The sequence below is a fragment of the Spinacia oleracea genome, chromosome 2 (genome assembly GCF_020520425.1).
Source record: "Spinacia oleracea cultivar Varoflay chromosome 2, BTI_SOV_V1, whole genome shotgun sequence".
Taxonomy (NCBI): Eukaryota; Viridiplantae; Streptophyta; class Magnoliopsida; order Caryophyllales; family Amaranthaceae; genus Spinacia; species Spinacia oleracea.
In genome coordinates this window covers 26,528,092-26,600,180 of record NC_079488.1, presented here as the reverse complement: position 1 = coordinate 26,600,180, position 72,089 = coordinate 26,528,092, and the positions used below count along the sequence as shown (strand labels likewise).

Here is a 72,089-nt window from a genome sequence, read left to right as displayed (position 1 = left end):
CTGTCATCCTTTCTCTGGCAATGTTTGCCACGTATTGGGTGCGAAACAAGATAGCTAGCTGCCGGAAAGATGTTATAGTGCCTTTGGGTATTTTACCAAACCAGCTCTGTGCCATCCCCTCTAGAGTAGAAGGGAAGACCTTACACCACATAGAGTCTGTGTTGGTATATAGCATCATGTGTCCCCCAAAGGCAGAGAGGTGATTCGTTGGGTCTGTCTTTCCGGAGTATTTGCAGGTGGGCATTTTTATCTTTTCCATTCTTTCAGAGAGTATTTCATCGCAGAAGGGAGAATTATCAGGCTTAACTACTGCTCGGATGGGATTGGGCGTACCTGACACGGAGTGGTGTCTATGACTGGGTGCTTGTTCAGTCCTTGCCCGGGGTTGAGCTCTGCTTGGTGTGATACTCTCTGCTTCATGCTCTTGATTATCAGCCCCTTCCATGTCTTGCTGCAGATTCCTCCTCCAAACATTCGGACTATGTTGGGGTCTGGGACGTTTTCTCCTCTGATCAACCTCAACCTCTGGGGCTGTTCTCATGACCTGGGCTTGTGGGGTTGTTTGAGTAAGGAATGTCAGGACTTCTATTGCTGTGCGCATCTGGTCGGGTGAGAATTGTGCCCCCAATCGTGCTAGTGAGGCACTGGTTGGAATTGGGATACCCTGGCCCTGGCTAGGGGTTGCCATAGCTCTGGGTTGTGGTGTCTCTCTTGGCGGACCAAGACTCTGAGGCATGCCGAACAAGGGTACATTTGTGGTTCTCTGGTTATTTTTTGAGGTGGGTGGTTCTATCTGCTGGATTATCGGTTCGCTTGACTCAGTCATTGTGTGAGAGGGTAGGTCTTTTAGAAGTAAGGTCTGGGAAGTCCCCCTCCTTCTAGCGCCACTTGTTCCGAGTATGGAACTGGGGGAGCCCTGCCAGGAGATGTCGCCCTGTCAGACAGAACGAACGTAAGCTAACCTCGGGGGTTTAACCGAGGAAACCCCCTCCGATGCCTAAGTCAGCAAATGAGATAATACTCTAGAGAGAGAAAGTAGAGAGGGTTAAGAATTGTACTTGTCTTTAACGTGTCCGCAAATGAATGGGGACGGCAGTATTTATAGGCGTACTATTCAGTACTTTGGCCTATTCAGATGTTGCCGCGTGTACGCTAGTGATGTACTTGTTGTTTGTCCTTTTGCTTAACGACGTATCTATGTTGTCGTCTAGCAGGTCGTTTCCCCGCAGACCTGAGGGTCTGTGAGGTTCTTGAGGACTTGTGGTACTTTCAATAGGTACTTCCTGCGGTTGTTTTGCTTGATCTGTCTTATCAGATGTCCGATGGTCTGCTGTGACATGGATGATCTGCTAGGTTACTTCTACTCCGTACAATTGCAATGCAATTTTTCAAGGACATTAGTCAATACAATGCTATATGCCTCCTACCATCTAACTTTACTCCGTAGCAAAACCACCTAATTCCCACTATAAAATGAAGAGTCATGACTGCCGGTTGCTACTGGTCTAAGGTATGTTTGGTTTACCATGCTACCGGCCTTGTTTGATGGGTCAACTTGCTATCACCTTATTTAGAGTCTTTCTCCATGGACCCATGCTGCAAAATTTGTATGTGACACCGAGTTCCTACTCTCTGTCGGGTCATACTTAGAGAGTTACTACCAGTTTAATTGGCACATGGTCTAAATTGTTACCATCCTAATCTTACTGCAAGGTACGTGCCTTAGACTTCGCTGTCAGCTTTGATATTTTCAGTCATACTACTTTACTACCTGCTTTTATTTCCAGTCACACTAAATTGTTGTCGGCCTAAAGTGGTAATCTTACCCCATACTGTCTAGTGTAATCGTTGATTGCACTCCAAATTAATCTTGCTATCAGTCTAAGTTGCTACCAGCCCATAAAGCCTTGACAGCCTAATCTAACCGGCAAGTTTATGTGTGCTTAGTATATAATGATGTTCTGGAAAGGTATCACTTGATTTAATATCACCAGCATTATAACATCGTATGAGGCTATGAGTCTAAAAGTTCTGACAAGAATACAAGATACGCTCAATTTATATTTTCAAAAGTCCATGTTTTACAAGTAGTTTTGTGAGACTCCAAAAGTTGCAATTGTCAGGTAGTAGTTTCCTACCGGTATGTTTTATTGGCTAAATTCTTGCCGGACTCAAACTGAACATTTTGTGAAAAATCATTCCGATTGAAACCAATTTTCATAAATCATAGTATAAACATCAAATGTTGTTGTAGTCAGCAAGCAATATTATAGAAACATAGAAACCACCTGCAACATTCAAACTATAAGTCTTCTATCTGTCTGCTCCGTTTGCAAAGTATACGTTAGATGTATGAATGCATGTCTTATAGCCTTTTGAGATACTTTTAATTAAGAATTATATTGCAATATAGGCATATAGCCATTTGAGGTAATAATACCGTCTGCATAACCATATTGTGACAAGTGTGTATTTTCCAAATCCCATAGTAAGAAGCCACACATAGTTATTTTATATGAGTTACCCTTTACCATTTTTTTTAAAAAAAAGATGTTTGATAAGATTTATAAGAGCCCAATGCTCAGATTGAAAATTCATACCAATCATATGTTCTACCAGTCATACTGCATACCTTTTAATTATGTGCTATCTGCTAATACCCGTAGCTTTCTCAAATGATGGGCAAAGAGAAGTTATTTCAATGATAATGACTCTTCCTTTATAGTTGTTAGGTGCATATTAGTAAGCTTATTAGCCAATGCATAATTTTATTGTTTTCGATTCACCACCTGGTAACTGTTGGCTTTTGTCAGAAATGTATCTGTCTAAATATTTACCATATATCATTTTTGCTACCAGAATAATAGTGAACAATTTTATTTGCGTAGTCAACAAGTTGAAGAAGTCTCTTGCTACCTATCTAAGTTGTTGTAGGCTAAGTAATTATCAACCTAATTTGAGAAGTTCTAATGGCAACCGCCCTGATTTAAAATCATACCCAGTTAGCCAATACCACCTAATTTACGTTTGGTCTGAGTTTTATGCAATAGTTGTTAATGGTGGAGTATGACCATAGCGAAATGAGTGGGAATAAAGAGTGCAGGAATCTGCAACTCTGCCCCGCAATTTGTTTGTTTGTTCTTCTATTTTATTGGCATCCTTACGAAGAGCCCTTCAGTCACTATTGGTCGTTTCCTGGCTATAATTGAAACAACTCCTTGAATTACGAGCTTCACTTAGAATGATGGAAGTTAATTGTTGGTTTGGTCATGGCTTGTTGCGATATGTCTTTCCGAGCAATATCTTTGGTGTAAGCTGCATTCTCAACTAGATTGACCTTCTATGTTTTGTTTGACATACCAAGACCAATTTGCAATAATTGACCCGATTCCTTGTTGTATCCATAACTATTGTGATTCGCTTGACTTATCTTAAGATTATACCTTGGTTGGATTATAAACTTCAAAATATCATCCATATAAATTTGCTAATAACCCTTAGCTGCCAGAGACGCATGCTCAAGTAATCAATGTTAGCCTGTTAAATATGTATTACGTTTTCGGAGCACTAAGAGAAACCAAATGTTGTTGTCCCCTGTTATGTTTAAATGTTTAAATTATACGGGTTTTGAAAGTGAGAACAGGTTGTTGCATTGCCGTTATTGTTTGTCGTTATCAGAGATGTCATGTCATGTCACTATGATGATTTCATGGTTGTATTATACTAACATCATATGGTTCTTTGGGAAGAAACATCTCCCAGAATGCTTGTACTATGTGCTTTTGTGATTGTAGGCCAATAGTTGCATAGGCAAAATGGGAAAAGTGGTTATTGCAGCGACAGCTAAAGCTCACCTTCATGTTGTCCCAATATCACTCGGCGCTCAAACCGAGAGTCGGCAGTTATCCAAGTGAATGATAAAGAAACTCAGCAAATGGAAAACTCCGCGAAAAGGAAAGGCTCGCAAAAATTACATTAAAACTCAGGAAAGTCTCCTTAACTACTCATATACTTGATATGAAATAATAGCATACATGGTTTTGCGCATGAGAAAGGAATGGCTATGCATAAGAGAGGAATTGCCGTTAGTTATTGTACTCATATGATGTATGTGGTTATATTTCCTATGCAATGCGTGAAAATGAGCTTAGAATATGCATGAAGTAAGCATAGTAGTGCGATGTTTTTTATCATTGTTATTACCCAACCTTCGACATACTTGGTAAATTCATGTTAGTCACATCACATAGTAACAGTGGCAAGTTAAAAGCAAAGAATTGTTAAAATATGGTGGTCCTAAGCGCCCTGGTGACAAGTTTAGTTTTATATAATTTAAGCGCGTGATATCGTGAGGATTGTGCCACCGGTAATAATATGAAGATTTTGCCACCAGTAATACTAAGAAAAAAGAAAATTAATCTTATAACCCAATTTTACCACGTGTGTAATGAATTTCGAAAACTTGCTTTAATGGTCAGAAGTTGGTTAATATTAGCTATTCTTATTTTGTTTTAATGGTAAAGACGACTCATGAATGAATTTATATTTTTACACTATAATGATTTTATGCCAGCAACAACTATTGCTATAGGGGCTAATGAGTAAAGCACTAACAAGGTATAACTGAAAAAATTCAACACTTAAAACTGAAGGAAATAATGCCCTTGGTCCAAGTATGCATTCTATGTTAAGTCTAATAAATGCGGTTCAGTATTAATTAACAAGTTAATAATTCAGTGAGATCAAGTGAGCTGAATGCCTAGTTAGAGGCCGCTTCAGTTCAAGTGGAATTAATGATATTAATCCACAGCTTACTCTTGACTGAACCCGTAGGGTCACACAAATAGTACGTAAACGGATCAAGTATTTAATGGCATTAAATACTCCATCTATGAATATTCGGAATCGACGGATCTTGGTTTCAGTGGGAGCTGAGATCGTCACAGGCAAGAAATGAATACTCCGGAAACGATGATATTGCCGGAAACGGAAATATGGATCGTATCGGAAATATAAATATTATCCAAGTCGTAGATGTAGCCGGAAACGGAAACATGGTACATATCGGAAAATATTATCGGAAATGGAAATATTGCCAGAATCGGAAATATTGCCGGAAACGGAAATATTGTCAGAATCGGAAATATTATCGGAATCGGAAAATAATTCCGGAAACGGAAGTATTAAATATTTGTTCGAAACGGAAATTAATTCCGGAATCGGAAATATTAAATATTGTTCGTATCGGAAATGAATTCCGGAATCGGAAATTTAATCGGAAGCGTATCGTACGAATAAGCATCGGACGAGGCCTGCCGGACGAGGGCCCAGCACGAAGCCAGGCCATCGCCCAGCAAGCCAAGCGCGCCACACGAACAGCCAAGGCCACGCCAGGCCCAGCGCAAGGCCAGGCCCAGCAGGCCGTGGCAGCGCGCACAGCGCGCGCAGCGCGCGCAGCGCGCTACGTGGGCTTGTAGCTCGCGTAGGCCTCGCTGCGTGGGCTGCTGCTCGCACGCACGCGCATGGGCGGCCCATCGTGGCTGCCGTGTGTGTGTGCGTAAGTGTTTGTGTTCATGCACGATTCCTAAAACGTGCAGAGTTCGGTTAATGATTAAATTCCTAATTCTATTTGATAAATTAATTAATTAGAGTTCTTGTAGGATTCTAGGTCTAATTAATTTGTATCTGAATAGGATTCCAATTCCCTTTCCATACCCCTATAAATATGTGGCCTGGGTTCAAAATTTATAACGAGTTTAAAAAGTATTCAAAGTGAGTTTTTGAGAGAAAAATTCAATCACACATCTTGCTCAAAAGTGCCGAAAATTCTAGTACCTTAAGGGCGATTCTAGTTGGTCAATCTTAAGGCGGATCCGGACGTGCTGTGGACTATCTACGGAGGGACGACACTTGGAGTCCTAAAGACTTGTTCTTGCTCGGTTCGGGCGCAGCTAGGGAGGGCACGCAACAAAGAGTATGCATCTAAATTATGCTATATGATTATGTGTAAATAATATGTAATCCTGGGTTAATGGTTGTTTCCGCATGATTTATGTAATATCATATGTATCATAACCTAACAGTGGTATCACGAGCCCCTTATTATTTTCATAATCTAATTTGCATAAACATGGTTAAATATTACAAATTTGCAAGAATTAAAAGGGGTGATTAATTTTCGTAATTGTTAATTAATTGCAAATTGCGTTTATTTAATTATACGTACGCAGTTTTTCGGCAGTTTCTTCGTTACTCATCCAAATCGAGTGATTTCTGCCGAACCCAGAATTCTCAAATTCGAAGCCTAACTATGACTTTTCGAAGGTTTTAGTTTTTCAAATGCAAAATTTCGTAAATTTAAGATGTTAAAATTAAATATTTGCGATTCTTGTTGATAAATCTTGAATTTTGGATTGACCTACTGTATATGTTTAACAAGTTTGAATGCCTAGCCTTGTTAATTATGCAATCTAATTTGTAATTATGATTAATTTGTTGAAAATTAGAATAATTTAGAATTAATTTGATTTTCATAATTAATTATAATTTAATTAGAAACCTATGATTAAAAACCACCATAAAAATTGTAAATTTATGATAAATTTTAAATTTTTATGACCTAGACTTGAATCCATGACAATCGGAAATCAATTGGATAATAAATTTTCGATTTTTCGCCCTAAAATTATGAAATTAATATTATTTGTTAATTTGTCATTAATTTTAAATATAAATTTTAAATTTTTTATGCGATTCGTTCATAAAACTTGCACGCACAAAGCAATGGACGCTTCGTGTTACCCTTAAGGGGTGTTGTATAGTGCGGGCATGCGACGACGAGCAAGGGAGCTCGTCGCCCGTGCGGCACGAATGCAGTGAGCAAGGGCGTAGTGCACGAGCACAAGGCAGCAGCCCTGCCTTGTGTCGTGGGCCACGAGCTATGAACAAATGGGCATGGGCGAAAGGCAAGCCAAGGCAGTCGCGTGTGGGCAGCAAGCGAGCTGCGCCACAACGCGCACTGCCTCGCGCAAGAGCGCGCAACCTCGCGCGCAGCGAGCGCAAGCTCGCGTGCCACGAGCGCTGCGCCCAGCGTTGCTCGCGCGCACAGCGAGCGATGTCGCGCGCCCAGCGAGCGATGTCGCGCGCCCAGTGAGCGATGGCTCGCGCGCACAGCGAGCGCTGGCGAGCGCGCACTGCGAGCGATGGCTCGCGTGCGACGAGCGCTGGCGCGCGCGCAGCGAGCACCACAGCGTGCGATAGCTTGCGATTGGTAGAGCAGCAGCTATGCGACGAGCGCATGGGCTGCGCGCATATGGCCAGCAATGGCTGTATGCGTGCGGCCCATGGGCGTGCAATGCGTAGGGTGTTTGCGTTACGATTAGATCGTTTTGAATGTTTAATTTGAAAATTTCAGTTCACGTAATTTTAATTAATTTTAAAATTAATAATTTAAATTATTTTCTTGGATTTTAATTTTGAATATTGTAATTATAATAAATGTTATTTATTCTAATTATTTTACTAAAATTAAAATCATGAATTAATTTAAATAACGACTGAAATTAAATTAAACTTTTTGGATTCAATTATAAATTTATATGAGCTTTAAATTTTAATTAAAATTGTATGTTTCCGGTTAGACTAGAAATACATTTTTATGTTTAAAATTAGTAAAGCATATGAATTTATTGGTTTAAGTGGGAGCGCTTTTTAGTCATAAACTCTTTATTAGGTCTACAAATCCTTAAGGTTAAAACAACTTGATTAGAATTAATAAGGACTGAATAATTGGTAGATTATTGGTGCCCTTGATTAATTGCTGCAAATATTTACGTGATGCATAATGTGTTTTACTAACCAGCTAAGTGGGCCATTCATGATAATGAATGGGTGAATGGTATATATTGTATATGTACTGTTTTGCAGGTTATGAAGTGACTAGTATGGCCCAAATAGGATAGAAAATATGGTCTGCGTACCATCAATTTGAATGTAATTGGTCTAAAGTACCAAAGTTATTTTTCAATTCAAATATGGTCTGCGAACCATCAAATAGTTGTAATTAGTTATAGCTTATCCTATTTGAAGAAAATGGTGCCTCCCACGGAGATTTTCAAGACGGACTTTGAAGTCAAAACTTCAAGATGAAGTCGGGCCATACTAGATCACATTTATCTTATGCATGTTTTAAGTTATTTATCGCTTTTAAATATGTCTTAAAATGCATGAGATCAAAAGCTTGATTATGTTGCATGATTAAGGATTTTAGTTCACTTAAAATCTAACCAACATAGTAAGAGCCTTAAGTTCCAAACTTAAAAATTGAGTTAAAAGGTGCCATGCCAAAATATACACTTGCTTGGATATCCTTTACATCAATCTAGTAATAGTTTTCGCTCAGCGAGGTGTTACTTATTGGTCCTAAAGGGGCAAGGTACACAAATAATTGTGAGTACATGTTAGTTTTGGTGAAACTCAACGATATAAGTAAGGAGTCCTTTTATGTCGTGGCAAAATCGATAGGTTTACCTAATAAGTTCTTAGACGTACCTATCAACCAAGAATAGTTTCTAGACTATTAGCAAAAGGCTTTTGCTTACCTAAGATGTTCTAGGATTAAGTCGACAAACTGTGCTTAGTTCTTCAATGATTTTAGGATCTTGGAATCATTTTATTCACACCTGCCGGAACACATAACTTGAATAAAATGCTTAATAAACATTGAATTATGCATATATGCTAGAATTTAAGTTTATTAAGAGAAACTGTGAATGGTTATTTATTTGTTTATTCTTTTCAATTGTAGTTTTTAATATGGCAAACAACAATTCATTCAACATTCGATCAATTCTCGAAAAAGGAGAAGTTGAATGGGAAAAACTTCCTTGACTGGCAAAGGAACTTGCAAATAGTTCTTATGCAGGAAGAAAAGGAGTATGTCCTAGATGAGGCGATGCCCGAAGCTGCAGGCGACGGAGTCACTCAGGCAGCCCTCAATCGTTGGATTGATGCCAACAAGGATGTGAAATGTCTAATGCTCGCCACCATGAGTGCGGATCTGCAGAAAACGTTCATCAACTCAGATGCTTTCACAATCATCAGTGAGTTGAAGAACATGTTCCAAGATCTGGCTCGAGTCGAAAGATTCGAGACTCATAGGCAAATTCTTGAGACCAAACTTAAGAAAGGCGAGCCCGTAAGTCCACATGTTCTCAAAATGATTGGACTCATTGAGAATATGAGTCGGCTGGATCAGCAATTTTCTCAGGAAATGGCTATAGACACCATCCTCCATTCTCTTCATAGCGGGTATGATCAGTTCAAACTGAACTACAGTATGAATAGTCTGGACAAAACGCTCACTGAGCTTCACGGTATGCTGAAGACCGCTGAAAAGACGCTCAAAAGTGATAAGCAGGATGTGCTTATGGTGCGTGGGGGCAAGTTCAAGAAATCTGGAAAGAAGAGGAATGCTAAGAAAGGTGGCAACAAGGCCAGCCCAACTAAGCAAACTGGCGCCAAATCTGCAAAGAGGAAGGTCAGTCAACCCACTTCTGAATCCGAATGCTTCTACTGCAAGAAGAAGGGGCATTGGAAGAGAGATTGCTTGAAGCTAAAGGAAGATCAGAAGAACGGAACAGTCGTTCCATCTTCAGGTATTTTCGTTATAGACTGTATACTTGCTAATTCAACTTCTTGGGTATTAGATACAGGTTGTGGCTCACACTTATGTTCCAATCCACAGGGACTAAGAAGAAGTAGAAAGTTAAGCAAGGGTGAAGTCGACCTACGAGTGGGAAATGGAGCACGGATTGCTGCATTAGCTGTAGGAACTTACTATTTGTCGTTGCCCTCCGGGCTAGTTTTGGAACTGGAAGAATGTTTCCATGTTCCAAGTCTTACTAAAAACATCATTTCAGTTTCTTGCTTAGATGCTAAGGGATTTTCCTTTTTAATAAAAGACAATAGTTGTTCGTTTTATTTTAAAGAGATGTTTTATGGATCTGCTAGATTAGTCAATGGACTTTATTTATTAGATCACGACAAACAAGTATATAACATAAATACCAAAAAGGCCAAAAAGAATGATTCAGATCTCACCTATCTGTGGCATTGTCGATTAGGCCATATAAACTTGAAACGCTTAGAAAAGACTTCAAAAGGAAGGAATTCTAGAACCATTTGACTTAGAGGATTATGGTAAATGCGAATCATGTTTACTTGGCAAAATGACAAAGCAACCTTTCTCTAAAGTTGGAGAAAGAGCAAATGAACTATTGGGTTTAATCCATACAGATGTATGTGGACCAATGAGTACAAATGCTAGAGGTGGTTTCAGCTACTTTATCACTTTCACTGATGACTTCAGTAGGTATGGTTATGTCTACCTAATGAAGCATAAGTCTGAATCCTTTGACAAATTCAAGGAATTTCAGAGTGAAGTAGAGAATCAATTAGGCAAGAAGATTAAGACACTGCGGTCTGATAGAGGCGGTGAATATCTGAGCTATGAATTTGATGACCATCTGAAAGAATGTGGAATTCTATCAGAATTGACTCCTCCTGGAACACCACAATGGAACGGTGTGTCGGAACGGAGGAACAGAACCTTGCTAGACATGGTCAGGTCAATGATGGGTCAGGCCGAACTTCCATTAGAATTTTGGGGACATGCACTAAATACAGCTGCACTCACTATAAATAGAGCTCCGTCTAAAGCTGTCGAAAAGACTCCATACGAATTATGGTTTGGAAAGCCTCCAAATGTGTCTTTTCTTAAGATTTGGGGATGTGAAGTATACGTCAAACGATTAATTTCAGACAAACTTCATCCAAAATCTGACAAATGTATCCTTGTGGGCTATCCAAAGGAAACAAAGGGGTATTACTTCTACAATACATCTGAGAACAAGGTGTTTGTTGCTCGAGATGGTGTCTTTTTGGAGAAAGATCACATTTCCAAAATGACAAGTGGGAGAAAAGTAGACCTCGAAGAAATTCGAGTCGAACAACAAACTCTAGAGAATGCTCAAGATGACATTCAGGATGAAACTCAGAGATCTTTAGAAGAATCTGGTGAGAATCATGGTCAATCTAGAAATATTACCCCGCGTAGATCGCAAATATATAGATCTCAACCGGAAAGGTACTTAGGTATTTTGACGAACGAGAGCTATGACGTTCTATTACTTGAAAGTGATGAACCTGCGACTTACAAACAAGCTATGACGAGCCCTAGCTCCAAGCAATGGCAAGAAGCCATGCAATCTGAATTAGACTCCATGTCTGAAAACCAAGTATGGGATTTGGTCGATTTTCCAGATGGCTACCAAGCCATTGGAAGCAAATGGGTTTTCAAACTGAAAAAGGACAAGGATGGGAAACTTGAAGTTTTCAAAGCTAGATTGGTTGCAAAAGGTTACAGGCAAGTCCACGGTGTGGATTATGATGAAACTTTTTCACCAGTTGCAATGCTAAAGTCTATTCGGATAATGTTAGCAATCGCTGCATATTACGATTACGAAATATGGCAGATGGATGTCAAAACTGCTTTCTTAAACGGCGTTTTAACAGAAACTGTGTTTATGACACAGCCTGAAGGTTTTGAGGATCCAAAGAATGCTAAAAAGGTATGCAAGCTAAAGAAGTCAATCTACGGATTGAAGCAGGCATCCAGGAGCTGGAATATACGTTTTGATGAAGCAGTCAGTAACTTTGGTTTAATCAAGAACGCGGACGAATCTTGTGTATACAAGAAGGTCAGTGGGAGCAAAATTGCCTTCCTAGTATTATATGTCGACGACATATTACTTATCGGAAATGACATTCCTATGTTGAATTCTGTCAAGATTTGGCTTGGGAAATGTTTTTCGATGAAGGATCTAGGAGAAGCACAGTACATATTGGGCATCAAGATTTACAGAGATAGATCTAAAAAGATGATTGGACTTAGTCAAAGCACTTATATCAATAAAGTACTTGATAGGTTCAAGATGGCGGACTCCAAGCGAGGCTACCTACCCATGTCTCATGGAATGACTCTAAGCAAGACTCAGTGCCCAAAAACACTTGATGAGCGTAGACGAATGAATGGGATTCCATATGCATCATTGATTGGTTCAATAATGTATGCTATGATATATACACGGCCGGATGTTGCGTACGCACTCAATGCTACGAGCAGATACCAGTCAGACCCAGGAGAGGCGCATTGGACTGCTGCCAAGAACATTCTGAAGTACCTGAAAAGGCACAAAGATGACTTCCTGGTCTATGGTGGAGATGATGAATTAATTGTTAGAGGCTATACGGACGCAAGTTTCCAAACCGACAAAGATGATTTCAGATCACAGTCTGGGTTTGTCTTCTGCCTCAACGGAGGAGCAGTAAGCTGGAAAAGTGCTAAGCAAAGCACCATTGCGGATTCTACAACTGAAGCGGAGTACATTGCTGCACATGAAGCAGCAAAGGAAGCTATATGGCTAAGGAAGTGTTAGGTTATGATACATATGACATTACATAAATCATGCGGAAACAACCATTAACCCAGGAAACATATTATTTACACATAATCATTTAGCATAGTTTAGATGCATACTCTTTGTTGCGTGCCTTCCCTAGCTGCGCCCGAACCGAACAAGAACAAGTCTTTAGGACTCCAAGTGTCGTCCCTCCGTAGATAGTCCACAGCACGTCCAGATCCGCCTTAAGATTGACCAACTAGAATCGCCCTTAAGGTTCTAATATTTTCGGTTGGGTAGGCAAGAATATTGGCTGATTTTTCTGCTTAAAAATCTTAGTTTTGAATACTTGAAACTCGTGTATAAATTATGACCCCTAGGCCTTTATTTATAGAGTTATGGAAAAGGAATCGTAATCCTAGTAGGATGCGAATTAATTGGAATTAGAATCCTACATGAATTCTATTTAATTAATTTATCCAATTAGGAATAGAAACTTAATCATACACTGACTCTTGTAGATTCAGGAATCACGCATGAGCACAAACTCACACACACACGGCAGCCACAAGGGCTGCCCATGCGCGTGCGAGCAGCAGCCCGCGCAGCACGGCCCACGCAGCCGTGGCCCTTGGCGCGCGCTGGGCCTGCCTTGCGGTAGGCCTGGGCGCTGCCTTGGCTGGGCTTGTGGCGCGCATGCTTGCTGGGCGATGGCCCCGGCTTCGTGCTGGGCCTTCGTCCGGCAAGCCTCGTCCGATGCTAATTCGTACGATACGCTTCCGATTAAATTTCCATTTCCGGAATCTATTTCCGATACGAACAATATTTAATATTTCCGATTCCGGAATTAATTTCCGTTTCGAACAAATATTTAATATTTCCGTTTCCGGAATTATTTTCCGATTCCGGCAATATTTCCGATTCTGACAATATTTCCGTTTCCGGCAATATTTCCGATTCTCGTAATATTTCCATTTCCAATAATATTTTCCGATACGTACCATGTTTCCGTTTCCGGCAACATCTACGACTTGGATAATATTCATATTTCCGATACGATCCATATTTCCGTTTCCGGCAATATCATCGTTTCCGGAGTATTCATTTCTTGCCTGTGACGATCTTAGCTCCCACTGAAACCAAGATCCGTCGGTTCCGAATATTCATAGATGGAGTATTTAATGCCATTAAATACTTGATCCGTTTACGTACTATTTGTGTGACCCTACGGGTTCAGTCAAGAGTAAGCTGTGGATTAATATCATTAATTCCACTTGAACTGAAGCGGCCTCTAGCTAGGCATTCAGCTCACTTGATCTCACTGAATTTATTAACTTGTTAATTAATACTGAACCGCATTTATTAGACTTATCATAGAATGCATACTTGGACCAAGGGCATTATTTCCTTCAGTCTCCCACTTGTCCTTAGGGACAAGTGTGCATTTCCTAATTCCTTTGTCGCTCGATGCTTGCTCTTGAACATAAGGTAAGAGTTGTCATCCTTATTATGTCCAGAGGTGTTCCTCGGTTTCAGAGTTCAACTGATCAAATAAACAGATAATCATAGCCTATGATTCATCCGAGCACGGCCATGCATTTCACAGTTTCTAGCTCTCCGAGTGGCCTTGTACAACTTTTAAGCATCTCATCCCGATTTATGGGAGGACAATCCCAATCTTGCGATCTTGAGATTAGACTTCGTTTGATAGGTGATTACCTGAGCGTTGCCTTTATAGCCTCCTTTTACGGTGCGACGGTTGGTCAACGTCAAAGCAACCAGTTCTCAAACAAGTAATCTCAAATCACTCAGGTATTGAGGATTTAGTGTCTAATAATTTAATGAAATTTACTTATGACAGACTTTCATCTCTTACAGTAAAGTTTCATAGGTCTTGTCCGATACTAGTCTTCCCAAAGTAAGTATCTATGCAAATGATTATGACATTGCCATGTCCACATAGTTCAAGAAACAGAACTACTAGTCATCTTGCATTCTAATCGTCTAACGTTTTCTATGCGTCCAATTTTATAGAAAACTCCGATTAGGGACCATTTTCAACCTTTGACATTCAAGTTCACTTGATAGACATTTCTTAGTCACAGGACTGGTCCTGACAGTCTATCTTGAATATATCGTCAAATTTGAAGGGACTCATCATTTAATACTAAACCAAGATTAAATGGAATATGAAAATACATTTCATATATGATAAATGTTCAACCCCAATGTTTTATAACCATGGGCCTCAAACCCATCTTCTAAAACAATTCATGGAATTCAAAGCTATGCTTGATTTCCAGTGCTACAATGTGAGTGTTGCTTCTCACTTGTTGCATAGGTTTAGTTATCACGCTTTGCCAATCTTAACATCCTTTTCATCGAATGTTCTTTGAGATATGATGATAAGATCTTTTCGAGTTTGTTTATTATGTGATCTAGTCTTTCTTACTTCGATGGTGGTTTTACTCATTTTGCAATGAAGAACCATCAAGATAGCAGACGTTTTTCTTGCTTCAAGAGTGGTTCTACGCATTTTTCAATGAAGAACCATCAAGCCAGCAGATAGGTGATCTACCCAAGTTCAGTGAAGAACTTTAAACAACCCTGTTTTATTGCTTCTTAGGCAATAATTACTTTTACTTCAACTGTATAGGTTGCTAGTGATGCTTTGTTTGGATTTACCTATCCAGGCAGTTCATAGATATGTGGAAGATTCTCCAACTATATCTTGGAACATAGAAATTATTATTTTAATTTCCCACGCAACAACTCATGGTCTCCAACCCATGTTGCCATTTCAAAACACGATGCTCTATAGCTCGTCCTTATCAATGGTTAACTCCAAAGGGTCTTGCTTGATCCTTTGCCAGTGTTTATGCGTGTAGCATCAATATTTAGCATATCTTTATTTCCTTGAATCAAGAACTATTCCTATGTACCTTTTCAAGTACCATAAGTATTCTTGATCTTGATCTAGTTGATCTTCACTTAGATCAATAGAGATTGGTATATGTTCGTCATGGCTAAAGTCATACGATACGTTTTTGGCGATCCTCATATTATATCATACATGATAAATTCTTTTGCAGAATAATTCCCAATTGAATTCTATTCATGTAACTTTAGCTTATTCAATTTCAGCAGATACTGAATCCAGCTAAATTCTTCGACATATAATATAGGTTAAGAATCTCATTTAGACTCTTTGATGTTTAACTTTATACATAGTTCAAACATTCTTTACTTAGATTTATTCACATGGGTCGAATATCTCCAATGGAGACTTTCGTGTTTGATTTAGTAAATGCCATTACTTAATCCAAAACAATATCATAAGATTTTTGTAAATAGATCTTAATACCCAGTATGTACTAAGTTTCGCCATGGTCCATCATTGATGAATAATTTCAAAATCTAAGTCATTAGCATTTGAATGTTATTTCACAATAGAGAGATATGTGTGTAATACACATAGGACCAATTAAGTTTTAAGTACTCCCACTAAACTTCTTATATATCTATAAGAATCATGTATATTTTATGAAACTAAAATACTTATTAGCTTCACTAAAATACAGTTCTAATTCCCAATTGCTTGCTTAAATCTAGACTTAGATTTCATAAGCTAGCTTTCCTTTTCAAGCATTTATTTGGATCCACAAATCCTATGACATACCATGTACATAGTTTATTCCAACATTTGATTGAGGAATACGTTTTGTCATCCAATTGCCATATGTACCAATATGCAATCATTGCTTGAATTATAGACTTAAGCATTACGATTTTGCATGAGGTTTCAACACAATCCATGCCATGAATTTGCTTGTAACCTTTAGCAACTAATCTAGCTTTGTGTGTGAACACAATTCCATGTTTGATGGTTTTTATCCTTAAAACAAACTTGCAACCAATAGGTGTGAAACTATTCTTGCAAATCAACAAAATTTCAATTTTGTCATCAAAACATTGAGTATGTTTTATGGCCTCTAACCATTTAAAACATTTGAGTCTATATATGGCCTCTAACCATTTAAAACATTTGAGTCTATATATGGCCTCTAACCATTTTAGGGAATCTAGGTTTCGTCATAGCTTTCTTACAAGTCATAAACTCATTAATCTACATGATAATAGTTTGACTGCAAGTTGTAGGTTTCTTCACTATCGAATAGAAGAATCTCATAGTTTCATTGACCAGAACTCTATGTTTCCTTACTATCTAATAGAAGAATCTCATAGTTCCAGTGACTTGAACTCTATGCCTACTTGGGTATAGAACATCAAACAATAGAATATCAACAGGCACTTTGAGAGTCCTTTGAATATTCTATTCTCCTTGAAGCACTTGTAAAGTCTTCTAAGAGATGTCTATTCTTTAAAACCACTTCTAAAGTCCTTAAAGAATAAGTTCGGATTTTCTGAAGCACTTCGAAAAACCTCCGGAATGTCCGTTTATGTTTGTTGTTCGCCTCGAAAACTTTCGAGGTCTATTTTCTCCCACTTGTCATTTTGGAAACGAATCTCCAAAAGGACATTATTTCGAGCAAACAAACATTATGTTCTCAAAAATTCGTGGTAGAAACAATACCCTTGTGTCTCATTTGAATAAATCACAATGAAACATATATCTATACTTGGACCTTAGTTTGTTGAATAACAAACACTAAGCTCCCACTGAGTTTAGCAACTCTTTAGATATATATAATTGAAAAGATATCCTGAAATTACTTTTCAATAACTTTGACGAATTTGGTTTAGTTTGGTGGTAGTAGAGCATTTTGTTTTAGAAATTATAGGAAAAGTCTTTATGATTCATCATTGATCGAATCAAGTACTAATTGACTTCGATCATTCCAACGTAGATATGCCATATCTTATGGAGCTAGATTGTGAAATTACAACACACAATCATTGATGATCATATTTGGTCTCAAGTAATCATCAACATGATCTAACCTAGATCTTTATGATTTCTTACCAAGTGGGTTTTTATACTTCTGAATCTTTGAACTAGCCAAACAGATTCAACTTATATCACATTTGAGTAAATAAACCTATATTCACTCAAATCCATGTGAAATAATAAAGTCATAAAATCTTTCTTTAGCTTTTAACTCCATTGTCTAGGCGTTCTAACAATAGTTCATATCTTTTGTTACTTTCAACAAGTAAGACTAGTTGTCTTAAAATGATCTAGAAATCAATCAACTTTCAGAAGTCCATCAAAATAGAGCTTATGAATGTTAACTTGTTGATATGGTCTAAGCAACAATGCCAAAGATTTGTGGAACTCAAATCAAGGGGTTGATTTGAACCTAGTAAAGTTCTTTAAAGAGTTGTTTGTTTTAATCAAGCATATTGACTCAACCTGTAATTGACCATTTCATTCAAATAAACAAACAAACATTGTTTTTGTTTTTCTTTGAATGTGAGTCTTTCTGTGTTTGAAGCAGAAATTTAGGTATGCTGATTATGGAACAAAATAGCCATTAAGTTCCAGCCTTTGAAAGGACTTAAAACAAACTTAGATGACCCTACAATTAATGTAGCATTGCCATGCTTCATTTCCCACTTGTAGGTCATTAGTGTATCCTAGCTTCCATTGTTTGAGTTATTACCGAAGTAAGAACCTCAAGCGGTATATGATACCAAGGAAGTTTGATTGCTAGGTCACTTCTCTTTAAACATAAATTTATAGGTAGAAACGGAATCGTAAATTCCTTTCATTTGTTCCTCGTTTTCCTATTTCTTGTACCCTTTCTTATAGTCTTAAGAATCGAATTCTTTAGTGTTGACTTTTATACTTTGTTAGACATGTCCAATGTCACCAACAAGGTTCTTTACCATTTTAATTTATGTTGAATATTTTGTTTCAACTAGATGATCTTACCAGAAGCTTCTAAAGTTCTCTAAGCATCGATCTATTCGAATGTCTAGGGACTAGACTCATTCGAGAATTAAATGGACAAAGATAATAGGTTGTTAACCATTGGTAAAGCTGAGCGTTTAAGCTCAATGCTTTATGATCTCAAAACTACATTGTATTTTGAATTCACAAGCACCAATTGGTTTGCCATTCGATTTTGATATTCGAAAACAACCATAAAAGTCGCTATAAGAAACGTACATTTTAAATTGCTCATTTTCTCTCATTTCCGTGAATCGTTTTGGATTCACTACCAATCGAGGAAATTTACTGTTACCTTTCTAAAAGGATTTATTGCAGTGCAAGATATTTAATTATAAACAATAATTAAAACATACATTGAAGCATGCAAAGTCTAAACATTTATCATGAATAATAACTTGAAATTAAAGCAACCATGCAATTCAAACAAGTTATTAGCATTTTATTCGAATTTATTGTTCCGGCAGGTGTGAATAAAATGATTCCAAGACCCTAAAACCATTGAAGAATTAAGCACAGTTTGTCGACTCAATTCTAAAACATTTTAGGTAAGCAAAAGCCTTTTGCTAATAGTCTAGAAACTACTCTTGGTTGATAGGTACGTCTAAGAACTTATTAGGTAAACCTATCGATTTTGCCACGACATAAAAGGACTCCTTACTTATATCGTTGAGTTTCACCAAAACTAACATGTACTCACAATTATTTGTGTACCTTGCCCCTTTAGGACCAATAAGTAACACCTCGCTGAGCGAAAACTATTACTAGATTGATGTAAAGGATATCCAAGCAAGTGTATATTTTGGCATGGCACCTTTTAACTCAATTTTTAAGTTTGGAACTTAAGGCTCTTACTATGTTGGTTAGATTTTAAGTGAACTAAAATCCTTAATCATGCAACATAATCAAGCTTTTGATCTCATGCATTTTAAGACATATTTAAAGCAATAAATAACTTAAAACATGCATAAGATATTTGTGATCTAGTATGGCCCGACTTCATCTTGAAGCTTTGACTTCAAAGTCCGTCTTGAAAATCTCCGTGGGAGGCACCATTTTCTTCAAATAGGATAAGCTATAACTAATTACAACTATTTGATGGTACGCAGACCATATTTGAATTGAAAAATAACTTTGGTGCTTTAGACCAATTACATTCAAATTAATGGTACGCAGACCATATTTTCTATCCTATTTGGGCCATACTAGTCACTTCATAACCTGCAAAACAGTACATATACAATATATACCATTCACCCATTCATTATCATGAATGGCCCACATAGCTGGTTAGTAAAACACATTATGCATCACGTAAACATTTGCAGCAATTAATCAAGGGCACCAATAATCTACCAATTATTCAGTCCTTATTAATTCTAATCAAGTTGTTTTAACCTTAAGGATTTGTAGACCTAATCAAGAGTTTATGACTAAAAAGCGCTCCCACTTAAACCAATAAATTCATATGCTTTACTAATTTTAAACATAAAATTGTATTTCTAGTCTAACCGGAAACATTTGTTTTAATTAAAATTTAAAGCTCATATAAATTTATAATTGAATCCAAAAAAATTTAATTTAATTTCAGTCGCATTTAAATTAATTCATGATTTTAATTTTAGTAAAATAATTAGAATAAATTCCATTTATTATAATTATAATATTCAAAATTAAAATCCAAGAAATTAATTCAAATTATTAATTTTAAAATTAATTAAAATTACGTGAACTGAAATTTTCAAATTAAACATTCAAAACGATCTAATCGTAACGCAAACACCCTACGCGTTGCACGCCCATGGGCCGTACGCACACAGCCATTGCTGGCCATGTGCGCGCAGCCCATGCGCTCGTCGCATAGCTGCTGCTGTCCTATCGCAAGCCTCCGCACAGCGCCCCATCGCACGCGAGCTATCGCTCGCAGTGCGCGCGCGCGAGATCGCTCGCTGGGCGCGCTGGCTCGCTCGCTGTGCGCGCGAGCCATCGCTCGCTGGGGCGCGACATCGCTCGCTGGGCGAGCGACATCGCGCGCTGCGCGCGCGAGCCATCGCTCGCTGGGGCGCGACATCGCTCGCTGGGCGAGCGACATCGCGCGCTGCGCGCGCGAGCAGTGCTGGGCGCAGCGCTCGTGGCACGCGAGCTTGCGCTCGCTGCGCGCGAGGCTGCGCGCACTTGTGCGAGGCAGCGCGCGTTGTGGCGCAGCTCGCTTGCTGCCCACACGCGACTGCCTTGGCTCGCCCTTCGCCCATGCCCATTCGTTCATTGCTCGTGGCACACGACACAAGGCAGGGCTGCTGCCTTGTGCTCGTGCACTACGCCCTTGCTCATTGCATTCGTGCCGCACGGGCGACGAGCTCCCTTGCTCGTCGTCGCATGCCCGCATTATACAACACCCCTTAAGGGTAACACGAAGCGTCCATTGCTTCGTGCGTGCAAGTTATTTGAACGAATCGCATAAAAATTCAAAATTTATATTTAAAATTAATGACAAATTAATAAATATTATTAATTTCATAATTTTAGGGCGAAAAATCGAAAATTTATTATCCAATTGATTTCAGATTGATATGGATTCAAGTCTAGGTCATAAAAATTTAAAATTTATCGTAAATTTACAATTTTTTATGGTGGTTTTTAATCATAGGTTTCTAATTAAATTACAATTAATTATGAAAATCAAATTAATTCTTAATTATTCTAATTTTCAACAAATTAATCATAATTACAAATTAGATTGCATAATTAACAAGACTAGGCATTCAAACTTGTTAAACATATGCAGTAGGTCAATCAAAAATTCAAGATTTATCAACAAGAATCGCAAATATTTAATTTAACATCTTAAATTTACGAAATTTTGCATTCGAAAAACTAAAACCTTCGAAAAGTCATAGTTAGGCTTCGAATTTGAGAATTCTGGGTTCGGCAGAAAAATACTATTTTTGTCAAAATTTTAGAATGCCTTTTACATGCGGAATTGACACAAAAATCACTCAATTCGGATGAGTAATGAAGAAACTGCCGAAAAACTGCGTACATATAATTAAATAAACGCAATTTGCAATTAATTAACAATTACGAAAATTAATCACCCCTTTTAATTCTTGCAAATTTGTAATATTTAACCATGTTCATGCAATTTAGATTATGAAAATAATAAGGGGCTCGTGATACCACTGTTAGGTTATGATACATATGACATTACATAAATCATGCGGAAACAACCATTAACCCAGGAAACATATTATTTACACATAATCATTTAGCATAGTTTAGATGCATACTCTTTGTTGCGTGCCTTCCCTAGCTGCGCCCGAACCGAACAAGAACAAGTCTTTAGGACTCCAAGTGTCGTCCCTCCGTAGATAGTCCACAGCACGTCCGGATCCGCCTTAAGATTGACCAACTAGAATCGCCCTTAAGGTTCTAATATTTTCGGTTGGGTAGGCAAGAATATTGGCTGATTTTTCTGCTTAAAAATCTTAGTTTTGAATACTTGAAACTCGTGTATAAATTATGACCCCTAGGCCTTTATTTATAGAGTTATGGAAAAGGAATCGTAATCCTAGTAGGATGCGAATTAATTGGAATTAGAATCCTACATGAATTCTATTTAATTAATTTATCCAATTAGGAATAGAAACTTAATCATACACTGACTCTTGTAGATTCAGGAATCACGCATGAGCACAAACTCACACACACACGGCAGCCACAAGGGCTGCCCATGCGCGTGCGAGCAGCAGCCCGCGCAGCACGGCCCACGCAGCCGTGGCCCTTGGCGCGCGCTGGGCCTGCCTTGCGGTAGGCCTGGGCGCTGCCTTGGCTGGGCTTGTGGCGCGCATGCTTGCTGGGCGATGGCCCCGGCTTCGTGCTGGGCCTTCGTCCGGCAAGCCTCGTCCGATGCTAATTCGTACGATACGCTTCCGATTAAATTTCCATTTCCGGAATCTATTTCCGATACGAACAATATTTAATATTTCCGATTCCGGAATTAATTTCCGTTTCGAACAAATATTTAATATTTCCGTTTCCGGAATTATTTTCCGATTCCGGCAATATTTCCGATTCTGACAATATTTCCGTTTCCGGCAATATTTCCGATTCTGGTAATATTTCCATTTCCAATAATATTTTCCGATACGTACCATGTTTCCGTTTCCGGCAACATCTACGACTTGGATAATATTCATATTTCCGATACGATCCATATTTCCGTTTCCGGCAATATCATCGTTTCCGGAGTATTCATTTCTTGCCTGTGACGATCTTAGCTCCCACTGAAACCAAGATCCGTCGGTTCCGAATATTCATAGATGGAGTATTTAATGCCATTAAATACTTGATCCGTTTACGTACTATTTGTGTGACCCTACGGGTTCAGTCAAGAGTAAGCTGTGGATTAATATCATTAATTCCACTTGAACTGAAGCGGCCTCTAGCTAGGCATTCAGCTCACTTGATCTCACTGAATTTATTAACTTGTTAATTAATACTGAACCGCATTTATTAGACTTATCATAGAATGCATACTTGGACCAAGGGCATTATTTCCTTCAGGAAGTTCATAGGTGAACTTGGTGTAGTCCCCTCCATTAAAGGACCAATAGCCCTGTATTGTGACAATAACGGAGCTATTGCACAGGCAAAAGAGCCTAGACACCACTAGAGAGTCAAGCATGTACTTCGTAGATTTCACCTTCTAGGAGAGTTCGTTGAAAGAAAAGAAGTCGAGATAAGCAAGATTGGAACTGATGACAACATATCAGATCCATTAACTAAACCTCTGCCGCAAGCGAAGCACAACTCGCACACTGCAGCTATGGGAATCAAGCATATTGGAGAATGGCTTTGATGTCTCTGTTTAATGTTTTAAAGTTTTAGAGTTTAAATCTTTGTAAAACATCATTGGTTAATCATTCACAATAAATGAAAAGAATTCATTTTTCCATTTAATTTGTGGTTTATTAAATGATGAGTCCCTTCAATTCGACGATATATTCAAGATAGACTGTCAGGACCAGTCCTGTGACTAAGAAATGTCTATCAAGTGAACTTGAATGTCAAAGGTTGAAAATGGTCCCTAATCGGAGTTTTCTATAAAATTGGACGCATAGAAAACGTTAGACGATTAGAATGCAAGATGACTAGTAGTTCTGTTTCTTGAACTATGTGGACATGGCAATGTCATAATCATTTGCATAGATACTTACTTTGGGAAGACTAGTATCGGACAAGACCTATGAAACTTTACTGTAAGAGATGAAAATCTGTCATAAGTAAATTTCATTAAATTATTAGACACTAAATCCTCAATACCTGAGTGATTTGAGATTACTTGTTTGAGAACTGGTTGCTTTGACGTTGACCAACCGTCGCACCGTAAAAGGAGGCTATAAAGGCAACGCTCAGGTAATCACCTATCAAACGAAGTCTAATCTCAAGATCGCAAGATTGGGATTGTCCTCCCATAAATCGGGATGAGATGCTTAAAAGATGTACAAGGCCACTCGGAGAGCTAGAAACTGTAAAATGCATGGCCGTGCTCGGATGAATCATAGGCTATGATTATCTGTTTATTTGATCAGTTGAACTCTGAAACCGAGGAACACCTCTGGACATAATAAGGATGACAACTCTTACCTTATGTTCAAGAGCAAGCATCGAGCGACAAAGGAATTAGGAAATGCACACTTGTCCCTAAGGACAAGTGGGAGACTGAAGGAAATAATGCCCTTGGTCCAAGTATGCATTCTATGTTAAGTCTAATAAATGCGGTTCAGTATTAATTAACAAGTTAATAATTCAGTGAGATCAAGTGAGCTGAATGCCTAGCTAGAGGCCGCTTCAGTTCAAGTGGAATTAATGATATTAATCCACAGCTTACTCTTGACTGAACCCGTAGGGTCACACAAATAGTACGTAAACGGATCAAGTATTTAATGGCATTAAATACTCCATCTATGAATATTCGGAATCGATGGATCTTGGTTTCAGTGGGAGCTGAGATCGTCACAGGCAAGAAATGAATACTCCGGAAACGATGATATTGCCGGAAACGGAAATATGGATCGTATCGGAAATATAAATATTATCCAAGTCGTAGATGTTGCCGGAAACGGAAACATGGTACATATCGGAAAATATTATCGGAAATGGAAATATTGCCAGAATCGGAAATATTGCCGGAAACGGAAATATTGTCAGAATCGGAAATATTATCGGAATCGGAAAATAATTCCGGAAACGGAAATATTAAATATTTGTTCGAAACGGAAATTAATTCCGGAATCGGAAATATTAAATATTGTTCGTATCGGAAATGAATTCCGGAATCGGAAATTTAATCGGAAGCGTATCGTACGAATAAGCATCGGACGAGGCCTGCCGGACGAGGGCCCAGCACGAAGCCAGGCCATCGCCCAGCAAGCCAAGCGCGCCACACGAACAGCCAAGGCCACGCCAGGCCCAGCGCAAGGCCAGGCCCAGCAGGCCGTGGCAGCGCGCACAGCGCGCGCAGGAGCTACGTGGGCTTGTAGCTCGCGTAGGCCTCGCTGCGTGGGCTGCTGCTCGCACGCACGCGCATGGGCGGCCCATCGTGGCTGCCGTGTGTGTGTGCGTAAGTGTTTGTGTTCATGCACGATTCCTAAAACGTGCAGAGTTCGGTTAATGATTAAATTCCTAATTCTATTTGATAAATTAATTAATTAGAGTTCTTGTAGGATTCTAGGTTTAATTAATTTGTATCTGAATAGGATTCCAATTCCCTTTCCATACCCCTATAAATATGTGGCCTGGGTTCACAATTTATAACGAGTTTAAAAAGTATTCAAAGTGAGTTTTTGAGAGAAAAATTCAATCACACATCTTGCTCAAAAGTGCCGAAAATTCTAGTACCTTAAGGGCGATTCTAGTTGGTCAATCTTAAGGCGGATCCGGACGTGCTGTGGACTATCTACGGAGGGACGACACTTGGAGTCCTAAAGACTTGTTCTTGCTCGGTTCGGGCGCAGCTAGGGAGGGCACGCAACAAAGAGTATGCATCTAAATTATGCTATATGATTATGTGTAAATAATATGTAATCCTGGGTTAATGGTTGTTTCCGCATGATTTATGTAATATCATATGTATCATAACCTAACAAAAACATATGTGGCGGAAAGCCTTTTTACCGATACCAACAATAGGAGGAAAGTCCCACTTAATTTGGTTGTTTTATGACCATTTTTCAAAGTTTTTAGTCAAAAATTATTTCAGTAAGTAAATTGAATTACAACTCTAAATATTTGTGTCAATAAAGGTACCTCAATTACATCATTCTTAAGCCGACTGTAAACTCTACTTAATACTCCGAGGGGCTAGTTAATATACTAAAGTAATCAAGGTTAATTCCTCTATAAACTAATGGTGTGTACGATCATATTCAAGTCCTTAAGTATCATTAAAATTATCGTGAATTCGTAACCAGTAACACTAAAACAATTTCATATCATTGTAATAAAGAGTCATGTGCCAAATTGTAGGGGTGTCTTTTTAGTCGGCCACTTATACTTTATAGTGCTGCTAGATCGCATTTGATTTATAAATACTTAAGCCCCTAAAACGAAAAATTTATTGATTTGGAGTAAACTATCCACATGCTTACTCGTTCGAAATGCATAAAAACTTGTTAAGATAATGCTCGTGCTAATATAACTTTCGTATCAAAAGGATTGAAGTGTTAACTTTCCGCACAATATGATGATACCATGCTAGTATGTCATAAGATCTGTATAATTAGGTGACCATCGCTTGTCTAAATGCATATATTCCTTTTAAGTTTCACGATTGAAATTAATCTCTTATCGGTCAAATGTTATTAACATCATTCGAAGTGCATACAATAAGCACATTTATTACCTTAAAATATAAATGATGTATGCTAAATGCACTTCATTATCATGCAATCTCACATATTGATATGATTTGTTTAACTTTGCTCACTATCTTATATTCTCTACAGCATGATCGCAAGAATAAAATAGTCGGTATGTTTGAAATACCGGCAAAAAATCGATATCACATATCAAATGTGAAGTATGGCAACCAACGAAATGTATGGATGTGATCAGTAGCTTTGGGGAAAATAAATGCCGTAGGGGCACTCCAATGTGAAGCGTAGCAGTCCATAAGGAATGGATGTGATCAGTAGCTTTGGGGAAAATAAATGCCGTTAAGGGCACTCCATTGTGAATCGTAGCAGTCCAACGAAATGTATGGATGTGATCAGTAGCTTTGGGGAAAATAAATGCCGTTAAGGGCACTCCATTGTGAATCGTAGCAGTCCAACAAAATATATGGATGTGATCAGTAGCTTTGGGGAAAATAAATGCCGTTAAGGGCACTCCAATGTGAAGCGTAGCAGTTCATAAGGAATGGATGTGATCAGTAGCTTTGGGGAAAATAAATGCCGATAAGGGCACTCCATTGTGAAGCGTAGCAGTCCAACTAAATGTATGGATGTGATCAGTAGCTTTGGGGAAAATAAATGCCGTTAAGGGCACTCCAATGTGAAGCGTAGCAGTCCATAAGGAATGGATGTGATCAGTAGCTTTGGGGAAAATAAATGCCGTTAAGGGCACTCCATTGTGAATCGTAGCAGTCCAACGAAATGTATGGATGTGATCAGTAACTTTGGGGAAAATAAATGCCGTAGGGGCACTCCAATGTGAAGCGTAGCAGTCCATAAGGAATGGATGTGATCAGTAGCTTTGGGGAAAATAAATGTCGTTAAGGGCATTCCATTGTGAAGCGTAGCAGTCCATAAGGAATGGATGTGATCAGTAGCTTTGGGGAAAATAAATGCCGTTAAGGGCACTCCATTGTGAAGCGTAGCAGTCCATAAGAAGCATTGATAAAATAAAAATATGAAATATACCGGCAAGAAATATCAATGCAAAAATGGGCGAGTTGTCCTAAAAATTCAAAGGGGCTAGTCGTCCTAAAAATTCAAAGGGGCTAGTCGTCCTAAAGAATCAAGGGGGCTAGTCATCCTAAATATTAAATAGGCTAGTCGCCCGAATAAAATCAAGGGGGCTAGTTGTCCTAAAAATTCAAAGGGGCTAGTCGTCCTAAATATTAAATAGGCTAGTCATCCTGAAAAATCAAGGAGGCTAGTCGTCCTGGAAAATTAAGGGGGCTAGTCTTCCTAAAAAATCAAGGGGGCTAGTCATCCTAAAAAATCAAGAAGGCTTCGTCCTAAAAAATCAAGGGGGCTAGTCGTCCTAAAAACCAAAGGGCCCAATCGGCCAGAGCAAGCAAAATAAATTATTAGTTTTATCTGCATATCTTCGACTCATGAGCAGAATCAAGATATCCGCCCATTCTGCGAACCTCTGCAGATAAGGGGGCTAGTTGTACGGGGTGATTACTTTTTCAGAGAAAGCACAACAGTCTAAGACGGTTGTACTTACTCTGAGGGGGCTAGTTGTACGGGATACTCCCGTTGGCCCATTTCTATACCGGAACATCATATTCTAGTATTATGGGCCCAAAGAGTAATAAGGGCCAAGGCCCAATCCATGACCTAATAATCTAAAACCCGTGTAAATACTCATTTATGGGGGAAGGTAAAGAGGACTTCTCTACACTCTCTACTCCCTCCTCTCTGTACTCCATCTCTTTATGATATATTACTAATGTTGGGAGTCGGAGGCTCCGATCCGGGGAACCTCCCTCGGGTTCGGGGTTCACTTTGCAGGAAATCACCTCCACATTCAAGATACGAAGATCCGACCACACCACCCGATTTCAATACCGGAACAATAAGGGGTGGGGGTAGTGGAATTTTTTAATGTTTTTTTTAGGAAGTAGAGATATAGGTGAGTCTTTGGGTAAGTGAGAAATTGATATAATATTATAGGTGAGTCTTTGGGTAAGTGAGAAATTGATATAATATTAATAAAAGTTTCAATTTTAGAAACGTTGCAAGTAATCCGGGACGGCCTTATAAGGAAAGCGTTTCGAGTATTTCGGGATGGAGGGAGTACATACCTAAAGCAAAATTTCCCTTTTGTTCTCCGCATACAATATATATACTCCTTTTGTCTTTCATTCCTAAATGACTGTCCCATTCAGTCATTCGCTTTATATAATTTCATAATGAAAAAAAAAAGAGAGAGAACTTTTGTCCTAGGGCCCATCGACCAAGCTCCAGCATCGTGAAGGTGGTAAGTCGTAACATGTGTCTCAATTAGATAGTATACAAGGGGTTGTGTTTTTCACAGGACTTGACCTCTGGATACGTGCCATATATTTTCAAGCTTGGTCCTCTTGCTCTTTACCAACTGACTTATGCGCTACACGGATTCATAATTTTGTTGTGTAGCATCTCAGCTTGTGGTATACGGAGTAGTAAATAAAGTAAAGAAAAACTATAAGGACCATGTGAACTAAAAAGGAAACAAAGCGATCTTGTAGAGACGACCCAAAAATAAAATTGGGGAATCAGCAAGGGACATAGTGAGTAATACTGAAAATCTCCAGAAATTTAGATGTGCACGTATAAGGAGATCTTATTGACTCTGAAATTGAGAAATATTTAAGGTGTTATTCGGATGGAACACTACAAGAGGGGGGGGGGTGAATTGTAATGTGGAACTTGCTACGAAATTTCGCGGAATTATAAAGAACATAAGCAAGTAGAGAAACAATGCAAGAGAGATTTTACGAGGAAACTTTCCAGGGCCCAACTGGAAAAAAGACCTCGATCCACTAGGGATTTCAACTCAAACTCTTTTCACTATATGGCAACAACTCTGTTAAAATCCTATAAGAAACTTGATCGGCCATTACTTGAGTTCCTGTATGAACTCAAGTTCCCAATAGTTATTCCCTTAAACAACTATGCTCTCACTGACTTCCCTAGAAGTCTCTCTTGACTCTTAGGCTTCACTCAAAGCCTCTTTTCTTCTCCCTCATAGACTTCACTCAAAGCCTACCCAATTACAACAGGAACTCACTCAAGTTCCTACCTCATACACGTCAGGAACTCACTCAAGTTCCTGCCCAAAACTTGTTACAAGAATTCACTCAAACCCTTGACCAATTCCCCTTTATACGAGCTCACTCAGCCCTTGACCAACTCTCAAAATAAACGCTTAAAGATTGGTATCCCTCTAATATATAAAACATGTAAGTGCAATGAGGAATGGGGAACTAAAAGGAAGTTGGAACATAGGAACTAACATAGTATAGTAACGTGGAAGGAAAAATAAATTTATTTTATGTGTGATATTTTCCACCTAAACCATACCTCCTGGAATGACTACTTGAGTCAGACACTTTGGAATGAGTGAAGAAGCATCCTTTTATAGCATTCCCAAGAATACCCACAACTCCCACCATTTCCACCACTAACGGTTAGTTCCCTTAATTTCAGGGAACTACCCACATTAAAGTCAGTAGAGAAACGTGGGAGAGGAGTGACTCTTTTACTGGGCAAGCAACAAGGTAGTTTATTAGTTTGGAATGAGTCAAATGATTGTTTTTAGGAAAGTAGTTAAATTAACTTGGAGAGAAAGAAAATATTTGTAAATTAAAAAAATCTAATATTTTATTTTCCAAAAATCACTTAATCTTAATTTAACACAAGTTTAGTAAAACACCAGAATTCTTAGGAAAACCTTATCTCATTTTGAACGTAATAAAAAGTTTGTTCCATTTATCCATTAGTATGTTCCTTTGTGTTCCTTTCAACACCTAGCTTGTTCCCATGTCTTTCAAATTACTAAATACTTACATGAATCCTAGAAAATAAACTCTTATTTGATGTCTTCATGTTCCATGTTGCTTTGCATGTTGGTTGTTCCTCAGGAACTCGGTAGAGTTCCCTTCAAGAACTTTCCAGTTCCATGCTGCTACGCAGGTTGGTTGTTTCTCAAGAACACGGTAGTGTTTCCTTCGGGAACTTTCCTGTTCCATGCTGCTCCGTAGGTTGGTTGTTCCTCAAAAACTCGGCAGTGTTCCCTTCAGGAACTTTCATGTTCCATGTTGCTCCGCATGTTGGTCAGTTCTCGGCAGTGTTCCCTTCAGGAACCTAATTATGCATGCTTGAGCAGTTTCTCTGATTGTCAAAGTCTGCATGTTTTGACCTTCTCTTGTTCCTACTTCGAAACTACTTGTTTTATTTGCATAGAGACTTAAACATTTATTAGTAAAGTTTGCTTGTCATCATCAAAACTACTTGGGTCAACAATTTCCCCCTTTTGGTGATGACAAACCAAAAAAACCTGATAGAGAAAATAAATCCAGCATACATAGAAAAGTAAAACAAAAACTTTACAAAAAATTATAATAATATACATAGTCGCAACATACTTTGAGAAAAGCAGATATTTGAGACTAGGAACTCGAAATATTCTGCCTTCAATGTTTTCCTTTATTTTTCCCCGTTTGGCATCATCAAAAAGGTTTAGCTAATAGTATCAATTTAATCACATCACAACACCATACTTAAAAAGAATGGTTAGTCAGAATCAGAGACAAAACAAAATATATCCCTCAATGTTTTACTGTTCAAACAATCATACTAGCTCAATCAGTTAGTATCATAAACCAGTGTTCCTTAGCAACAAGTAACACAAAAAAATAAGTTCACCCACGGAACAGAAAATAAAAATAAATGAAAAGTTTTTTCAAAATACATAAACACCACCAATTTGTATTTTGCAGGGATAGGCTAATTTATGAGGTAAATGTTAGGCATGGATAATGAGTTTAATGAATGTATTCCTTTGTTACTTGTTTCTCTGCATGCCTCCTTCTTTTCGAACTTTGAACTAAAGTTCCTCGCCATAAAATACATCGTTGTCCCTTTTCTTTCTTCTATTCTTCTTTAGCAGTACGTATAATTTCTTTGATGCTTTTTCATAGTTCTTTGATTCAATTTTTGTAGGAACTTACACTTATGGTATAAGTTCCCATGTGAATATAGAAGAAACTTCATATTTTTTGAGATAATTCTTTGACGTATAGACAGCTTCATTTGCATTTCAACTTGGAAACTTGAAATGCTTGTAGGAACTTATGATCCCTTCTTATTCTCCCTTCACATATCTCTCCTTTTATTCCACTCTTTTTTTCAGATTTCTTTTGTGTCCTTTTTTTTCCATCTCCTTTTACTTTTTCTTTCAAAATATACATGAACGCTCTATTAATCACCTTCCTCATTAGTTCTCTCTTAGCTGTTGCTGCATCGATTTAGTGACAAAGAAGGAATATTTTGTAGAGGATTTTTGTATAGTGATGAATTTTTGAGAATGTTTTTGAAGAGGAAAAATAAATCAACGTGTGGTATTGATTTGGCTTTTGTGATTTCTAATTGGTGATATGGTAAGAGAATATTATGAAACATTTTTGTGAGTAACATAAACTTAATTGGTGTATAAGTCTTTTAGGATAAGTGAAAGAGGTTTTAAGTGTTTTAGGTGTTTAAGATAGATTGAAACATGAAAAGATAAAATTTTATTTAATTGGTGTAACTTAACAAAAGATATAATATGCTTGAGGAAAATTAAGATCGGCAAGGAGTCCTTTTTATTAAGCAAATACGAAAGAAAAGATTAAAATTGAAAACGAAAAAAAACGGGATAAAGTACTTTAAAAAAAAAGGGAAAGATAAAATTGATTGTTGCATATTAGTAGTAGGAACACAAAACAAAACATCATGGTTTATGACTCTTCTTTTTACTTTTTCACCAGTTAGCACAAGTAATTATGAACTTAACATACGTGAAATTAGGAGAGTCCTTCACAATGTACAATTTTAATCTATGTTCACACACAAGAGTTGTGTGGGACTAATTTTACCAAAAGCTAAATACTTATAGTTTTGCCATATTTGGGGAACTTCAAGGAAAATATATCCAGCTTGAATATACTGAGTTCCGGTCACATTTTCTCGTGCTTCTCATCAAGCTTTATAAATGGGTAAAATACAATTTTCGGAGATTTGATTGGGACCTCTCGCTTAGACCTATAGAGATGGCAATATTTGGTCTTTAGCAGTTAAATATTAGACAATTTAACAATCATACATCTGAAGGTTTTGTATATGGTTCACAATCATCCCTTAGGAACCTTCGTATAGTCTTGCTCGTATTCCTGTGGGAATGTGACGCATCTCTACATTCGTACGCTCATATTTCTTTATGAGTTTAGCAAAGAACTTACACAATGTTTTTTTAGTTGTACCAAAGAGTGTATGATCAAAGATAAGCAAGTACAACTACAAAATTAGTTGCCCCTAGATTGGTGCGTAAACTAAAGTTTAGGTATGTGTCCCTCTAGTGGCTTTTAGGGACACTTCACTGCTTTAAGGTGAAGGCTTTTCTCAAATTAGTTTGAGTATGGACTATATGGCCGAGTTTGAAAAGTAACCCCTGTGTTTTGATGATCAGTCTAATAGGTGTGTCAATCTAGGCCACTCCTCAGGCCGTCAACCGATTAGTTTTTTCTAACGTGTTTGTCAGCGGATTGGAGTCAATATTATCGACATCCTTTGTAATTCAGTGTCTAGCAAATATTTAGTTAACCTTTGCTTCATTTATGATAAGCTCAGTACAAATGTTTGGCCGTTTTGGTTGGCACTTACAAAGGTTTCAGTCGTTTAGTTGGCGCTTATAATTTTTTGGTCGTTTAGTTGACGTTTACATAATATTCTATCAAAAACGACTTTTAGCCACTTTTTTCAGTCTTGCCAGCAACGTCTTCGACGGGCTCTGTGGGACTTAACACTTTTTCTCGTGAGGTTACTTATTCGTGTTTCCTTTTGATGCCCACCTCGACCTGTTCTTTCTTCCACGCCACCGTGTTGAGGGTAGTTAGATAACAATCTCCTGCTTGCTGCTGATCACCATGAATGGTCCCAATCTTCCCGCCGTCGCATACATAGTTTAATAGCATCAGATGGGTGACAACCACCGCCTTAATTTCGTTTAATGCAGGACGCCCGAATATGACATTGTATGCCGTTAGATCCTTGACAATCAGGAAAATTACATTCATATTTCTGCCGTCATTGTGTCCTCCTATCCTCACGGTAATGATATGACACCTACCGGGTGGATGACGCTTCCTCCAAAACCAATGATGGGGTAATGGATCCTTTCAATAGTCTTTGGATCATGAGCTAGACGACTCAAGCACTCAACACTCATAATGTCAGACGAGCTTCCAGTGTCGACGAGTATACGCCTTACTCTCATATTAGAGATCTTGATCTCTATAACCAATGGGTCATCATGTGGGGTAGCTATTCGTCCACCATCAGACTCGCAAATCTCGATTCTTGGGAAAGACTCCATTGGCGACTTACTTGAGAGCATCACCTGTCCCAGCCTTCTAGCATAATCTATTTGTCCTCTCATGGTAGGTGCTCCAGAGGCCGGCTGATATTCCAGTAGGAACACGTACAAGAGGGGGGGTGAATTGTAATTCGAACTTTGGTTAAGTTTCTCGCAGAACTTAGAAACTTCAAAGGAACTGAGAAATAAAGAGACAAAAGTAAACAGTTGAGGAAACTTCTTGACGCCTAATCAAGAAGAGAAAACCTATTATATTATAGTAATGCCTCGATTACAATAACACTCCAACTTGAGTTCCACTCTAACTCGAGTTCCTCACAATAATCAACTCAGATTACAACTCTCTTTTCTTCTCTTTCTCTCAGACTTAAACTCTAAGTCTTCATAGGATAACTCTATCCTCTCACTCGAAACACAATTCTGTTTTAATGAGAACACTAGGTATTAATAATGCTTAAAGTATATATGGAACTTAGGAACTTGAATTATACTAGGACACAAAATTGTTTTGAAAAACCTTTCTAAATCGTTTTAGGATAGCAAATACTCAGAGAATGTTTGTGTATCTTTTCCAGAAAAACGTCTGGCCTTTTATAGGAATTATCCTTAGGGTTGTTCCCTTCAAAAACGTAACTGCAAACTACCAGTACTTTGGTCTTCCATGTTCCTTGTCTTGAGGAGCAAGGGGAAGACCACTTCCCAAGTTCAACCAGAACACTGTTAGTGTTTTTGACCAAATCAAACTCCAAAAAGATTTTCTAAAACAATATTATTTTTTAACCAAAACATATGAGAAATATTAGGAAACTTAAAACAATTTTACTTGGAGAATGAGATTTAAATAAAATCTGATTTTATTAAATACGTAAAACTTGTATTTATTTATGTAACTAGCTTCCATAAAATTTGATGCCTGATAATTTGATAAATACATTTATTTAAATCGTAAGTTCCTTGGGGTCCTTATATACTATTCGCAATATGAATACTTTACATAAAAGCTAAGAACAATAAACTACCTAGACTTTTATATCTTCCCCTTTTCTGAAACTTGCAACCTAGAAGCTTCAGATGTTCCTACTCAGGAACAATGGTGAGTTCCTTCCTTATGACGAAGGAATCACAATTAGGAACTTCATCTTTCTTTGCATGTTTGAAAACCACTTGATTGTAGAAGTTGTTGCTCGAACTTTTATTGACTTTGGTGCTCTAGCTTTTACTGCTTCCAACTCAGGAACTCCAGTAGCCATCCCTAGTTCCTCACAGAAACTCAAGCACTTAACTGCCAACATTAATCAACAACGGCAATTAGGAAGTTTGCAACGTGTGTGTGTTATCAACCAAAACCAGGAACAACAATAATTCTCCTTTTTTGTGATGACAACACGTGCAAACTTTTTACAACCAGAGATTAATCAATACTAGGAACAGATGCAGTTTCCAATCATGTGCGAATTGTTTTAAAACAAAAACACTTAAAAAAACTTATAGAGGAGAAAACACAAGATGTTGAGTCTGGAACAAGTTTTGATTCACCTTGAAGTTTGCAACTGATTTCCCCCTGTTGGCATTAACAAAAAGTACGTATAGCACGAAATATAGAAATTCCAAACACAGTGCCCCACGATCAACGTTTGGCAAGTCAAGTTAGCCTCAAAGTATTGTACCTGCTCAAACCACATTTAATAGCGAGAAGCAACAACCAAAACCAGTAATAGAAGATACGAAGCCAAGCAAGTCGATTTAAAATAATAAAAAGATCACCCGATTTTAATTTATACAAAACAGCAAAAGAAAAAAAAATTGTTCCATAGGCATAATAAAAAAGATAGGCATGATAGGTTTCAAGCTTGAGGTGGGGAATCAGAGGTTGTTGCTTCTACGACCACAGTTTCCTCGACAGCCTCCAAGTTGTTGATCTTGGAAAGAATGGATGCTCGAGTTGCATTAGCCTGATCTGAGTAGTGCTTGAGGTTGTTTTGCAGAGTCTTCACATCTTTAACCAAGGCACCCACATGTGCCTGCAACTGACTGATCCTATGATCAGTTCCTTCCTGAAGTTCCACCAGGTGAGAAACTATGGCTTTGAGTTCCTTGATCTGTTGATTCTTGGAACTCTCAGAAAACCCAGCAAAACCCGAGGAACCACCATAGTTTGAGACAGGTTCCTTCACGGAAGGAACATGCTGAGCTGTTGACTTCTTTGAGGAAGTGTTGGCCCTGTTCCTTGGCTCAACTTCCTTAGCCAGTTCCTCTTGTTTAATAGGAACTGCATCCTCCTATATAGGCATTTCTGTCACCTCTCCCTCCTCTGTAATGTCCAAAAACACTGGACCCCTCTTTTTGATTTCTTTCATATCCACTCGCATGCTCTTTCGTTTCTCTTGAGATCCCACACCCTTCTTTTTCTCCTTAGATTATGGAGGAACTCGAGAGAGATTCACTTGTAAGGGGGTGAGTTCCTCTTCCTCTTCCTCTACTATTCCCTCAGTCTTTCTTTCTTCCTCATCTTTCTTTTCTTCCTTCCCTGCCCTTATAACTTTCCCTTGTACAACCTTAAGGTTCAAGAGATTGAGCATTTCCAATTGGAGGATTTGAGATGATTTTAGGGGTAGAACATCGTATTTTCTCGAATCAACCGAGAAACTCTCAAAATTTGAAGTGAGGAGAGAGGAGTATGGAATTTTGTATTTGGGGATGCAAGTGGATAGGTGTTTGATCATAATGGCCGGAAAGTTAATCGAAATTTTTCTTTCAAGAAAATACATGAGGCATGCATCAAATAGGCTAGCAATGTTTCTCTTTTGATTGCGAGTAACTACACCCCTCCACACAATATTAAACAACAATTTTTGTAGGGGGGAAAAGGAGTTTTGTTTTGTGGAGGTTGAAATCATAGAATCTCCTCCTATTGAACCAATAATATCATCTTCATTCACATTCTCAGTTGACACCTTAATTTGACCCCTTAACCACATATCAAATGCCCTATTGGGAGTGCCAAACAATTGTTCCAAATACGCATCATCAAATTCTATTCGAGTTCCATTCACCTTACTCGAACACACATTATCAACACAAGTAAAAAGTTTGCAAATTTCTTTCATGGCTTCGGGAATCAATGGCGATTTAGCATAAGTACTCAACAAGCTTACCAATTTTGATGCTCAAGAATCTCCATTAACTCACTGAATTTTGACGCTTCACACCATGTCGAATTGATGGCAAATCCCTCAACCAGATTGTTGTCCTTTGCAAAGAGTCTCTTGTAACTCTTCCCTTCCCCCTGAGATCGAGGACTCCATATTGCTTCCTCTGTTTCCTCGAGCTGGTCGCAGGAATTTTCTATCCGGCGTTTCTTGGTTTTTCGTGTTGAGGATTTGGGGTTTGGGGAGGGGGTGTTCACTTCGACATCGGTGTCGATTGGTTCTCCTTGGGTGATTGCGAGCATTGGGTTGTGAGTTCGGAGGGGAATTGGTGATTGCATGGGTAAGGTATCCATAAGAACTGGAGAGGATGGGTTTCTTTTTCTTTTGAGGGGGGTGAGATCAGTGTTGTGGCTTGTGAGAACCATGGTGGAGGCGTTTTTATAGGTGCTTGGAGTGGTGGTTTCAGTGGAGAAGACGTGTGAGGGTGGAGAAGAAAATGGAAGTGGGGGTTGAATGAGGGATTTGAAGAGTTTCTTTAATTTAATGCCAATTGGAACCGAAAAAAAACTTTGAATTGGGTAATCTTATTTGAATTTTGAAAATTAGTTTTAGTTTAATTAAATAAAAAGAATAAAAAAAATTAATTTAAAGGAAAACAATTAACACCAAATAAAAGACTTGCTTAATTTTTGTATTTCATATTAACCGAGTTAAGGTAAGCTGCTTACCGAGAATATTCGTAGTGCAAGTCGATACTTTACGATGGTAAACTTTAACTATGTTTGCACACGTAAAATTGTGTTTGTAATAGTCTATATGTACTACGGAGTACAATTTTTCGTCTTTGCTTTTGAGGAACTTCAATTGCACTCATCTTAGCTTGATCATCCCGAGTTCCATCCTCATTTTCTCATGTTTCTCCCTGTTTAAAGGCTTAGTCAAGATATCAGCAATTTGGTTGTCAGTTTGACAAAAATCTAGTTTAATCAAGCCTTTCTCAACATTATCCTTAAGGAAATGGTGTTTAATATGAATATGTTTGACCCGGGAATGATGAACCGGGTCTTTTGAGATGCAAATGGCAGCGGTGTTATCACAATATATGGGAACACAATCATAGATAATACCAAAATCCCTTAACTGTTGTTTTATCCATAGTATTTGTGAGCAACAAGCTGCAGCAACTACGTACTCGGCTTCAGCTGTGGATAAAGCAACATTGTTCTGTTTCTTGGAACCCCAAGAAACCATGCATGGACCTAGAAATTGAACCATACCTGATGTGCTTTTTCGATTTACTAAGTCACCTGCATAATATGCATCAGCATATCTTTTTAATTCAAATGATCCACTCCTTGGATAGAAGAGACATAGGTCATATGTTCCTTTGAGATATATAAGTATCCTTTTCACAACAGTTAAGTGAGACTCCTTCGGATTGGATTGAAATCTTGCACGTAGCCCTACACTGAAAGAAATGTCAGGTCTACTAGCAGTTAAATACAATAGTGATCCAATCATTCCTCTATACTTTGTTTGATTCACACTTTTGCCATTTGGATCTGCGTCTAATCTAGTGGTTGTTCTCATGGGGGTGTGATTAACTTTGGAAGATTCTAGCTGGTATTTCTTTAGGAGTTCCTTCACGTACTTTTGTTGGTGGATCATGATTCCTTCTTCGGTTTGTTTGATTTGCAAACCAAGAAATAAGTTGAGTTCCCCCATCATGCTCATTCTAAGGTCTGTTTGGTAAGCAATTTCAGTCACCTTAAATTATTAGGTGCTAATATGATAAGTCACCTTAAACAATTAGGAGTGTTTGGCAAGTAGCTGAAATTAAATATAAGTTAGATAAAGTGACTGATATTGAAACGTTAATCAGAATAACGTTTGAGTTTCAGCTCCTGAAATATTTTTTTTTCTTTAAAAAAAAATTGATTACAAAATCCTAAATAATGAAAAAAAACCCTAATGAACGTTATATTTCTTTGTGAAATAATCCACCCCTGTCAATAGAGCACTCTGGAACTCGGCATACTCGTCATTCTGGAACTCGACCATCGTATTCGGTATGTAAACCTTCTTTCTGCTTCTCTATATTTCTCTTATTCATTCTCTTTGAATTTAATTGTAAATTATATGATGAATTGTTGTCAAATTTTCTAGTTTGATTCTTAGGTTTTTATTGCAAGTCTGGTGTTGTTTTGGAGTTTTTGGAGTTCGGTCGTAAATTATAATTGTTGCAGTTATTTGATTACATCCAAATCAATATGAATCTGGGAAAAAAAAGGATCAATTTATACAGTATGAAAATAAAAATTAAAAAAATTGAGGAAGAAGTACTCTGTTGTTAAAGTAATAGTTTATCACATGATTCTTTAAATTTTGGGTTCTCGTGGGAAATTGTATACCTAGTTTTAAATTCATAATGTTGATGTTCAAATTCTCAAAGGAAATATGTTGTTCTTCTTATGTAGATCAACCTGGAAACATTAACGCAAGCACCTTAAACAAAACAAAATACTCCTTGCAATTAGGCAAGTGCAAAAGGTTTTACAGCTTTTGATCATCTAATTTGTTTGCTCGTGGAAATTGAGATAAGAGAAACGTCAAGGTATTTGACGGATATAATCAATTTAGCGACTTAAATTTAGTGTTCGATCATATTGTATCATGGAAGTATATCAATTAGAATTATAATACAATTCTAATAATAGAGTTAGAGTTTATGTTAGCTTAGATCTCTAGCTTATAGTTACGTTAGTTTAGTATTGTTTACTACCTAAGCCTAGTAGGATTATCAATATGTTGTGTACTATATATAGTTGATGATTATGATATAGCACACTCAAGCTTTCACTCATCAGTAAAGACTTGACAGATTGTATAAAAATAAATCACATGATGACATAGTTCAGGGTTAGGCAGCCTTGGAATTTATATATACTATCATATGGGTTAAGTCATGTTTTACTAGTAATCGGTAATTACACACACTTTTTTTTTATATACTTTGGTCGAGCCCTTTTATTCATTGCAGTTTGTAGTACAATTGGGAGTAAAGCCAAGTATTGTCCTAATTATGTCAGGCAACTGATTACATTGTGTGGTAATTACACACACTTAGCAAGCAGAAATAATACTGAATCTTTGGTTACCTTTTTCATATTTGTTAACTATGATCTTATTGTATAATTCTTATGTTAGTATATTTTTGTGGTAGATGACATCACCTATGGATAAAAAAGAGGGAAACTACATATGGTCAGATGAGGAAATGGTCATGTTCTGTGAAATTCTAAAAAACTCCATTAATGAGAATGGGCGTGGACAAGGGGTTAAGTGGGCATTAGTTCATAAGGAATTCGAGAAAAAAATTGATGCAAAATGCTCAATAAAAACTTTAAAGAATAAATTTGATCATATGAGGAGAGAATGGCGGCTTTGGAAGTTCTTGAAATCAGGGGAAACTGGCCTAGGATGGGATCCCGTGACGGGAAAAATTCAAGCACCAAAAGAATGGTGGGATATGAAAGTTAAGGTTAGTACAATAATGATTAAAACATATTACTCGTAATTTATTAACATGTTTTATACAAGTTAGAAAATTTAATATTAATTTTACTTGTGTAGGAAAAACCCGAAGCAAAAAAGTTTCGAAATAAAGGCTTACTTCCCGAGATAGAAGAATTGTGGAATAACTTGTTTCAAGATGGATATGCTACAGGTGCAGATGTTGTGTCAACAAGTATTGACCCATCAAGTGTGAATATAGTCAATTTGGAGGATCAAAGAAATGATAACAATATCAATGAAAATTATGAGAGTGAAAATGACGTGGTTTACCCTGACTACTATCCTAGATTGGATAATTTGGAAAGTCAAGAGCAAGGTTTTTATACCACTTTACTAAGTGATGTTACTTCTCAAGTACCTAATTTTTCTCTTAGAGGTGATTGGGGTGCTGTACCCAGTTTAGGCCTTGATGGTGGTTTTAATACTCAAGTTCCGAATCAAGGTCCATCCAACCCAGAGGAGAGTAGTGATACCAGAAATGGAAAACAACCTCAAAAGTGTGGTAATAAGAGTACAATGCCCATCCAAATGAAGCGTAAGGGAAGACAGTCACGTGGATCAGCTATGCTATCTAGTCACATTGGAACCATGGTAAAAAATTGTAATCGAGCATTAGAATTGATGGAGTCAGACACTAATCCTTCTATAAGTGTAAGCACACAAGGTGCTTCCAATGACACAAGTATTGCTACAGCCATGACTTTTGTTAGTCGTATGTGCAATAGTGGATGTGGTCTTGTTAGAAAAAGTGAGATGTGGTGTTTTCTGATGCAATTAATAGAAGACGCAGCAAAAAGAGAAATATTCTTAAACATGGATGACGATGAGTCTAGAATGGCATGGTTGGAGTATATGCATACTAAGCATACCAAGTGAATAATAATGTCTTATTTGGTAGCTCAACGTACTGTTGTTAGGTTACTTTTATTTAGGATTCTTTATTTAACGTAGAAAATATTCTATTTGACTATGATGTTAGTTTGTTTTTGGGGGTTTTATGTTTTTTTTTTTTGAGATTGAACAAGTGTGTATGAGCACGTTTCATTTTTTGTTTGTTTGGTTGATTTATTATTAACGTATCGATCTTATAAATATTTTGGTTATACATAATGTTAAATAGGTACACATTATGGATGTCGAAAAGAGAAAGAAGAAAAGACGCAAAGTATTCTGGATCATGACAACATGTAGTTCAAGTGTCATGGCAACGTACTTTTATAAATATATTTATAAAGAGCCATGTATGACTTCAATTCAAACAGGAGAAATGTGGATGAGAGATGTTTTGAATGGACACTATATAAGGTCCATTAATGCTTTTCGAATGGAATCAAGTGTGTTCAAACAACTTTGTGAAGAACTACAAGTTAAATATGGATTAAAACCGAGTAAGAAAATGTCCACTATTGAAAAGGTGGGAATCTTTGTTTATACTCTTTCATTGGGTATTTCTAATAGAGAAGTAGCAGAACGATTTCAACGTTCCGGTGAGACCATTAGTAGATCATTTCATGAAGTATTAGAAGCAATTTGTGGTAGATCTAAGGCTTACATGGGTCTTGCACGTGATATTATCAAGCCAATGGATGCAAGTTTTGAAGGCATACCTCCTCAAATTAAACATGATGCAAGATACATGCCTTATTTTAAGGTATACATCCTCAAATTAATTATACTATTATTTTGGTAATTCATTTTTATTGTACTTCTCATATTTTTCTCTAACATTTATGTTTAATTTGAATTCAATATAATAATGATAGGATGCTATTGGATGCATTGATGGCACACACATAAATGCATGTATTCCTGAAACAGAACAATTACGTTATAGAGGGAGGAAAGGAGTCCCGACGTTCAATGTCATGGCTACATGTGATTTTGATATGTGCTTCACTTTTATTTCTACCGGGTGGGAAGGTTCCGCTCATGACACCCGTGTTTTTCTTCATGCACTTAACACGAAGGAAATGAACTTCCCCAAACCTCCAGAAGGTATATTTGTGTTATTTTCAATGATTAATTTAGAATCTATAATTAATCTATGATTTTTTTTAATCACGAAGTGTTTACTCTACAACAGGAAAATATTACTTGGTCGATAAAGGATATCCTGATAGGAAAGGGTACTTGGTACCATACCCAAAGATCAGGTATCATAAAGATCAATATAAAAATGTGCCACCAACAAATTCCAGAGAATCCTTTAATCGTGCTCATTCATCCCTTCGAAGTTGTATTGAGAGATCTTTCGGTGTTTTGAAGAAAAGATGGAAGATATTAAGACAAATGCCGCAATTTAGTACGAAGACACAAATTGATGTCATAATGGCTACTTTTGCCTTACACAACTACATTCGGAGAAATTCACCAAATGACTTAATGTTTAACATGCTCGATCAAAATCCAGATTACATGCCATGTGAAGAACTTCCAGATGTTAATGATTTTAGAAACACCGAAAATTCAAGAGTAGCATCCAAAGAAATGCAAGTGATCCGTGACAACATTGCTAGTTTAATATGGGACACTGAGTAATTTTTGTTTTTTAAAAGTTATCAGGATATTGGTTTTTGTATTAAAAATATTTTTAGATTTATAGCATGAAGTATTTATATTTAAGAATAATAGCTATTCCGTACTACTAAATTTTATGAAGTAATACATCAATTAAAATAATTATAGATGTTAGTAAAATATATAGAATGTCAATTAAACTACTAAAAATTTCAGGTACTTATAAAACTAGTTCTACCAAACAGACAACATAATCAGCTACCTTATCAGTTTCAGCACCTTATCAGTTTCAGGTACTACCTTATCAGTTTCAGCTGCCTTATCAGTTTCAGGTTAATTTCAGCTAATGTTGTCAAACAGACCCTAAATTCACTGCTCATCAAGTTTGTAAAATCCTTGCATAAGTTTTCGTTAGTTGCTCCAAATAATATATCATCAACATAAATTTGAACAACTAATAAGTCAGTTACTTTTGATTTTAGAAATAAGGTTTTGTCTATTCTGCCTCGTTTAAAATCGTTTTGTAAAAGGAACTTTGATAATCTCTCATACCAAGATCTAGGAGCCTGCTTTAGTCCATAGAGATCTTTATCAAGCTTATAAATATGGTTTGGGAATTCGGAATTTTCAAAACCGGGAGGTTGTTCTACATAGACATCCTCTTCTAAGAAACCATTTAAGAAAGCACATTTTACATCCATTTGGTATAGTTTAAAACCCATGAAGGCTGCAAAAGCAATTAATATTCTAATGGCTTCAAGTCTAGCAACAGGAGCAAAAGTTTCTTCGAAGTCAATACCTTCCTGTTGGTTATAGCCTTTGACAACTAACCTTGCCTGGTTCCTTATGATCGTTGCATGTTCATCTTTCTTGTTCCGGAACACCCATTTCAGTCATATCACTTTCTGGTGCTTTGGTTTGGGTTCCAAGTGCCACACTTAGTTCCTTTTGAATTCATTCAACTCCTCCTGCATTGCTATTATCCAGTCAGCATCTTTCAGAGCCTCGTTGTGGTTCCTTAGCTCAAATATGGAGAGGAACACGTGGAATGCACAGAAGTTCCTGAGTTGTGACCTTGTCTGAGTTCCTTTTCTAATGTCACTCATAATGAGTTCCATTGGATGAGAACTTTGATGTTTCCAAGGTTTGGGTTGAAACTGTGCTACTGGTGTTATAGAAGTTTCCTAAGTTTCTTCAGTGACCTGAGTTCCTTGTTGATCAGTGTGGAGTTCCTCAAGTTCAGGTGCTGCTTTTGTTTCCTCTGGAGCTGGATCTTCTTGGACTTATTCGAGTTCCTCTTGCATAGGAACTTCTTGGTTTTGTTGGGTAGTTTCTTTGGCAGTTTGTCTATTTTGGTGGAACTCCTCATCATTGTCTGAAACACGAGACAAACCAATTTCGAAATTTTCTTGTTCATGTACTACCATTAATTTCGTTAGTTTCATCAAAAATTACATGTACACTTTCCTCTACGCACATTGACCTTTTATTATAAACTCTGTAAGCTTTGCTATTTAGGGCATATCCTAGGAACACTACCTCATCACTTCTTTCGTCAAACTTCCCTAAGTTCCTTTTGCCGTTATTGTGGAAAAAACATTTACAACAAAACGCTTCAAAGTAGAAGATGTTGGGTTTTATACCTTTCAATAATTCGTAGGGAGTTTTATTTAAGATGGCTTGAATCATTACTCTATTGACAATATAGGATGATGTGTTTACTGCTTCAGCCCAGAAGTTCCTGGGTAAGGAACTTGCGATTAACATGGTTGTAGCCATGTCTTCCAAGGTTCTGTTTTTCCTCTCCACTACTCCGTTTTGTTGTGGAGTCTTGGGAGCATAGAATTTGTGATCTATACCTTGTTCCTTGCGGTATTCATCGAATTTGTGATTCTTAAATTCTGTTCCATGATCTGATCTTATATGGATCAGTTGATGACCTGTGGTTTTCTGGATTTTCTTAGAGAAGGAAACAAACTCATCAAAAGTTTCATCTTTGCTTGTTAGAAATATGACCCAAGTAAAATGAGAGAAATCATCAACAATAACTAAAACATATCTTTTTCCACTTCTACTCTGGATTCTCATTGGTCCACACAAGTCCATATGGATGAGTTCCAATGGCTTTGTTGTGATGACCATTTTCTTAGGTTTAAAAGAACTTCTTACATGCTTGCCTTTGGCACAAGCATAAAAAACTTTATCATTTAGGAACTTAATTGAGGGGAGGCCTCGAACCAGTTCCTTTGATCTTAGTTTGTCAAGCTATGAGAAACTAGCATGTCTGAACCTCTTATGCCATAATAGTGGATCTTCTTCAATGGCACTGAGGCAGGTTAGGTTGTTCTTTGGAACTGTATTGAGATCCACAGTGTATGTGTTTCCCTTACGAGTTCCTTCCAAAGTAACCTTCTCAGTGTCATTGTTTATGATTTGACAGTTTTCAGAAGTAAAACTTACAGAGTTTCCCTTGTCACAAAATTGGAAAATACTTAGCAGACTGTGCATTAGGCCCTCGACTAAAAATACATTTTCAATGGCATGGGAACTTGACCTTCCAACCTTTCCTATTCAAACAATTTCTCCTTTTATGTTGTCACCAAAGGTCACAGTTCCTCCATTGTAGGCTTCTAGTGAGAGGAATTTAGATTTGTTTCCTGTCATGTGTTTGGAACACCCGCTGTCGAGATACGACGAGTTGTTCCCCCTCACTAGAACCTGAAAAAGAATCAGAGATTAGTTACAGGAAATCGGGTTTCCTCAAGTTCCTTTTCAACTACAACACTTGACTTCTTAACCCATTTCTGTTTCACATAGTTTGAGTTCCTTTCATCCTGTTCCTTTTTCTTGGAACACTCAGCAGTGATCGACATGATTACCACTTCCACATGAGAAACAAACTTTTACACTTGGCAGTTCCACATACTTTTTATTGTGTCTGTTTTTTTAGTTAAAACCTAGACCTTCTGTTCTCTTAGATTGAGCATTTTCAATCCACTTGGGTGGAACTTTAGGTGGATGTTTCTGGGTCCTGGCCATGGCAAGTTCCCTTTCAAGTTTTTCTTTCTGTTCCTTTGCAGTAATTAGTCTTTGTTTAATATTTCTAGGTCGACATTAAAAATTCCTATGTTAATCTCCAGAGATCTTGTAGGATCTAGACTTAGATTGAACATTTTATATTGACTGAGTTCTACTTATAGAAGGATGTTTTCATTTCTAACTTTTTCGAATGACTCGGTGATGGAGATGTTTCTATCTAGCAATTCAAAAAACCTACCTTGGACATATAATCTGACATTGTCAAGGTAGTTCATATGTTCCTTACTGAGTTCCACAGCCCTATCACTTTGGCCTTTTAATATACTAAGCCTTTTATAGTCTTCTAGAGTTTCTAGCAATAGTTCAATTATTTTAGACTTTGAAAGGCATTGGAGAGAGGAGGAACTTAATTCATCTGATGGAACTCGTTTAGTTCCATCCGTCTTAGCCATAAGACAGAGATTGGCAGTTTCTTCGCTTGGTTGTTCCTCATCATCTTCGGAGTTTGTTGCTTCACCCCACGCAGCTATCATGGCCTTCTTGAAGATTGGCTTGTTAAAGGTGGACTTACTGTAGCATTCCTTGGTTTATTCCTTCCCTTTTCCTTTGCTTTTTTCTTTCTCCAACAGAGGGTATTCACGAATTTGATGATCAGTTTCTCCACATTTGAAGCAGCCTTGTTCAGCTTTGGAACTTGTAGTCTTTCTTGCAAAGTTCCTTCCTTTCTGGTTCCCCGGCTTGAAGTTCTTGTAGAGCTTTCTCATCCTTCTGACCAACATGGCAGCTTCTTCTTCATCTGGTTCTGACTCGTCGAGTTCCTCGGCTTTTAGTGCTAGCCCTCGGTTTATGGAGCTCTCAGGAACAACATCCCCAAGATGAAGTTCATGAGTCAGCAATGAACCAGCAAGTTGTTCGATGTTGAATTTGGTGAAGTCCTTGGTCTCGAACAGTGCAGTGACCTTGGTTCTCCAACGATCGTCATGTGGCATGCTCCTTAGTATTTTTCTCACCTGTTTATCAGTAGGTATAGTTCTTTCAAGGGAAACCAATTCGTTAGTTATGTTAGTAAATCGAGTGAACATCTCCTTGATGGTTTCTTTGGGAAGCATTTCAAATCGTTCATATTTGGACATTAAAAGATCAATTTGGAACGCATAACTTCATTAGTTCCTTCGTGGTTTACTTGAAGTAAATCCCAGATTTGCTTTACGTTCTTGCACCCCATGACCCTATTGTGTTCATGTGGTTCAAGGCCGGAATGCAAGATTTACAGCCATAGCATTAATCTCATATTTTTCAAAATCTTCTTTGGCAAATTCAGACATTAGTTTCGGCACTTCCTCGTTTTCTGCGTTGGTGGTTGTTACCTCGAAATCTCCAACTTCGATGACACACCAGACTTGGTAGTTCTCAGCTTTGATGAAGATTTCCATTATGTTTTTCCAGTAAGAGTAAAATTTTCCGTTGAACATTGGTGGCCTTTGCGTGGAGTAGCTTTCCTCGAGTTTCTCGTGTGTGTTCATACTTTCAGGAACTTGACTCACCCAGGGTTTCCTGTGATTTTCGTGAGTATTGGCTCTGATACTAACTAATTATATTCCAGTAGGAACACGTACAAGAGGGGGGGGATGAATCGTTATTCGAACTTTGGTTAAGTTTCTTGCGGAAATTGGAAACTTCAAAGGAACTGAGAAATAAAGAGACAAAAGTAAACAGTTGAGGAAACTTCTTGACACTAATCAAGAAGAGAAAACCTTTTATATTATAGTAATGCCTCGATTACAGTAACACTCTAACTCGAGTTCCACACTAACTCGAGTTCCTCACAATAATCAATTCAGATTACAACTCTCTTTTCTCTTTCTCTCAAACTTAAACTCTAAGTCTTTATAGGATAACTCTATCCTCTCACACTCGAAATACAATTGTGTTTTATAAGAACACTAGGTATTAATAATGCTTAAAGTATATATGGAACTTAGGAACTTGAATTATACTAGGACACAAACTTGTTTTTAAAAACCTTTCTAAATCGTTTTAGGATAGCAAATACTCAGAGAATGTTTGTGTATCTTTTCCAGAAAAACGTATGGCCTTTTATAGGAATTATCCTTAGGGTTGTTCCCTTCAAAAACGTAACTGCCAACTACCAGTACTTTGGTCTTCCACGTTCCTTGTCTTGAGGAGCAAGGGGAAGACCACTTCCCACGTTCAACCAGAGTACTGTTAGTGTTTTTGACCAAATCAAACTCCAAAAAGATTTTCTAAAACAATTTTATTCTTTTACCAAAACATAGGAGAAATATTAGGAAACTTAAAACAATTTTACTTGGAGAATGAGATTTAAATAAAATCTGATTTTATTAAATACGTAAAACTTGTATTTATTTATGTAACTAGTTTCCATAAAATTTGATGCCTGATAATTTGATAAATACATTTATTTAAATCCTAAGTTCCTTGGGTTCCTTATATATTATTCGCAATATTAATACTTTATATAAAAGCTAAGAACAATAAACTACCTAGACTTTTATGTCTTCCCTTTTCTGAAACTTGCAACCTAGAAGCTTCAGATGTTCCTACTCAGGAACAATGGTGAGTTCCTTCCTTATGACGAAGGAAATCACAATTAGGAACTTCATCTTTCTTTGCATGTTTGAAAACCACTTGATTGTAGAAGTTGTTGCTTGAAATTTTATTGACTTTGGTGCTCTAGCTTTTACTGCTTCCAACTCAGGAACTCCAGTAGCCATCCCTAGTTCCTCACAGGAACTCAAGCACTTAACTGCCAACATTAATCAACAACAGTAATTAGGAAGTTTGCAACGTGTGTGTGTCATCAACCAAAACTAGGAATAACACCGGTCCTCTTGATATGACGGTTACGAACCCTCCATCAGTTTGATTGCCGCCTCCAACTAAGGTGGGTGATTTGTTCTTTTTGTAATGTTTCTTTCCGGTGTCATGGGTATTTTTCTGCAAGTAATTCTTTAGGTGACCATTAGCTGCCAAACCGTCCAAGTCCCTTTTCAGGCTCCTACATGTTAGGTTATGATACATATGAATAAACATAAATCATGCGGAAAAACCCAAAAATCCAGGAAACATATTATTTACACATAATCATTTAGCATAATTCAGATGCATACACTTTGTAGCGTGCTCTCCCTAACTGCGCCCGAACCGAGCAAGAACAAGTCTTTAGGACTCCAAGTGTCGTCCCTCCGTAGATAGTCCACAGCACGTCCGGATCCGCCTTAAGATTGACCAACTAGAATCGCCTTTAAGGTACTATATATTTTCGGCTAATAGGGCAAGAATATGGCTGATTTTTCTACTTAAAAATCTTAGCTTTTTATTGTTTGAATACTTGAAATTGTGTCTTATAAATTGTGACCCTAGGCACCTATTTATAGAGTTATGGAAAAGGACTTGGAATCCTATTAGGATACTAATTTATTTAATTATAATTCAGATGCATACTCTTTGTTGCGTGCCCTCCCTAGCTGCGCCCGAACCGAGCAAGAACAAGTCTTTAGGACTCCAAGTGTCATCCCTCCGTAGATAGTCCACAGCACGTCCGGATCCGCCTTAAGATTGACCAACTAGAATCGCCTTTAAGGTACTATATATTTTCGTCTAATAGGGCAAGAATATGGCTGATTTTTCTACTTAAAAATCTTAGCTTTTTATTGTTTGAATACTTGAAATTGTGTCTTATAAATTGTGACCCTAGGCACCTATTTATAGAGTTATGGAAAAGGACTTGGAATCCTATTAGGATACTAATTTATTTAATTATAATCCTACTAGGACTCTAATTAAATAAACTAAATCTTTTAGGATTAGATTTAATCATATGACGTATCCCGGTAGCCTTAGGATTCGAGTAACACACTTTGAGTGATATGCTAGCACCGCACGCAGGCCTTATGGCCCACGCACAGCGCCAGCCCACTCGTCGCAGCCCATGTCGCAGCTCCGCGCGCGCCAAGGCCATTGCTGGGCCTAACCTTGCGCTGGGCCTGGCGTGGCTTGGCAGCGTGTGTTTGGGCGCTTGGCTTGCTGCGCGTAGGCCTGGCTTCGTGCTGGGCCTTCGTCTAGCAAGTCTCGTCCGATGCTAATTCGTACGACGCGCTTCCGATTAAATTCCCAATTCCGGAATTCATTTCCGATACGAACAATATTTAATATTTTCGATTCCGGAATTAATTTCCGTTTCGAACAAATATTTAATATTTCCGTTTCCGGAATTATTTTCCGATTCCGATAATATTTCCGATTCTGACAATATTTCCGTTTTCGGTAATATTTCCGATTCCGGCAATATTTCCATTTCCGATAATATTTTTCGATACGTACCATGTTCCCGTTTCCGGCAACATCTACGACTTGGATAATATTTATATTTCCGATACGATCCATATTTCCGTTTCCGGCAATATCGTCGTTTCTGGAGTATTCATTTCTTGCCTTTGACGATCTCAGCTCCCACTGAAACCAAGATAAGTCGATTCCGAATATCCATAGATGGAGTATTTAATTCCATTAAATACTTGATCCGTTTACGTACTATTTGTGTGACCCTACGGGTTCAGTCAAGAGTAAGCTGAGTACCTTTCCGGTTGAGATCTATATCTCTGCGATCTACGCGGGGTTACATATCTAGATTGTCCATGATTCTCACCAGAAACTTCTAAAGATCTCTGAGTTTCATCCTGAATGTCATCTTGAGCATTCTCTAGAGCTTGTTGTTCGACTCGAATTTCTTCGAGGTCTACTTTTCTCCCACTTGTAATTTTGGAAATGTGATCCTTTTCCAAAAAGATACCATCTCGAGCAACAAACACCTTGTTGTCAGATGTATTGTAGAAGTAATACCCCTTTGTTTCCTTTGGATAGCCCACAAGGATACATTTGTCAGATTTTGGATGAAGTTTGTCTGAAATTAATCGTTTGACGTATACTTCACATCCCCAAATCTTAAGAAAAGACACTTTTGGAGGCTTTCCAAACCATAACTCATATGGAGTCTTTTCAACAGCTTTAGACGGAGCTCTATTTATAGTGAGTGCGGCTGTATTTAGTGCATGTCCCCAAATTTCTATTGGAAGTTCGGCCTGACCCATCATTGATCTAACCATGTCTAGCAAGGTTCTGTTCCTCCGTTCCAACACACCGTTCCATTTTGGTGTTCCAGGAGGAGTCAATTCTGATAGAATTCCACATTCTTTCAGATGGTCATCAAATTCATAGCTTAGATATTCACCGCCTCTATCAGACCGCAGTGCCTTAATCTTCTTGCCTAATTGATTCTCTACTTCACTCTGAAATTCCTTGAATTTATCAAAGGATTTAGACTTATGCTTCATTAGGTAGACATAACCATATCTACTGAAGTCATCAGTGAAAGTGATAAAGTAGCTGAAACCACCCCTAGCAGTTGTACTCATTGGTCCACATACATCTGTATGGATTAAACCCAATAGTTCAGTTGCTCTTTCTCCAACTTTAGAGAAAGGTTGCTTTGTCATTTTTCCAAGTAAACATGATTCGCACTTACCGTAATCCTCTAAGTCAAATAGTTCTAGAATTCCTTCCTTTTGAAGTCTTTCCATGCGTTTCAAGTTAATATGGCCTAATCGACAACGCCACAGATAGGTGAGATCTGAATCATCCTTTTTGGCCTTTTTGGTATTTATGTTATAAACTTGTTTGTCGTGATCTAATAAATAAAGTCCATTGACTAATCTAGCAGATCCATAAAACATCTCTTTAAAATAAAACGAACAACTATTGTCTTTTATTAAAAAGGAAAATCCCTTAGCATCTAAGCAAGAAACAGAAATGATGTTTTTAGTAAGACTTGGAACATGGAAACATTCTTCCAGTTCCAAAACTAGCCCAGAGGGAAACGACAAATAATAAGTTCCTACAGCTAATGCAGCAATCCGTGCTCCATTTCCCACTCGTAGGTCGACTTCACCCTTGCTTAACTTTCTACTTCTTCTTAGTCCCTGTGAATTGGAACATAAGTGTGAGCCACAACCTGTATCTAATACCCAAGAAGTTGAATTAACAAGTGTACAGTCTATAACGAAAATACCTGAAGATGGAACGACTGTTCCGTTCTTCTGATCTTCCTTTAGCTTTGGACACTCTCTTTTGTAATGGCCTATTCCATCACAATAAAGACAGTTTGATGTGGACTTGTCCTGCTTTGATTTAGCATTGCCCTTGGACTTTCCACTTTTCTTGAACGGTCTCCCTTTAGCCTTGAGTAAATCTTTGGCTTCACATTCCAGTATTATCTCAACCTTTTTGACAAGGTGAACAAATTCTGCAACTGTTTCTTCTCTTGGTTCACTTAGGTATAGTTGCTTGAAGCGACCAAACCCACTGTGCAGTGAATTGAGCAAGATAGAGATTGCCATCCTTTCGCTTATTGGTGTTCCTAGCAGACTTAGGAGATCAAAATATGAAAGAATAAGATCCACATGGAACCTTAGTGGGACGCCTACCCTTTGTTTAGTGCGAAGGAGCTGAACATGTGTTTCTTGGACCTCCATCCTATAACACCTGTTGGGAGAACTAACCTTTAGACCAGACATTGATTCAATCAACTCATGGACGTTCAGGTCCCTGTCCTCCGTTCTTCCACGACAGATATCCCTCAGATTCTTGATGAGCGTGAAAGGTTCATAAGCTACAAACCTTCTAGCCCATTCATCAGGGATATTGTTCAGCATGAGACTCATAACCTTTTTGAGATCTGCATCCCAGGCGGAAAATCTTTCAGGGGTCATGTCTCTGGCATAGTAGCTTGGCATGGGATGTAACAGTACATACTCAAGTCCATTGAGTCTGACTATTTCAACTAGCTTAGCTTCCCATTCAAGAAAATTTGTTAGGTTCAGCTTGACCATAAGCTCAGAACCCATGATGATGTTTTGATTGTTGTTTGCCATAGTAAAACTACAATTGGAAAAGAATAAACAAATAAATAATCATTCACAGTTTCTCTTAATAAACTTAAATTCTAGCATACATGCATAATTCAATGTTCATTAAGCATTTTATTCAAGTTATGTGTTCCGGCAGGTGTGAATAAAATGATTCCAAGATCCTAAAACCATTGAAGAATTAAGCACATTATGTATTAAGACTCAATTCTAAAATCTTTTAGGTAATCAAAAGCCTTTTGCTAATAGTCTAGAAACTACTCTTGGTTGATAGGTACGTCTAAGAACTTATTAGGTAAACCTATCGATTTTTCCACGACATAAAAGGACTCCTTACTTATATCGTTCAGTTTCACCAAAACTAACATGTACTCACAATTATTTGTGTACCTAACCCCTTTAGTATCGATAAGTAACACCTCGCTATGGCGGAAAACTATTACTAAGATCGATGAAAAAAGGATATCCAAGTAAGTGTTATTTTGGCATGGCACCTTTTAACTCAATTTTTAAGTTTGGAAGTTAAGGTTCTTACTATGTTGGTTAGATTTTAAGTGAACTAAAATCCTTAATCATGCAACATAATCAAGCTTCGATCTCATGCATATTTAAGACATATTTAAAAGCAATAAATAACTTAAAGCATGCATAAGATAAATGTGATCTAGTATGGCCCCACTTCATCTTGAAGCTTTGACTTCAAAGTCCGTCTTGAAAATCTCCGTGGGTGGCACCATTTTCTTCAAACAGGATAAGCTATAACTAATTACAACTATTTGATGGTTCGCATACCATATTTGAATTGAAAAATAACTTTGGTACTTTAGACTAATTACATTCAAATTAATGGTACGCAGACCATATTTTCTATCCTATTTGGGCCATACTAGTCACTTCATAACCTGCAAAACAGTACATATCTTGAAGCTTCAACTTCAAAGTCCGTCTTGAAAATCTCCATGGGAGGCGCCATTTACTTCAAATAGGATAAGCTATAATTAAACTAATTACAACTATTTGATGGTACGCAGACCATATTTAATTTGAAAAACGAATTTGGTGCTTTAGACCAATTACATTCAAATTAATGGTACGCAGATCATATTTTCTATCCTATTTGGGCTATACTAGTCACTCCATAACCTGCAAAACAGTACATATACAATATATACCATTCACCCATTCATTATCATGAATGGCCCACATAGCTGGTTAGTAAAACACGTTATGCATCACATAAATATTTGCAGCAATTAATCAAGGGCACCAATAATCTACCAATTATTCAGTCCTTATTAATTCTAATCAAGTTGTTTAACCTTAAAGGATTTGTAGACCTAATCAAGAGTTTATGACTAAAATTGCTCCCACTTAAACCAATAAATTCATATGCTTTACTAATTTTAAACATAAAAACGTATTTCTAGTCTAACCGGAAACATACAAATTTAATTCAAATTTAAAGCTCATATAAACTTATAATTGAATCCACTTATTTAATTTATTTTCAGTCGAATTTAAATTAATTCAAGGTTTTTAATTTTAGTAAAATAATTAGAATAAATTAAAATTTATAATAATTATAATATTCAAAATTAAAATCCAAGAAAACAATTTAAATTATTAATTTTAAAATTAATTAAAATTACTTGAACTGAAAAACTCAAATTAAAATTTAAAATGCGACAATCGTAACACGACGAGCACTTGGGCTTGCGCCCAAGCCCCGTCGAGTGCATGAGGCTTAGCGCCCCTCGACTGTTCGTGTAGCAATAGGCAAGCAGGCCACACGCAACGCAGCAGTGCAGGCCACACTGCGCGCGCCCGCTCGCTCGTCGCGCCTGCTTGCCTCGCGTCTGCTTGCTTGCTGGGCGTGGCAGCGCGCGCTGTGGCGCTGCACGCTTGCTGCCCACACGCGTCTGCCCGATGGCTTGCGCCTTGGCCCTTTGCCCTTGCCCACTCGCCCATATGCGCACAGCACTCGACACAGGGCAGCGTGCTGCTTTGTGCTCGTGTGCATGGCTCTTGCTCGTTGCATCGTACCGCATGGGCGACGAGCTCCCTTGCTCGTCGTCGCATGCCCGCACTATACAACACCCCTTAAGGGTAACACGTAGCGTCCTTTGCTTTGTGCGTGCAAGTTTTATGAGCGAATTGCATAAAAATTAAAACTTTTATTTCCAAAATTAATGACAAATTAATAAATCATACTAATTTCATAATTTTAGGGCGAAAAATCGAAAATTTATTAATCAATTAATTTCCGATTAACATGGATTCAAATCTAGGTCATAAAATTTGAAATTTAACATAAATTAACAATTTTTATGGTGCATTTTAATCATAGGTACCTAATTAAATTACTTAATTAATTATGAAAAAGAAATCAATTCTAAATTATTCGAATTTCAACAAATTAATCATAATTACAAATTAGGTTGTTTAATTAACAAGTCTAGGCATTCACAATTGTTAAACATATATAGTAGGTCAATCAAAAACTCAAGATTTATCAACAAGAATCGCAAATACTTAATTTAACATCTTAAATTTACAAACTTTTGCGTTCGAAAAACTAAAACCTCCGAAAAGTCATAGTTAGGCTTCGAATTTGAGAATTCTGGGTTTGGCTAAAAAGTTTTTTTTTGTCAAAATTTTAGAATGCCTTTTACATGCGGAATTGACACAAAAATCACTCGATTTGGATGAGTAACGAAGAAACTGCCGAAAAACTGCGTACATATAATTAAATAAACGCAATTTGCAATTAATTACGAAAATTAATCACCCCTTTAATTCTTTGCAAATTTGTAAAATTTAACCATGTTCATGCAATTTAGATTATGAAAATAATAAGAGGCTCGTGATACCACTGTTAGGTTATGATACATATGAATAAACATAAATCATGCGGAAAAACCATAATGCCAGGAAACATATTATTTACACATAATCATATAGCATAATTTAGATAGTCCTCCCTAGCTGCGCCCGAACCGAACAAGAACAAGTCTTTAGGACTCCAAGTGTCGTCCCTCCGTAGATAGTCCACAGCACGTCCGGATCCGCCTTAAGATTGACCAACTAGAATCGCCCTTAAGGTTCTTAGATTTTCGGCTATTTGGGTGCAAGTGTTTGGCTGATTTTTGCTTAAAATCTTACCTTGAATACTTCAATAATCGTCTGTTAAATATGTGACCCTAGGCCTATATTTATAGAGTTTATGGAAAGGAATTATAATCCTACTAGGATATGGATTTATTAATTAGAATCCTATTTGAACTCTAAATAATAAATTTAATCTATTAGGATTAGGATTTAATCATTGCACGAATTCCGATAGGATTAGGATTCGTTACAAACACGAGTGTCGCACGACCACGAGGGACGCACGCACCCGCGCAGGCCTTGCGGCCCACACGAGTGGGCGCTGCCTCGCAGCCCACGAGCATACGCTCCAGCGCGCGCGCCTACGGCCTTGCTGGGCCTAGCCTTGCGTTGGGCCTGGCGAGGTTGTGGCCTTCGTGTTGGGCGCTTGGCTTGCTGGGTGCGGGCCTGACTTCGTGCTGGGCCTTCGTCTGGCAAGCCTCGTCCGATGCTAATTCGTACGATGCGCTTCCGATTAAATTCCCGGTTCCGGAATTCATTTCCGATACGAACAATATTTAATATTTCCGATTCCGGAATTAATTTCCGTTTCGAACAAATATTTAATATTTCCGTTTCCGGAATTATTTTCCAATTCCGATAATATTTCCGATTCTGACAATATTTCCGTTTCCGGCAATATTTCCGATTCCGGAAATATTTCCATTTCCAATAATATTTTCCGATACGTACCATGTTTCCGTTTCCGGCAACATCTACGACTTGGATAATATTCATATTTCCGATACGATCCATATTTCTGTTTCCGGCAATATCATCGTTTCCGGAGTTTTCATTTCTTGCTTATGACGATCTTAGCTCCCACTGAAACCAAGATCCGTCGATTCCGAATATCCATAGATGGAGTATTTAATGCCATTAAATACTTGATCCGTTTACGTACTATTTGTGTGACCCTACGGGTTCAGTCAAGAGTAAGTTGTGGATTAATATAATTAATTCCACTTGAACTGAAGCGGCCTCTAGCTAGGCATTCAGCTCACTTGATCTCACTGAATTATTAACTTGTTAATTAATACTGAACCGCATTTATTAGACTTAATATTATATGCATACTTGGACCAAGGGCACTATTTCCTTCAATTGGGAGGTCCAAGTTTTCGTCCAACACATCCTCTCTAACACTAGGATTGGGGTGCCCACCAGAGGGAGGTAGTCCAGTGTCAGGATCCTCTTCAATTTTAGGGACGTGGTGCGGGGTGTTCCCGGCATTGGCGATTCGATTGGCTTCTTCTATGTGGAGATGATTTCGTGAGGGGATCAGTTCGTGTGGACGCCTTTCTCTTGAGTAATCCCTATGTTCGTCATTGTCAGATTGCAAGTTGATGAGTCATATTTGTATAGGGTATTTTAGGCGCATTTAGGTTGCATTATTAGGCATTTATATATTTTTAGTTGCATTTAGGGTCACAATTGAATAAGGTATCGTTGTCGTACTCTATTACGCCCCGTTTGTGTTTTCTTTAATGTTTCAGGTGATTTTACGATCATTTGGATGCCTCCAGAGTGTTCTGAGTTGATTTGGATGATGAACGGATGGGATGTTGACTCGAGGATCATTACATGTCTCTAGGGATAATTTTGAGTCAACAACGAAGCTAAACGTTATTTTTCTAAGCATCAAAACGGACAAGTGTTCACACTTTTGATGATATCTCAAGTTCTACATGTCGGAATGAGACGATTTTTATTGGGCTAGAAAGTAGGCTTAAAGAGCTTTTCAAATTTAGGTCACACGTCCCTATGGGAATTGTAGAACAAGAGTTATGACATAAAAAAGGTGACTCGACTATCCGATTCGCCCACAGCCCACAACGCTGGCCCGACTCCTCTCTTTGGGCGCTAAAACCAGCGATCGACCAGTGGGCCCGCTGGTTTCTGCGCCCATCTGATTCCGCTCGGATCCGTTGCGTCCCTTCTCGTGCTCGTTCAATTAAATCGTAACTTATGTAATTATTATTATTTCTTATTTTGTTTAGAATTTATGAAGCATATAAATACTTCAAGGGTATTAATTTATTTCCCTTATATTTTTTTTATTCCCTTAGAATTCTCAATACACGTTATTTTTGTTTCTTAGATTAATTTGTCATTTGATTATGAAATTCATGTTTATTATTTATTTCATGCTTTTTAATTTAATTATGAGCGAGTAGTCATTTTCTAGGGCTAAGTAAGGAAGCCATGTTTATACCATGATCGTTATGCATTAAAGTTTGTAAATTTGAGATTATTGCTTGAGTAATTCCAATTGATTTGTTTTAATTGTTGATTCATGTAATTGGCCAATATCATAGATTAATTATCTAGCTAATAGGAATTAGAATTAAAAGATCATATTCTTAGAGGCTTGGTGCAATTGGCAATTCAGATTATGCTAGCAACCGTACTGCATATGTTGCATTGAAAGTGTTAACACCCGACCGTAGGTTTAACATGTACTTTATTTACCCGGCTTAGTTTATTCATTGTCAAATTGATTTGAGTTCTTGGATTGGTATAAGCATGTTGAACCGACAGACGCCCTAGACCTTTCATTCATTGATAAATTACGCATTTATATTATTGCTTTAGTTTCATTAGCTAATAAACCAAATTCTACATCTCGTTTATTAAAATAGTTAATTGGGCAAAAACTAATAGAACTTGTCTCCCTGTGGGATCGACCCGTATTTGCGACGTATCTCCTAACAGCAGACGTCGTGCACTTGCGGTATCACTTTTTAATTCATCACAAGTCTGTCATTATATAGTACCTCCCCACACACGACGCCAAATGATGTGGGAACTTTTGCGCGTACTGGTGTGTCACCCTTTCCACGGAGGTATCAGGTATGAGCTGGCACGGTCTTCTTACAACCTGCAAAACAAGAATATTCACGTAGGAATATTTCCTCCGATTCCTAAGTAAGTATTTGATAGAGAGAGAAAGTGGTATAGAGAGAAGTTAAAGCAGAATAATTAAGGTCGGTGAGAATGAATTGATTGCCCTTCTTTCCTTGGGATCTGAGCTATTTATAAGGTTAGGGTTTTGGGATTTGATCCTAAAATCCTAGTTCTCTAATTGGTTAACCTTGGAAATAAGGACATGTGTCCTTATCAAATACGAAGGTAAAGGACCTGAGTGACCCGTTTAGTATTTGGGTCTCTTAGTGCCTTGAGCCATTATTACCTTGTAATTTAAATACGAAGTCTGTTAATGGGTCCAGAGTGTATGGCACTGGGTATAAAAGGTGCCACATATCGCGTTACGGTTGGTCCAAGATGGACTAGTCCTTTTAGCCAAATCAACCCACATTAAAGTCAGTAGAGAAACGTGGGGGGAGGAGTGACTATTTTACTGGGGAAGCAACAAGGTAGTTTATTAGTTTGGAATAAGTCAAAGGATTGTTTTTAGGAAAATAGTTAAATTAACTTGGAGAGAAAGAAAATATTTTGTAAAATAAAAATCTAATATTTTATTTTCTAAAAATCACTTTATCTTAATTTAACACACGTTTAGTAAAAAACACCAGAATTTTTAGGAAAACCTCTTCTCATTTTGAACGTAATAAAATATTTGTTCCATTTATCCATTATTGTGTTCCTTTGGGTTCCTTTCAACACCTTGTTCCCATATCTTTCAAATTACTACATATTTACATGAATCCTAGAAAATAAACTCTTATTTGATGTCTTCATATTTTATGTTGCTCTGCATGTTGGTTGTTCCTCAGGAATTCGGTAGAGTTCCCTTCAAGAACTTTCCTGTTCCATGCTGCATGCTTTGACCTTCAATTCTTGTGTTCCTACTCTGGAACTCCAAGTTTTCTTTGCATAGAGACTTAAACATTTATTGGTAAAGTTTGCTTGTCAAAAATCATTTGGGTCAACATAAGGGATTGATGAGTGAGTAATACTTAATATATCAAGTCAAAAAGTGGCAAGATTCTATCACTACATGGCTTCAAATTACAAGCGCAGGGAGTACTACGTCTGTAAATTTTATCTTGTCTCCGAATATATCTAAAACAAAACTGGACAAATAAGTAAAAGAGTTCACCATTAGGTAAATATCTCTAAATATATATATTTGGGGACAAGATGAATGTTCTCGCTAATGGCTATAGCAACATAGAGAACTTCAATGTAAAAAAAAAAAAAAAAAAGCAACATAGAGAACTAGCTAAGGTTAGTGGTTTCATATCACCAAAGATTGCCGATTAAAATATGATTAGCCAAAGTGGAAAGGACACAATAGCTAAATTCGATAATCAATTAATTAGTACGTTGATTAAATTTGTATAGAAAAAGTACTCAAATAGACAAATACTTTCAACAGACCCAATAGATTAGAGTCCTACACTCGTGGAGTACACGGTTATTTTAATTTTTTTTTATTTATATAAAAAAAAGGCCAATTTGTTAAAAAGGATCTTTTATAACCCAAATTTTGCGAGAAAGGACCTTATATAATTTTTTTTGTGAAATCACACCTTAACGTAAATTTTTTTGCGAGAAAGGACCTTATATAATATTTTTTTTGTGAAATCACACCTTAATGTAATTTTTTTTTGCGAAAGACAACCAAAAGTAAATTTCCGGCATTGACTGAGCTTTTTCGGCCATTGACTTGCACGTGAGAAGCACGTGTGACTTTATTTTGCTAATCACAGCCCAATTTTCCTCCAAAATTCTAAGCTTTAAAACCTAAAGTTGAAAAAAAAATCGAAATAAAGTCAAGTTTGAAAATTCAAGACTCGGGAAAATCAATGTCTTTAGCCAACGTAAGCCACACGTGCTGCTCACGTGCAAATCAATGACCGGAAAAGCTCAATCAATGCCGGAAACTTCCCTTAGGTCCTTTCTCGCAAAAAATAATAATTTAAGGTGTGTTTTCACAAAAAAAATTATATAAGGTCCTTTCTCGCAAAATTTGAGTTATAAAAGGTCCTTTTTGGCAAATTTGCCTAAAAAAAATGGTTTACCAATCTAATTCATACATTCGAATAATAGAGGAGACCATAACATTACAAAAATTGAACGAATTAAACATAAATTTATTGAAGCATAACTATGATTGTAATTGGATCATCTAATTAAGATTCAAACTTCGGAAAATCGTTCTCCACAATAGTATCAAGTATTGTTGTAAGCTGTCCAAGATATGTTCCATTTTGTTGGCCCCGCTAAAGTCTTTGATGGCTAGCCTAATGATCACTTTTGAACATATACTCCTTCCGTCCCAATTTATTCGTCACACTTTTATTTTTCTTCCGTCTCCATTTAGTTGTCATATTCATTTTTATGGCATGAGCTCATTAATATTTCATTAGCTCTCTCTTTCCATTGTCAAAAGTTAGGATCTCACTCCTTCTCTCATTCAATTAACAACGCGTCTCCTGTGTGACCAACCACACCATCAATTTCATGGTGTGACGCGCTTACAACTACCTCGCATGCAGCTACTATGGAGAAGGTTATTGCTGGTGTTACTTATGCATTGTATTCGTTGTTACTTTTCTGGTTTTACTGCAGTTTCTTCAATTTCATGTTAAAGGTTCCTTGTATAGATTGGGGTTACTTGACTTTCTATGCTAGTGTTACTTATACATTGTATTCGATGTTACTTTTCCTGTTTTATATATTGCATTTTCATGTTAGAGGTTCCTTGTATAGACTGGTGTTACTTGACTTTCTGTTGGTGTTATTGTATTCGCTGTTATTTTTCTTGTTTTTTTGCAGTTTATTTAATTTCATGTTAGAGGTTCATTGTATAGACTTGTGTTACTTGACTTTCTATACTGGTGTTACTTATACATGATATTAGCTGTTATTTTTCTTATTTTTATTGCAGTTTTAAAATTTCATTTAGAAGTTTCTTGTATAGACTGGGGTTACTTTATTTTATACTAGTCTTATATGCACGCGATGCGTGCGGGATTATACACAAATTAAAATTGTGTTATTATAATTAATTTCCACAAAATAATAAGCAAGATTTTTTTTTAAAGAGTTCGATCATCTAATGAAATTTTTTCTATGAAGTAAATATATATATATGAACCCCTCTTGAAACCTTTCGATGTATTTTTTAACATGAGGCGAGAAAATATTGCATTATACACCCTCACCCAACCCCAAAAAAAAAACACAAAGAAAAAAAAAAGTTACGTTATACTCCGTACAAAAATACCATAATAAAAATTGACTAATATAAAACACTTACTCCGAAATTGAAAAAAGCAATTACAAATTTTCTTAGTTGTTCATGGATTAGTGTAATTGAAAACATCATAATTAATTACGAATCAATCGAGCTCGTACATCATATCGTCGTACACCGCTAGGAAATAAATGCATAAAGGGTGTATAATGATACTCCGTCACCCTGTAACATAATTTAGAATAAAAATACAATTACAAACTTATACAATATATGGATATCGATATCACAAAAAACTAAGTTATATACGTGAATAAATTTAATTATACAATGATAGAAAATTAATAATTCTAAGATAACATTTTACTACATTATTGTAAATTAAATATTAAAATAAAATTTATTGAAATAAAACTTTAAATCTCTTTGCTAATCATAAGACCCAATTACATTTTAATGGGAAAGCTAGTTAACCACACTTTATTTTTGTTGGGTCACCTAGAAAGTCTAGGAATCTCCGTCAACTACGTATACAGAGACTCCAAGAGTCCAAGGGTTGTGGTTCAGTCTAATTACTCGTTCTTTTTCTCTTCTGAGTCTTGGTCTCTCTCCTCCTATTTCATTTCTCTCTCCTCCCATCTGATCATCAAAAAGTGGCGATTATCCCTTCCCCTCTCTCTCACCTTTCTCCAGTTCACCTCTGCACGCGATGCTCTCCAACTACTCAGAAGAAGATCTGAGCAAAAATGGCGAAAATAGGAGGAGACTACCTATATTCAGATTCTCCCACCTCCTATAGTTAGTTTGTCTTTTCTATCTCAATTCGCAAGAAACGCCGCCGTCGATGGCACAGGTATATTCCTCCTTTTTTGCGTCAATTAACTTGTCTATGCTGTTGGAGTTTGTGTATGGTTTAATTCGCCCGACCTGGAGTTAATTTAGCAAAAAAATTCGATATCTTGTATCTTGGTGTATACCTATTATTTTTGGTCCATTTTGTTAATTGTTTGGGGGAATGATTGGGTTTTTCAGGGTTTGTTCGAATGATTGGGTTTTTTTGGGTTTTTTCGAATGATTGGGTTTTTTAGGGTTTGTTCGAATGATTGGGTTTTTTTAATTTGGTGAGTTAAAACATGTTCGTTTTTTTTTCCTCCAGATCTTTTTGTTCCATCCGGATTTACTTGTTTGTTTAAAATTTGGTGAGTTTAAGCATGTTCGATTTTTCTAATTATTTCTGGAGATTTTCTTTAATTTGGTGAGTTAAGCATGTTCGATTTTTTTTCCAGATCTTTATTTTAACCATATCTGACAAAATTGCTGGTATATGCTAGCTATATAGATTGGCTTTAGATTAGTTCATTTGTTCTGATTAGTTAAGTTAATCTGAAAAGTTTAATTGTTTTCTTTTGTTCTGATTAGTTTAATTGTTCTGATTATTTCAGTTAAGCTGATTATTTAGTTTATTCTTTTGTTTTCATTAGTTCAGTTGTTCTGATTAGTTCACTTTAAGCATTGTTCTTTAGGTAATTCGTAATAGTCTGTTTGTTTTAGTTTGATAGGTTGTATATAACTTTTTCCTTTTTAGGTTTCTTTACAATAATGGTGACAAACAATGTATTATGCAGGTACAACAAAACGAAACTATTAGTCTCCCCTCCTCTCTGTTGAGTGAAAAAGGTCCGTATTTTGTGTGTCATTTTTAATGGATTGTGTTTTTTTAGTGTATTGCATTCCTAGAACCTAATAAAATCTGAAATTAGAGATTAAAATCGAATAACAGCTCATTTAATTAAAACATGAACTAAAATCTGTAATAATTAATTAAAATAAATAAAAGCATGCATATTAGTACTATTTTTTTTTATTAAGAGATTGATGAGGCACATACCTTATGTCGGTTTATTGTATGCCTTGACGAACTTAACAACCAAATCAACTTCGAACTTAAAACAAAAATAAAATCCTGCAAAAACCATTCTTTATTTCAGATTTTCATGATTTTAGATTATTTATTTCTTAGACTATTTCAGATTTATTTTAATCAATACATAATTCATTCTTTTAATTAAATAAGATACTATTTAATTTAAAGCATGAATTAAAATCAATAAAAATATAGATATTACTTAAAAAGTTTATTCTTAAGAGATTGATGGGGAACATACCGTAACTCGTTGGTTATTGTATCTCGTTATGAACTTAAAACCAAAATTAAAATCTGCATAAAATCCGATGCAAGTCATGTATTTTTCAATTCATACTTCCAATAACACAAATTTATGTTATGTCTTATATTTTGAAATATGCAATTAGATATTAAAATCAAGTAAGAGATTAAAATATGAAATAATTAATTAAAATCAATAAAGCATACCTTTTTGAAATCTGCATAAAAAATAAACATGAATTAAAATCATGAATTAAAATATGAATTAAGCATGAATTAAAATATGAAATAATTTATTAAAATCAATAAAGAATGCATATTATATTACATACCTTATACTTTGAAATCTGCAAAAAAATTAAACGCAAGTATTTTAGTTAGATATATTCAATCTACATAGCAACAATCATAAAAAATATGAATTAAGCATGAATTAAAATATAAAATAATTTATTAAAATCATTAAAGCATGCATATTATATTACATACCTTATATTTTGAAATCTGCAAAAAAATTAAACGCAAGTATTTTAGTTAGACATTTTCAATCTACATAGCAACAATCATAAAAAAGAACATTTGTTTATGCATAATAATTATAAAAAAAGAACATTTGTTTACGCAAAGAAATTATGCATAAAAATTTGTTTAATTTCTATTTTTATTTTCTTGCAAGGATTCGGGAGATTTTAAACACCTGTATCGGGGCGACTTGAAGAACGGTGATGGAGTTCTTCTGGAGTTTTTCTGATTTGATTTGTAACAATTTATAATAAGATTAATGCGTCATTTCTTGGTTGATTTTATATGTATATTTCTTGGCTGTATTTATGGATGATATTTCCTTATTTGCTTTGTATTTTGACTTTTTTTTTTACTGATTTTTCTGTTTTGTGAAAGATTTCAAAATAACATGATTCTTTCCATTTCTTTGTTATATTCCTTGCCTGATTTCCTGATTAACATTTATTGAAATATCTCCATAAACGTTTAAACTAATTAGCCAAAAATAGATTCAGTTTTTAAAATCAACAATCAATTCGTTTTTTAAAATAGTAAATAATCAGAATTATTGTAATATGAGATTGTGAAGAGCTGGAGGGTATTTTAGACATTTAAATGGTGGACACGAAAAGTTAATTTACTTAAATACCCTCAGGAGTTGGCTTATATAATAGAGATGTTTGGTGTTACTTTTAGGTTCAATTAACCAATGCGTTGGGCTTTAAACGCGATAAGTTTATTTATAAGTGTGAACGCGCCACACCGTCAAGTTGATGGTGTGACTAGTCACATATAAGACTTGAGGTTCAATTAAAATATTTCTCCACTATCTCACTTTATACCTACTTTTCTATTAAAATATAGTACTCTCTCCGTCCCTCTTTGTTTTTTACGTTTAGTAACAGACACGCGATTTAACGATTAATTAATGTCGAATAAGATTTCTTCTATTTTTTTAATTAAAGAATGCAAATTACATTTATTTATAATGTTTTCACTTTTTCCCAAAATCTGACATTGGGAAAATATGAAAGATTTAATGCCTCAAAGGAAAAGTGTGAGAGATTAAATGTCTCAATGAATTTAATTGGTTAAAACAATAATTAGGCACAATTTTTCACAGACTATTAAGAAATTTATGTGATAATATAAAAGGAAAGTTTCTCAATGTAAAGAACAAAAGGGGGACACCCTAAACGGAATACGTAAAGAACAAAAAGAGACGGAGAAAAGTGATAGATAAGCCAACATCTAATTACCGTATAGAACTACGTGAAAAACTTAATGTGACAATTAGATTGGGACGGAGGGAATAAGATCCATCTTGTACACACCAATGCTGTTAGAGAGTATGTATCGAACCCACTTGAAAGTCCTTGATCTCCTCCTAATTGTAGATTTCAAGTAGAGGTGATCAAAATTCGCGTCGTTCCGAATTTTAACACAAAAATTTATGCCCAAACCCATAAATTAATTTGGTGCGGGCTTTTTAAGCTGGAAAAAGTTTTTTCGGGCTTTTCGGGCCGAAACGAAATTTAATCTAAAAGTGTGTATTTGAGTTGTCCAAACCCGCACCTTTTCAAATCGGGTCAGATTGGGCCAGGCCTTCCAACCATTATCTCCTTTCGATCGCTTCCTTATGAATTTGTTGTTGTTATGGTTCGCGCTTTGGGTCACAGCGAAAGACATTCACGTTATGTGTATCTTTCCTTTATGAAAACGAATATGTGATGATATTTAGTTTAGTGTCCTTTGGAAAATTTATTTATTGTAGCGGCTATTCGTGGATTAGCTATAGTTGTTTGATACAAAGAACTATATCGAAGTAACGAAATAAACAAAAATAATAGGGTGATGATAAAGGTCGGAATCTTACGAGTGGAAGTTTAATTGGTATATATAGGGGTCACGTAAGTTATGCGTCATCCGAATAATTTTACTATCAATGTAATATTTTCACTATGAAAATATATAAATAAGGTAGTCGATAGGAAGAATGAAACAAATAAAATATTAAGATTTTCCTACCTTTTTTGTAACAAGTATAATAGATTATATAAGTTAAATATTTTAGTTTTCAATTTAAATCATGATACATAAACATGACATGTCATCATTGTGATACGGCTTAAAGATCGCATGTTACCTTTATCATTTTCGAAAACAATATATTTGTGTCACGGAACAAAAGTTAATTTTGGAGCTGTCACTATAAAAATTAGTGTCTATAACTTTTGTACAACCCAATCCTCCCAAAGTTAAAGTTAGTGTCCATTAACTTTATCAAACGCTATTACTCGCTCTCTCATTCAAAAGAATAAAAATTACTCCAAAAACTTTATAAAGATACGTTTTTTGCCTTCTTTGTTTTCATCGAATTATATTGTTTTCCTTAAACAATTTGCTTTTGTAAAAAGCGTATTGATTATTGTACATACATAATATGTTAAGTTCGCCATGATTTGGTTTAACACTAAGGCAAATTTCTTAATTAGATGCTTTGTGCTCTAATGTGAGTTATCTTAATTAATATTTTGAGGGGTCCGATTAAGACTTGTGTTACCCTCACTAATCACCATGTTCTCCAAATGGTGTTCTACACACTTCTATGTAATTGTTTCCCAGGCAAAACATTCCATTGTCCCCTTTCAAGGGTGTTGAAATATGTAACTTCTATATACAAGTATATCTAAAACCCCACCTCCAATCTCATAATTTGTATGAATAACACGTTAGTTATCCTCATATATCTGTTAATCTGTCACAAGTGATCTGTATGTGCAAATAACGAGTCAATTATCCTCATATAGAGAGTGATGGATAGCTCAGTTGGTTAGAGCTTTCGTCCCGGTTCCAGGTGATCCTGGGATCGATTCTCATCCCCGCCCTTGTGGCTCATTTGCACCAAAAAAAAATATATATATTTGTTAATTTGTCCATACGTATGTCGGTATGTGGTTTGATGTTCTTATTTAATTTGAGAATTTCACTCCATATTAACCACTTATCCGGTAAGCTAATTAATGTTATTTTGTCCTATAAATAAGAGTGTAACAAACGGAAAATATAAGGAAAACAAAAATTTAAATCATCAATAATTTCAGTAATTTGATTTTGCATCTTCCATGATGTTATATCTTGTAGTACTATTCTGTAGTTGGTTGTTGTCTCTAGTTGTGCCTTTAGATGTAATCATATAGGTCAGTTTTTGGAAGTCATAGGCGTCATTTTGGTAGGATGTACTCCCTCCGTTCCGGAATACTCGTAACGTTTTGATTGGACACGATTGTCAATGCACAACTTTGACCACCAATATCTTTAACTATATATTATAAAAACTTATAAAATATTAATATTTTGAAAATATATATTAAGACAAAGCCAACAACATATTGCATACTACTAATATTTGTTTTCATATACTTGAAATAAAATAGGGTCAAAGTGAATTATGTGAATAGTGCAAAAATCAAACCGTTTCAAGTATTCCGATGATAGAGGGAGTAATCTTTTGTTAGCTGCTTTTATTGGGTTGTTGACTTGTTGGGCTTCGATTTCCTATTGATCTAACAAACCCTTTAGGGCGATCGCTAACTACTATACCCGGGTACAGCCAGCTCTGGCTGTACCCCCCAAAAACGACGTGCTCATATTGTTTGTTCATTCTTGTCGACTGTTTGTTCCTTTTTATTGTACTGTTTGTTCATTCTTATTGTACTGTTTGTTCTTTCTTGTTGTACTGTTTGTTCTTTCATGTTGTTTTTTAATTCATCATCAAATTTTCATAATTGTTGTATTTTTTGTTCTTTCTTCTGGAATTTTTTTTGTTCTTTTTTATATTGTTTGTTCTTTCTTGTTTATTTATAATAATCATATGATTAATGTTCATAATTAAACTCTTCATTAATCTTTTATTCTTTCTTTTTGTATTGTTTGTTCTTTCTTGTTGTACTGTTTGTTCTTTGTTGTTGTTTTTTAAATTCATTCATCAAACTTATTGTTGTATTGTTTGTTCTTTCATGTAGGCTTTAAAATTCATCAAAAAATTGTTCATAATTGTTGTATTGTTTGTTCTTTTTTCTGGAATTTTATGTTCTTTTTTATATTGTTTGTTCTTTTTTGTTGAATTATTTGTTCTTTCTTGTTTATTTGTTTGTTCATAATAATTATCTGCTTTATTGTTTGTTCTTTCTTGTTGTATTGTTTGTTCTTTCATGTTGGCTTTAAAATTCATCATAAAATTGTTCATTTTTTGGTGCAAGTGAGCCACAAGGGCAATATAAATTACAAATGGGGGGCGGGGGGATTCGAACCTGAGACCTATTGTACACAGGCCCTCAGTCTTAACTACTAGGCCAAGACATCATTGGTATAAAATTGTTCATAATTGTTGTATTGTTTGTTCTTTTTCTGGAATTTTATGTTCTTTTTTATATTGTTTGTTCTTTTTTGTTGAATTATTTGTTCTTTCTTGTTTATTTGTTTGTTCACAATAAATATATGGTTAATGTTCATAATGAAATTGTTCACTTCATTGGTCTTTTATGTTTTTACAAGCGCCTATATTGTTCATTTCCAAATAAATAAATAAATGTTCATTTCCAAAATAGTAAATGTTCATTCCAAATAAATAAATAAATGTTCATTTTCGAAATAGTAAATGTTCATTTTTGTAGTTTATTTCCAAATAAATAAATAAATGTTCATTTCCAAAATAGTAAATGTTCTGGTGTTGAAGCGGGTGAAACAATGGGCTTCGAATGAAGGCCCTTTTTGTGTGTGTTGAAGATCTTGCTAGCTCGAATGTGTTGTGTCCAAATCAACCTGCACAACAAACACGTTACTAGCATCGGGGGTGTTTCCGAGGAAAGCCCCTCCGATGCCTAAGTAAGAACGATGCTCGGATTCTAGAGAGAGAAGGTCTCTAGAAGAGTGGTCTTAAGGCGTGAAATGGACGTACCTTGGTATGTGAGCCATGACGGCTTATTTATAGTGTTCGTGCAATGATTGCCCTTAGGTCATTTATTGCAAGTGGGCCTTGGGCCTTGATTGGTGGCTGAATAGCCTTTTGGACTGTAGTGCATGTGGGTTTGATGTTGCTATATTGAGCCTTTGGGCTTTGGACTTAGTGGCCCAATTGATGGTCAATTGGGAGCCCAAACAACATGCCCTTAGACCCGGTCCATTTAGGGATAAATGGGCGGGTTTTCATGTGTCAGAAGTTGGAAAGTTTTCCCTCTTTTTTAAAAAAAAGGGCGTTGGAACCATGCGTCAGTGGGGCAGGTGTCACATGGATGTTATGCGAGTGGCGTTGATCGAACGGCTTAGGATGAAGTGGGAGTTGGGCGGTTTCTCGAGCCAAGGCTTATAAATACCCGACCCAAACGATCATTCAAAACTTTGTTCTCCAAAATTCTCGAACTTTTCCTAGAATTCCGCCGATTTCTTTGTGAGTTTTCTTCAGATCTTCGTGAATTCGTAGAGAATTAAGCTCGGATCTTGGCTCCCTTTGATTCGCCGGCGATTTCCGCTTCGAGCTAGGTAATTTGTTTCTCGTTTTCTTCTTTTGTCTTTCAGTTCTTAGCACTTCGGCACTCTATTTTCTTTGGAGTTTTGCCATGGCTGGGGGGAGATGGAAAAAGAAATCTGGTGTGGTGTCTTCGTCTAGTGGTTCTGAAGATAGACCAACGAAAACTTCCCCCGAGGCTGAAGAGCGCTCGGGGAATGGAGCTTATGCCGGGCCAAGTCCTGGAACTGGTGTCACTGGCCGCTTTCCTATTCGCCCTTTTTTCCCGAGGCGGTGGGAGGAAGCGGACCCTGAAGGTAGACTTGCGGCTCTCTTCGATGATCCGAGCGAGATCGCTGGTCCTGACGGCACGGCCGTTGATGGGGAGTGGCTAGTAACCGCTCGCCGTGGTCGTTACCATCGTCTCGCCGAGGATCTTTACGGCATTCAGTATGCCTTGGGTTACTGGTGTGAGCTTCCGCTTCAGAGGCATGCTCGGGTGACGAGGCCGCCTCCAGGTTTTATTGCCGTATACCTCCACCATTTTGACTATGGGCTTCGGTTTCCTTTGGATCCGTTCGTTTCTCGCGTGTTGGAGGAGTACAATATTTCCTTGGCCCAACTGACGCCGAAGTCTATGCGTCACATAATCTCTTTCCGCTGGACGTGCGATTTCCTCGGTTACCCTCCCTCTATCGAGGTTTTCAAGGAAATGCACGAGCTGGCGAGGAACCAAAACGCGGAGCACGGTTGGTGGGCGATCAGCAACAAAAGGCTTCGGAAGGGGGAGTCGCAGCACATAACTGCGTTTCCTTATGTCTCTTCGGTTCACAACTGGAAGAAGCAGTGGCTCCTAGTGCGGGTGCCTTTCGATCCGAAGCATCCATACTACTATGCGCCGAAGTGGTTTGTGAGGGTGGATCCGGAGATGTCTAGGGTTGGCCCTGTTGATCCGAGCAATTCGGATCATGTTGCTCTGCTTGAGTGGTTCCGAGCGAAATCGATTAGGGAGCCTTTGTACTGGCTTCCTAATTTCCACTATATCACTCAAGAGGCTCTCCTCGCTGCTGCCGGTCTCAGTAGGATTTATGATAGGGGTGAGCTTTCTTGTGCTGAGATCGCGCTTCGGCTGAGGTGCTTGCCTCTAGCTTTGTTTGTATCTAACCCATTTACTTTTCCTTGTGCAGCGTTCGGTGAGGCTGCTGTTGACCCTGAGGTGTTGGGGTATAAATTGGAGGGTAGCAGGATTCTTGAAAGCTGTCCTCCTTACGATTTTAAGTCTACCAACCCTCGGCAGCCGAGGCTAGAGAATCATCGGTTCTCCGCCCACGCTTTGGCTCAAATCGACGATATCCGAGATGATCCTTGGTCTGCTGATAACCCTGGAGAAGCGGTTCCCAGACAGAGTGTTCTGCCTGAACTGGTAACTACTTCTGATCCGGTAACCTCCTTGTTCTGCTTGTTCGGATGCGAAGTGCTAAGCGTTTTCTGATGTGGGGCTCATCTTATTTTGTTTTTGTATAGGGTCCTGAAGTGACGGTTGCTGTACCGGTTACCTCGTCTGCTTCATCTCCTCCCTCTTTCTCTATTCCCGAGGTAGGTGTACTTTATTTCCTCGTGTTTTCTGGAG

General features: G+C 37.1%; 2 protein-coding genes and 1 long non-coding RNA gene across 3 annotated transcripts in view; 1 reads left to right on the top strand and 2 right to left on the bottom strand.

Annotated features, from left to right (window-relative positions):
* The window catches only part of LOC130467292 (uncharacterized), a 2,118-nt gene extending 1,292 nt beyond the window's left edge, over nt 1-826 (bottom strand). Inside the window, exon 1 of the mRNA XM_056835765.1 lies at nt 1-826. This exon is cut by the window's left edge and continues 1,292 nt beyond it. Within this exon, the coding sequence (XP_056691743.1) occupies nt 1-826 (826 nt within the window).
* Nucleotides 827-42,168: 41,342 nt separating this feature from the next.
* On the top strand, nt 42,169-43,127 carry LOC110790659 (protein ALP1-like). Its single transcript, XM_021995432.2, has 2 exons — nt 42,169-42,443; nt 42,532-43,127. Exons 1-2 carry the CDS (start codon nt 42,314-42,316, stop codon nt 42,984-42,986), a joined length of 585 nt encoding a protein of 194 aa, XP_021851124.2. The 5' UTR covers nt 42,169-42,313; the 3' UTR covers nt 42,987-43,127.
* Nucleotides 43,128-62,142: 19,015 nt separating this feature from the next.
* LOC130466838 (uncharacterized) lies at nt 62,143-65,376 on the bottom strand. Its single transcript, XR_008926978.1, has 5 exons — nt 65,147-65,376; nt 64,939-64,953; nt 64,448-64,796; nt 64,171-64,245; nt 62,143-62,507 (listed from the first exon to the last, which is right to left on the bottom strand). It is a non-coding gene; the product is annotated as an uncharacterized lncRNA (long non-coding RNA).
* Nucleotides 65,377-72,089: the final 6,713 nt, after the last annotated feature.

Coding starts and splice junctions, on each gene's coding strand:
- LOC110790659 (XM_021995432.2), top strand. CDS start 42,314: ATGGCTACATGTGATTTTGATATGTGCTTCACTTTTATTTCTACCGGG. Junction 42,444..42,531: donor CTTCCCCAAACCTCCAGAAG/GTATATTTGTGT, acceptor ACTCTACAACAG/GAAAATATTACTTGGTCGAT.